Source organism: Apodemus sylvaticus, chromosome 1, assembly GCF_947179515.1.
Source record: "Apodemus sylvaticus chromosome 1, mApoSyl1.1, whole genome shotgun sequence".
Taxonomy (NCBI): Eukaryota; Metazoa; Chordata; class Mammalia; order Rodentia; family Muridae; genus Apodemus; species Apodemus sylvaticus.
This window is the reverse complement of record NC_067472.1, coordinates 193,157,809-193,229,897: the sequence shown is the minus strand read 5'-3', so window position 1 is coordinate 193,229,897 and position 72,089 is coordinate 193,157,809. Positions and strand designations below refer to the sequence as shown.

Below are 72,089 nucleotides of genomic sequence, written 5' to 3'. Positions count from 1 at the left end.
TTATGTCATTTGTATGCTAATTAAAGGACCCTATTACCTTCCTGAAATAGGATTTCAGGTCAGCATCCTGGTTTTTAAGTGTGTTGGTCACGATGGCTTGCTCTGGTGGGAGAAAGGAGTTCTGATAGTGGACTTAGGAATTGGAGGGTGTAAGTAGGATTATTCTTACTTTCTCCAGTCATTTACCAATAGGAGAGCATTGCTTATCCTAATTATTTCTTCATCACTATAGACTGCTGATCTCTAATATTACATAGTAAGAGAATAAGACTAACGCTGGACTTTTACTTCCTAGAAGAGAATGAAATGATAAATTTGGAGATAGACATAAATAAAAGTACCCTAGTTTTGTCTGGATTTTATTTCTCATTTAAAATATTTGACACAACGGGAATATTACTGTATCATTTTATCTTTCTATGTATTTGGAATATTAAAAGAGATATTTATGTTACATTAATGTATTTTGTGACTGGTATCATGGAGGTATGTTTGTGCAGTTCAGAGGACAGCTTGTGGTAGCTGGGTCTTTGCCTTCCATCATGTTGATGCTAATAATGAACTTATTTCCTCAGGTTTGGTGGCAAGTATATTTTTTCATTCTTTTTTATTGAAAAGGGAATTAGAAACATTTTATGATAAAATTGAAGATTTACATGGAATTTTTTTCTGACAAAATTGAAGAAATACAAAGAAAACATCTCAAATTTGGCAATTTTCATGTAAAGTTAAAGAGTAAAATGGTAGACATCAAGACATTGCAAAATTAATTGAAATTGGATGTAGAAACGTTTTATGATAGAATTGAAGAATTACATGGAAAATATTTCTGATAAAATTATAGAATAACATGTTAAAATTGAAAATTAACATGGAAAACTAAAGACAAAATGATAGGCATAAAATATTTCTAAGTTGACTTAAAGTGAAATTATAAGCATTTTCTGGTAAAATTAAAAAACTAAAAGGAAAAATATTTCTGGTAAAATTGAAGAAATACCTAGAAAAACACATTAAAATGGACTATTTCATAGAAAATTATACAGATAGAATGGTAGGCATAAAAATATTTTTAAGTTGATTGAAAGTGGAATTTTAAACATTTTCTGATAAAATTGAAGATTTACATGGAAAATATTTCTGACTAAATTGAAGAAATATATAGAAAAGCATGTTAAAATTGGAAAATATCATGGGAAATTACCTGGATAAAATGGTAGATATAAAAGTATTTTTAGGTTTATTGAAAGTGGAATGATAAACATTTTCTGATAAAATTAAAGATTTATGTTGATTATCTCTGAAAAAATTGAAGAAATATATAGAAAACTATGTTAAGATGAGCTACCCAGTACTCCCAGAGCTCACAGAGACAAAAATATCAACCAGACAGTACACATAGTGTTACAAATGGCTCTGGACACATAAGCAGCAGAGGACTGCCTTGTTGGAAATCAAAGGGAGAAGAGGCCCCTGGTCCTGGAAAGGGTCAATGCAGCAGTGTGAGGGAAATACCAGGACAGGGAAGCAGGAGGGGTTTGATTGGGAATTGAGGGAGGTGAGATGGCTTATGTGACGTTTGGTGGCAAGGGGGAGGTACTAAGAAAGGGGAAATCATTTAAAATGTAAATAAAGAAAATATGTAATAAAAACATTGACTATTTCATGGATAAATTATACAGATAATGGTAAGCATAAAAACATTTCTATGATTGAAAGTGGAATTATAACTATTTCCTGATAAAAATGAAGACAACATAGAAAATATTTATGATAAAATTGAACAAATATGTAGCAAAACATGTTAAAATTGAAGATTATCATGGAAAAGAATACAGATAAAATGGTAGACATAAAAATTACTAAATAAATTGAAAGTAGAATTACAAACATTTTCTGATAAAATTGAAGATTTACGTTAAAATTTTTTCTGTTAGTCTATGTCTTTTTATTGGGAATTGAGTCCATTGATGTTAAGTGATATTAAGGAATTGTTGCTTTATATTATGTTTGATGCTATTTTTAAGTTGATGTGGTTACTTTCTTTTGGGTTTGTGGGAAGATTACCTTCTAGCTTTTTCTAGGGTATAGTATGTCTCCTTGTTTTGCACGTTTTCCATCTATTATCCATTGTAGGTCTGGATTTGTGGACCAATAGTGTGTAAATTTGGATTTATCATGAAATATCTTGGTTTCTCCATCTATGGTGAGTGAGAGTTTTGCTGGTTATAGTAGTCTTGGCTAGCATTTGTGTTTTCTTAGGGTCTGTATGAGATCTTCCCAGGATCTTCTAGCTTTCATTGTTTCAGGTAAGAAGTCTGGTGTACTTCTGATAGGTCTGTCATTATAAGTTACTTGCCATTTTTCTCTTACCGCTTTTAATATTCTTTGTACGATTAGTGTTTGGTGTTTTGATTTTTATATGCTGGGGGGAGTTTCTGGTCTGTCCCAATTTGTTTAGAGTTCTTTAGGCTTCTTTTATGTACATGGACATCTCTCTCTCTTTTTCTTTTTAGATGAGATTAGGAAAGTTTTCTTCTATAATTTTGTTGAAGATATTTACTGGTTTGTTAAGTTGGAAATCCTCACTCTCTTCTATATCTATCATCCTTAAGATTGACACATTTTACCTTAAAGGATGGACCCTCATTCAGAAAATGCCTCCATAAGATATGGCTGCAGGGCATTTTCTTTCTTTTTCTTTAATTTTTCTTTATTTTTTATTTTTTATTATTAACTTAATTTTTTTAGCAGTACAGTCATTATCCCCTTCTAAGTCCATGCTCCCACAATTCCTCATTCCATTTTTCCTCTCACTTCTCCAAGAAGATGTCCCCAATTCCCCAACTTCTGTGTCACCACCAAACCTACCAACTTGGTGGTGGTATCCCTCATCCCTGGGACCTCAAGTTTCTTGTGTGTTACATGAATCTTCTCTACTGAAGCCAGACTAGTCAGTCCTCTGTTGTATATTTATGTGTTGGGGTCCACATACTAGCTAGTGTATGCTGCCTGGTTTGTGGCTCACTATCTGAGACATCTCAGGGATCTGGGATAGTGGAGATGGTTGGTATTACTATGGGGTTGCCAGCCTGATCAGCTACTTCCAGCCTTTCCCTAATTCAACCCCAGGGCTCTCCAACCTCAGTCTATTGGTTGAGTGTAAGTATCTACAGTCATCTCAGTCAGCTGCTTGTTGGGCCTTTCAGGGGCCATGTTAGGCTCCTGTTTATAAGGACACGATTCCATCAGTAATATTATCAGGCCTTGGGGCCTCCCCTTGAAATGGATCCAAAGGTTGTCCAGTCACTTCCTTCAGTCTTTTCTGCATTTTAGTGCCTGAATTTCTTTTAGAAAGTAACAATTCTGGATCAGAGTTGTGACTGTGGGATTGAAAGCCTATCCTTCAATTTGATGCCCTGTCTTTCAACTGGAAGTGGACTCTACAAGTTCCCTGTTTGCATTGTTGGGCATTTCATCTAAGGTTCCTCTTTCTGAATACCTGAATAGTATCCCATTGTGTAAATGAGCCAAAATTTTCCAAATCCACTCTTCTCTTGTGGGTACATCTGCGTTATTTCCAGCTTCTGACTGTCACAATAAGGATGCTGTGAACAAAGGGCACATGCCCTTTTGGCATGGTAGAGCATCTTTTGGGTATATGTCCAAGAGTGGTATAACTGGATATTCAAATAGCTCTATTTCAAATTATCTGAGGAACTGTCAGATTAGTTGCCAGAGTGGTTGTACCAGCATGGAGGAGTAGTTCTCTTTCTCCACATCCATGCCAACAGGTAATTTCACCTGAGTTTTAGATTGTAGCCATTCTTTTAGGAGTAAGGTGGTATCACAGGGTCAGTTATTTTCATAGGCTTTCCTCATTTCAGGTCTTTCCTTTGGAATTCCTTTCAACCATTCCCCCTCCCTCTTCCTCTATGAGGCTGCTCCCCAGCCACCCACTCTTATCTTCCCTCTCTGGTATTACCCATCATTGTGGCATCAAATAGGCCCACGAGTCTCTCCTCCCACTGATGTTCAAGAATGTCCTCTGCCAAATATATGAGTAGCACCATGGGTTCCTCCATGTGTATTCTTTGGTTGGTGTTCCAGTCCCTGGGAGCCCCAGGGAATCTAGACTGCTGATACTGTTGCTCCCTCCATGGGCCTACAAACCCCCTCAGCTCTTTTGGTACTTTCTCCAACTCAACTGGGAACCCAGTTTAATTAACTCTATTTAATGCTTGGCTTTGAGCATCTGCATCTGTATTGAAAGCATTGGCAGAGCCTATCAGGAGAAAGCTGTATCAGGCTTCGATCGGTTACCATTTCCCAGTATCCATGGTAGGATCCAGTTTGGTGGCAGTATAGAAGATGGATCCATAGGTGGGGCAGTCTCTGGATGGGTTTTCCTTCAGTCTCTACTCCATACTTTGTCTCTATATTTCTTCCTGTTCACCCTTTTCTTTTTGTTACTGTTTCTAAGAAGCACTGAAGGATCCACATTTTGGTCTTCCTAATTCTTAGACTTCGTATAATCTGGGAATTGAATTTGGGTATTCTGAACTTTTGGACCAAAAAGGGTGAAGAGGATGGATCAGTTATCAGTGACTACATACCATGTGTGTTCTTTTGTGTCTGAATTACCTCACTAAGGGAGATATTTTCAACTCCCATCCATTTTCCTGAAAATTAAATGAAATCATTATTTTTAATAGATCAGTTGTATACCATTGTGTAAATGTACCATATTTTCTGTATCCATTCCTCTGTGGAGGGACATATGTGTTATTTCCAGTTTCTGGCTTTTATAAATATGGCTGCTATGAATTTAGTGGAGCATGTGTCCTTATTACATGTTGGAACTTCTTTTATATGCCTAGCAGTGGTATAGCTGAGTCCTCAGATAGTACTATTTCCAATTTTCTGAGGAAACACCAGACTGATTTCCAGAGTAGTTGTTCCAGCTTGCAATCCCACCAGCAATTGAGGAGTGCTTCTCATTCTCTACATTCTTGCCAGCATCTGCTGTTACCTGAGGTTTTTTTATATTAGTCATTCTTCCTGTTGCGAGTTGGAATCTCAGGATCTCAGGATCATTTTGATTTTTATTTGTGTGGTGACTAAGACTTTGAACAATTCTTTAACTGCTTTTGTCCATTTGAGATTCCTTTGTTGTAAATTCTTCGTGTAGATCTACAATCCATTTTTTCTTTAGATTGATGGTTTTTGTGAGGTTAGCTTCTTGAGTTCTTTTATGTTTAGGATATTAGCCCTCCGTCAGATGTGGTGCTAGTGAACATTTTCCCAATCTGTAGTTTGCCCGTTTGTTCTATAGATTATTTCCTTGGCCTTAGAGAAGCTTTTCAGTTTCATGAGGTCCCATTTATCAATTCTTGATTTTCAGGAGCCCCACTGGTGTAATCTAATATGAATCAGGTCAGGAATGGATGTAAAAACATCTTGAAAGCAAATTGTCCCAAGAAACAGGCTGGATTTGACATTCTATATCCAATTAATTTGCCTTTTAACTGTAAGTTATCAAGTGAGATTGGGAATGACGCTTCATATTCATCAAAGGAAATATCCACCAAGATAAACTCTTAAGCCTGATCTTCTATGACCCTAAGTTAAGAGACATAGACCTCTTCCTGGAATTGTCTGGTTCAGATTTTTATATGATCTACTACAGGTTTTCCTTTATTGGGCAAGACCTTTAAGGAATTCACTTTAGGAAATATTCCTGCTATTAATAGTCTTTTCCTGTTACTATTAAACATATATAGCAATCATTAATGAATAGCACACCTCTTTGGAGAAGATCTCTGCAAATCCGCGATGTACTATCTTACAGTAATGCTGTAAGAAAAATAGATGATTTCTTAAGTCTTAATGATGATCCTAAAAGAATTCCTAAACTATATCTGTGATTATTTAGATTTTTTTGTAGTGAGACTGCTATTAGGTTCTTTCCTGATATTCAAAACTGTAAAGAGAAAACTTCCCTAATATAAAGAAAGAGATGCCCATAAACATAAAAAACCCTAATGAATTCCAAATAGATTATACCTGAAAAGAAATTCCTTCTGTCACATAATAAACAAAACACCAAGTGCACAAAACATAGAAGGAATATTAAAAGCAGTAAGGGAAAAAGGTGAAGTAACATATAAGGGCAGACCTATCAGAATTACACCAGACTTCTGAACATAGACTATAAAAGCTAGAAGATCCTGGGAAGATGTCATACAGACCCTACAAAAACACAAATGCCAGCCAAGGATATCCAGCAAAACTCTCAATTACCATAGATGGAGAAACAAAGATATTCCATGAAAAAAAATTGACACAATATCTTTCCACAAATCCATCCCTACAAAGCATAGGCCTCAGCAATTTGAGGCATATAGGAAATATACTCAGTGTCAAAGACACATACTACCTCAGAGCCAAGGGCTGGAGAACAGATTTCCAAGCGAATGTTCCCAAGAAACAAGCTGGAGTAGCCATTCTAATATCAACAAAAATCAAATTTCAACAGAGTTATCAAAAGGATATGTAAGCACACTTCATACTCCTCAAGAAAGAAATTTACCTTGAAGAGCTCTCAATTCTGAACATTTATACTCCAAATGAAATGGCACCCACTTTCATTAAAAAAATTACTAAAGCTCAAAGAAAACATTGCACCTCACACAAAAATAGTAGGAGACATCAACACCCCACTCTCATCAGTGAACAGATCATGTAAACACAAAGTAAAGAGGGACACAGTGAAACTAACAGAAGTTATGGACCAAATAGTTTTAATAGATATCTAAAGGAAATTTCAACATAAAATAACCTTCTTCTCAACACATCAGGGCACATTTTACACAATTGAGCATATAATTGGTAACAAAACAGGCCTCAACAGATAAAAGAAGATTGAAATAATCCCATGAATGCTTTCAGACCACTATGGAATAAGGTTTGTCTTCAATGCAAAAAAAAAAACAAAAAAAAAAAAAAACAAAAAACAAAAAAACAAAAACAAACAAAAAGAAAAAAAACAGAAAGTCAACATAGGAAGGATAGAAGAAAGAAAGAAATCAAAGAAAGAAAGAAATCAGAGAAAGAAAGAAAGAAAGAAAGAAAGAAAGAAAGAAAGAAAGAAAGAAAGAAAGAAAGAAAGAAAGAAAGAAAGAAAGAAAGAAAGAAAGTAGAGGAAGATAACTTTTTAGAATTTTATAAAAATTAAGGAACAACATGCCTAAAAATTTGGGATACAATGAAAACAGTGCTAAGAGGAAAACTCATAGCTATAAGTGCCTCCAAAAAGAAACTGGAGAGAGCAGATGGCACAGAGACAAAATCTAAATTAACAACATCAGAAATGGAAAAAGAGATACAATAGCAAAAACTTTGGAAATTCAAAAATATATTACATAAAATAGAAAAAGAAGGAACACTAGCCAATTCACTCTGGGAAGCCACAGTTACTTTGGTAACAAAACCATAGAAAGACCAAATAAAAAAGAGAACTTTAGACCAATTGCCCTTATGAATATTGATGTAAAAATAATCAATGAACTTTTCAAAAACCGAACCCAAGCACACATCAAAACGATCTTGGTAGGCTTCATGCCAGAGTTGAAGAGATGGTTCAATACAGGGAAATCCAACAATGTAATTTGCTTTAAACGTAAACAAAAGAACATCCACATGAATGTTTCACTAGATGCTGAAAAAGCATTTGAAAATATTCAGCATCCAATGATGATAAAAGTCTTGGAATGATCAGGAGCTCAAGGCTTATAATAAACATATTAAATGCAATGCACAGCAATCCAGTAGCCAACATCAAAATAAATGAAGAAAACTTGAAGCAATCCCACTAAAATCAGAGACTAGACAAGACTGTCCACTCTCTCCCTACCTATTTCATATAGTATTTGAAGTTTTTGCTTGAGCAACTAGACAACAAAAGGAAGTCAAAAAGATACAAGTTGGAAAAGAAGAAGTCAAAATATCACTATTTTCACACGACATGATAGTATATTTAAGTGACCTCAAAAATTCCACCACAGAACGTTTTTTCTTAAGTTTTTGTATGTACCCAATGCATACAAAAACTTAAGAAAGAATCTAGAGAATCAAATAACATTATTAAGAAATGGAGAACAGAGCTAAACAGAGAATTTTAAACTGAGAAAACAAATGGTTGAGAAGCACTGAAAGAAATGTTCATCATCCTTATTCATCAGGGAATTGCAAATAAAAACAACCCTGAGATTCCACATCACATCATCATAATGGCTAATATTAAAATCTCAAGTGACAGCAGATATTGGCAAGGATGTAGAGAAAGAGGAACACTCCTCCATTGATTGTACCACAATTATGGTAATCAGCCTGGTATTTCCTCAGAAATCTGGGGGTAGAACTACCTGAGGTACAAACTATACCATTCCTGGGCTTATAACCAGAAGAGTCTCTAACTTGTTATAAGGACACATTTTCCACTATTTCCATAGAAGCCATATCAATAATAGCCAGAATCTGGAAAAAAAAAACAACAAAAAAAAAAAAAAAAAAACAAAACAAAACAGATGTCTCTCTTTATTGGAATGGGTACAGAAAATGTGGTACATTTACAGAATGGAATACTACTCATCTATTAAAACAATGACTTCATGAAATTTACAGGCAAATGAATGGAACATGAAAATACCATCTTGAATGATGTAACTCATTTAGAAATGCATACATAAGTTATGCACTCTAACTAGATTCGGGGTGGCGGCAGTGGCAGCGGTGGTGGCAGTGGCAGTGGCCATGGCAGCTGGTCCAGCGGAAGGGCCATCAGCAGTGGAACCAAGGTGACAGGGTCCAGGCAGGCCTTGCACCCGCTACCACTGACTCTCACTGGCCACCCGGGCTGCAAGAGGAGGCAGATTTACAGAGCCTTTCACCCCACAGAAGCCACATCAGAACTCTGCCTCCCGCCAGTCAGTTATGAGAGTCTCTCAGCCATCTTGGATCTCAAGCACCAGAGAAATCAGACAGACTGAGGTACGCAAATATAACCCAAGGCCAACATCGCGAGGGTCTAAGCCCCACTGGTGTTGGACTGCATGTAGGCCCAGGTTTGTTCGGGGGCGATCGGTGTGCAAACCCAGCCAGGAGGTTGTTTCCCCGGCAGGCATGCACTCCACTATGGGACACCAGAGAGTTCTAGCAGGCAAAGTCAGCTAAGATTCATAGCCCTAGGCTAACATAGCAGGAGGATAAGACCGACGGGCCTTGGACTGCCCCCAGGCCCTGGGCTGCTCAGTGGGCCATCTGTGTGCTAACCCAGCCAGGAGATTGTTAGCCTAGCAGACTCTCCCCACACTTTCAGGGAGCACGTGCACGCTACCATCCTGGCCACCTGACAGAACCAATTAACAGTCAAAGCGGGGAACATTGCTCAGGCCTTAGCCTGCCAGGCTTTTGCCTAGACTCAGGGCCTCAGCAGCTAGGCTATCCCTGTGTGCACCAACCTGGTTGGGAGATAGGCTGCCCAGCAGAGTGACCAGCACTCAGAAAAGGTCCTGAAGCAGCCTAGACCATCAACACTCACTGAAGGAGCAAGCGGGCACCGCCTGGTTCACACAGACAACCTGGGGCAAAGTGCGCTAGGGTTGCAAGGACACCCAAGAGGAGGGCAGCACATTAGCAATCTGTAACAGGGGAAACCCAGCAATCCAGTGTTACAGAAATAGCAATATAGCCTCACAGGAGGCACAAATACCAGCCAGAGACAAGACCAACTAACGTCAGAAATAACAAGATGGCAAAGGGCAAACGCAGGAACGCTACTAACAAAAACCTAGGCAATATAGCAGCATCTGAACCAAACTCTCCAACATCAGCAAGTCCTGATTATGCAAACACACCAGAAACACCGGATTTGGATTTAAAATCACTGTTCATGATGCTGCTAGAAGAAGAGAAAAAGGACATAAATGAATCTCTTAAAGACATACAGGGGAACATGAATAACTTAGAAACCTGTATAATGGAAACACAAAAATCACTTAAAGAAATTCAGGAGAATAAGCCTCAGGAGAAAGAAGCCAATAAAGAAGAAACAAACAAACAAACAAAAAAAAACAACAAAAAAAAAAAACAAAAAACAAAAAACAAAAAAAAAAAAAACAAAAAAAAAAAAAAACTTAAGGCTTCCGGGCGGCCAGCGGGGAGAAGTCAGTGTGCTGTGGTGAATCCAGCGGGCCCCGGCAGGAGCCTCCAGGTGTCTGCTTTGGGATCTGAACAGCCTGGGTCACTGCACTAGGTCTCCAGGAAGTGCGGGAGACCTGGTGTGCACCCAGAGGCAGTCTGAGATAGCACAGAGCTTGCTCTGGTGGTACAGAGGTTAGGTTCCAGTCCTGAGACCTCTGGTAGGAGCCCTCAAATCTCTCTGCTTCCGGATCCAGATCAGCCTGGGCAGCAACACCACACCTCCAGGTCCTGCAAGAGGCAAGAGGGGCTTCGGGGCGGCCAGCGGGGAGAAGTCAGTGTGCACTGGTGAATCCAGCGGGCCCCTGCAGGAGCCTCTAGGTGTCTGCTTTGGGATCTGAACAGCCTGGGCCACAGCACACTGTCTCCAGGTAGTGCAGAAGGTAAGCTGTGCACCAGAGGCCACCTGGGAAGGGGTAGCTTGCACTGGTGAGTCCAGCTTTGACAAGACCACCTAACACCAGTGAGATCTAGCTGGCAAAAGGCAAACGCAGGAACGTCACTAACAGAAATCAAGGCAATATGGCAACATCTGAACCCAATTCTCCTTTACCAGCATGTCCTGGATACCCCATCACACCAGTAAAACAAGATTTGGATTTAAAATCACTGGTCATGATGCTGGTACAGGAACACATGAAGGACATACTTAAAGAAATTCAGGAGAAAATGGATCAAAAGTTAGAAGCCCTTGCAAGGGAAACACAAAAATCATTGAAAGAAATCCAGAAGAATACAAAAGCCAATAAGGAGGAAATGCAATAAAACACTTAAAGAAATACAGGAGAACTTTGGTCAACAGGCTGAAGTCATGAAAGAGGAAACACAAAAATCTCTTAAAGAATTACAGGAAAGCACAAACAAGCAAGTAAAGGAGCTAAGCAAAACCATCTAGGATCTAAAATCAGAAGTAGAAACAACTAAGAAAACACAAAGGGAGATAACTTTGGAGATAGAAAGCCTTGGGAAGAAATCAGGGGACATAGATGCAAATATCAACAACAGAATACAAGAGATAGAAGAAAGAATCTCAGATGCTGAAGATACCATAGAAACCATGGACTCAACAGTTAAAGAAAATGCAAAATGCAAAAAGCTTGTAACCCAAAATATCCAGGAAATCCAGGACACAATGAGAAGACCAAACCTAAGGATTATAGGCATAGATGAGAGTGAAGATTTACAACTTAAAGGGCCAGCAAATATTTTCAATAAAATTATGGAAAAAAACTTCCCTAACCTAAAGAGAGAGATGCCCATGAATATACAAGAAGCCTACAGAACTCCAAACAGACTGGACCAGAGAAGAAATACTTCCCGTCACATAATAATCAAAACACCAAATGTACTAAACAAAGAAAGAATATTAAAGGCAGTAAGAGAAAAAGGCCAACTAACATATAAAGGAAGACCTATCAGAATCACAGCAGATTTTTCACCTGAGATTATGAACGCTAGAAGATCCTGGGCAGATCTCATGCAGAATCTAAGAGAACACAAATGCCAGCCAAAACTACTATATCCAGCAAAACTCTCAATCACCATAGATGGATAAACTAAGATATTCCATTACAAAACCAAGTTCACCCAATATCTATTCACAAACCCAGCCCTACAAAGGATAATAGGAGGAAAACACCAATACAAGGAGGGAAATGTCACCCTGGAAAAAGCAAGATAGTAACCTTTCATCAAACCCAAAAGAAGTTAACCAATCGAATTTAAAAAATAACGTCAAAAATGATAGGAAGTAAAAATCACTATTCCTTAATATCTCTTAACATCAATGGACTCAATGCCCCAATAAAAAGACAGACTAACCGACTGTAAACAGGACCCTACATTTTGCTGCTTACAGGAAACACACATCAGGGTCAAAGACAAACACTATCTTAGAGTAAAAGACTGGAAGACAGTTTTACAAGCAAATGGTCTCAGGAAACAAGCTGGAGTAGCCATTTTAATATCAGATAAAATTGACTTTCAACCCAAAGTCATCAAAAGAGACTCTAAGGGACACAACATACTGGTCAAAGGAAAAATACAAGAAGAACTCTCAATCCTGATCATCTATGCTCCAAATGCAAAAGCACCCTCATTCATAAAAGAAACTTTATTAAAGCTCAAAGCACACATTGCACCTAACACAATAATTGTGGGTGACTTCAACAGTGCACTTTCCTCAATGGACCGATCAGGAAAACAGAAACTAAACAGGGACACAATGAAACTAACTGAAGCTTTGGACCAATTAGATTTAACATATATACATAGAACAGTCTATCCTAAAGTAAAAGAATATACCTTTTTCTCAGCACCTCATGGTACCTTCTCCAAAATCGACCATATAATTGGTCACAAGACAGACCTCAAGAAATATAAGAAGATCGAACAAATCCCATGCCTCCTATCAGATCACTCTGGAGAAAAAGTGGTCTTCAATAGCGACAAAAACAACAGAAAACCCACATACACTGGAAACTGAACAATATTCTACTCAATGATACTTTGGTCAAGGAAGAAATAAAGAAAGAAATTAAAGACTTTTTAGAACACAATGAAAATGAAGATACAATATACCCAAATCAATGGGACACAATGAAAGCAGTGCTAAGACGAAAACTCATAGCCCTGAGTGCCTCCAAAAGAAAATGGAGTGAGCATACACTAACAGCTTAATGACACACCTGAAAGCCCTGGAACAAAGAGAAGCTATTTCACCCAGGAGGAGTAGAAGGCAGGAAATCATCAAACTCAGGACTGAAATCAATGAAGTACAAACAAAGAGAACCATACAAAGAATCAACAAAACCAGGAGCTGGTTCTTTGAGAAAATCAACAAGATAGATAAACCCTTAGCCAGACTAACCAAAGGGCACAGAGACAGTATCCAGATTAACAAACTCAGAAATGAAAAGGGAGATATAACAACAGAAAATGAGGAAATTCAAAAATCATTAGATCCTACTACAAAAGCCTATACTCAACACAACTGGAGAATCTGGAGGAAATGGACAGTTTCCTAGACAGATATCTGACACCAAAACTAAATCAGGATCAAATAGATCAACTAAACAGTCCCATAACACCTGAAGAAATATAAAGGGTCATAGAAAGTCTCCCAACCAAAAAAAGCACAGGACCAGATGGCTTCAGTGCAGAGTTCTATCAGACCTTCATAGAAGACCTAACACCAATACTCTTCAAACTATTCCACAAAATAGAAACAGAAGGAACTCTACCCAACTCATTCTATGAAGCCACAGTTACGCTGATACCAAAAACATACAAAGATCCAACAAAGAGAACTTCAGGCCAATTTCTCTTATGAATATTGATGCAAAAATACTTAATAAAATTCTTGCCAACCAAATCCAAGTACACATGAAAACGCTCATCCACCATGATCAAGTAGGCTTCATCCCAGGTATGCAGGAATGGTTCAATATAAGGAAATCCATCAATGCTATGCACAACATAAACAAACTCAAAGAAAAAAAAACATATGATCATCTCATTAGATGCAGAAAAAGCATTTGACAAAATCCAGCATCCTTTCAGGCTAAAAGTATTGGAAAGAACAGGAATTCAAGGCACATCCCTAAACATCGTTAAAGCAATATACAGCAAACCAGTAGCCAACATCAAACTAAATGGAGAGAAATTTGAAGCAATCCCACTAAAATCAGGGACTAGACAAGGCTGTCCTCTCTCTCCATATCTTTTCAATATAGTACTTGAAGTTCTAGCTAGAGCAATTAGACAACATAAGGAGGTCAAGGGGATACAAATTGGAAAGGAAGAAGTCAAATTATCACTATTTGCAGATGACATGATAGTCTACTTAAGTGACCCGAAAACCTCCACCGGAGAACTCCTACAGCTGATAAACAACTTCAGCAATTTGGCTGGTTATAAAATCAACTCAAGAAAATCAGTTGCCTTCTTATACTCAAAGGATAAGCAGGCTGAGAAAGAAGTTAGGGAAAGGACACCCTTCAAAATAGCCACAAACAATATAAAGTATCTTGGTGTGACTCTAATCAAACAAGTGAAAGATCTATATGACAAGAACTTCAGGTCTCTGAAGAAGGAAATCAAAGAAGACCCCAGAAAATGGAAAAATCTGCCATGCTCCTGGATTGGCAGGATTAATATAGTTAAAATGGCCATCTTGCCAAAAGCGATCTACAGATTCAATGCAATCCCCATCAAAATCCCAACTCAGTTCTTCACAGAGTTAGAAAAAGCAATTCTCCAATTCATCTGGAATAACAAAAAACTCAGGATAGCTAGAACTATTCTCAACAACAAAAGAAATTCTGGGGGAATCAGTATCCCTGACTTCAAGCAATACTACAGAGCAATAGTGTTAAAAACTGCATAGTATTGGCACAGTGACAGACAAGTGGACCAATGGAATAGAATTGAAGATCCAGAAATGAATCCATACACCTATGGTCACTTGATCTTCAACAAAGGAGCCAAAAACATCCAGTGGAAAAAAAGATAGCCTTTTCAACAAATGGTGCTGGATCAATTGGAGGTCAGCATGCAGAAGAATGGGAATTGATCCATTCTTATCTCCATGTACTAAACTTCACTCCAAGTGGATCAAGGACCTCACTGTAAAACCAGACACACTGAAACTAATAGAAAAGAAACTGGGGAAGACCCTTGAGGACATGGGCACAGGGAAAAAGTTCCTAAACAGATCACCAATAGCTTATGCTTTAAGATCAAGAAATGACAAATGGGACCTCATAAAATTACAAAGTTTCTGTAAGGCAAAGTATACTGTTAAAAGAACAAAACAGCAACCATTAAATTGGGAAAGGATATTCACCAACCCCACACCTGATAGAGGGCTAATATCCAATATATACAAAGAACTCAAGAAATTAGACCCCAGGGAAACAAATAACCCTATTAAAAATGGGGTACAGATCTTAACAAAGAATTTTCACCTGAAGAAATTCAGATGGCAGAGAGGCACCTTAAGAAGTGCTCAACATCATTAGTCATTAGGGAAATGCAGATCAAAACAACCCTGAGATTTCACCTTACACCAGTCAGAATGGCTAAGGTCAAAAACTCAGGAGACAGCAGGTGTTGGCGAGGATGTGGAGAAAGAGGAACACTCCTCCACTGCTGGTGGGGCTGTAAGATGGTACAACCACTGTGGAAATCAGTCTGGAGGTTCCTCAGAAAACTGGACATGAGACTTCCAGAGGACACTGCTATACCTCTCCTGGGCATATGCCCAAACGATTCCCCAGCATGCAATAAAGACACATGCTCCATTATGTTCATAGTAGCCTTATTTATAATAGCCAGAAGCTGGAAAGAACCCAGATGCCCCTCAAAGGAGCAATGGATACAGAAAATGTGGTATATTTACACAATGGAATACTACTCAGCAATTAAAAACAATGAATTCAGAAAATTATTAGGCAAATGGTTTGATCTGGAAAATATCATCCTAAGTGAGGTAGGCCAATCACAAAAGAATACACATGGCATGCAATCTCTAAGTGGATATTAATTAGCCCAGAAGCTCTGAATACCCAAGGCATAAATTGCATGACAAATTACTCCCATGAAGAAGTATGGAGAGGGTCCTGATCCTGGAAAGGATTGATCTAGGATGGGAAGGAAATATAAGGACAGAGAAAAAGGAGGGAGGTGATTGGAGAAGGGATGGAGAGAAGAAGGTTTATGGGACATATGGGGAGCGGGGATCCGGGAAAGGGGAAATCATTTGGAATGTAAACAAAGAATATAGAAAATAAAAATATTAAAAAAGAAATATTTTCCATGTGTATCTTCAATTTTATCATAAAATGCTGTTACTTCCTTTTTCAATAAAAGAACATGCTTTTAAAAAAAAGAACAAAATAGGTAAGATGTACCTTGTTAATTGGTCAAAATTTTAGCAATTAAGGAAATAAAAACTATACTATTTTGAAAATTAATCTAATCTAGTCAGAAATACTATGACCAAGCAAATGACTGACAACAAATGCTGGTGAGATAGATGCTTGTAAAAATTTGGGAAACGTGTGACCCTCACTCCCTTAGTAGCGTTGCAGATGGATGCAGTCCCTCTGAAAATCAGTGTAAAAAATGTATCATGTGGCACAGATACAAGATTCCTTTACCTATGCTGAAAGGGTTTGATATCTTACACCTTAAAGACTTTGTCATTCACTTTTATTATTGTTCTAGTCATAATAACAAGAGAACAAAAAGAAAGTAAAAGTCCTTGACCCAATGAATAACTAAAGAATATGTGGTGCATATGTACAATTAAATTCTACTTGCTGTGAAGATAAATGAAATAATGAAAATTTTAAGCAAACAGGTGAACTAGAAAAGATTATAATACAGAAGTTAACCCAGATCCAGAAATATAAGTGTGAAATGTTCTCTCCTTTTTCTCTCTGTTTGTATTAGATATTTTCTGTATTCATATTTCAAATGTTATCCCCTTTCCTAGTTTCCACTCTGAAAACCAATTACCCCATTCCCTCTGCCCCTGCTCACCACCCTACCCACTCTCACTTCCCTATCTTGACATTCCCCAATACTGGGGCATCTAGCCTTCTCAGAAGAAAGTGCCACTCTTGCCTTTGATATCCAACAAGGCCACCTTGTTCTACACATTCAAATGGACCTCAGGAAACATCACATATTATTACAGGTGAATGGACTGAGTTCTTGACTTTGCATGTGTGCACATATAAATAGCAACAAATATTAAGGAAGAAATCATAAATATTGGAAAGGGAGGGAAGGCTTTGAATTTAAGAATACTGGCAGTTAATATACTATGAGTTCCTCAAAATCAACACAATTTAAAAAAAAAGAATTTCCAAGCAAACTTTCTGTGTGATTTCAGTCATTTTTCTGCACATTTAAAATCATTCTGAAAGCTAAATATTATTAGAAAACATTTTAAATTAACCTCCATTTCTATGTCTTATTATATCTTACTGAGTTTCTGGTTAGGAGTCATGAACTCAGGCTCACAAATGCTGCAGAATGTACTTTGTAAGAGTTCAAAATTGCACAATAAAGTAACCTTGGACTATGGGTTACATTATTTATTTCTAATCAGTAGCTAGTTTCACAACAAACTAAAGAATGTTAATGATTCTTTGCCTGCACTATAAATCTTACCACACAGCATTTGCTATAAGCTGAAGAGGTAGCCAGAACTGGAATCCCAAGAGCACCTACAAGGTTGATGATGTCAGAATATACTTGGTTTGAAGGAATAGCTTTTTCTACCAAAGTGATTAAAAAAGAAACTTTGGAAAATATCCGTAATAAGTTTGTGGTGAAAGAAGAAGACTTGATCATATTGACGTACCCCAAGTCAGGTAAGTGCCATCAGTAACACTGATTCTGAATTATGGAAGGGAGGTTACCCGTTTGATCCTCATTTATTTTGTGTGATGAGTAAACTGCTCTCTTTCCAAACATGTAAAATGAGAGATTTGTGTGTGTTCCATTCAGTTCAACATAAGTGGACAAAGGTTATCATCTTTTACACCAGAACAATGATAGTGGACCCTAAGGCAGAATCTACTATTGGTGTCCCTATGTGGGTAAGATATAAAAGAGGGAGAGAGATGAGAATAAACAGAGGAAATAACACCAAGAGTTAAAGTCATATGTGTCACGATATGCAGAGCAGAGGAGAGTACCAGGTAGAAATGCCATGGCTCTTGTCTAGGAAATGGATTCTGAAAACTCAAGACACCAAAAAAAGAACATCATGGTGGTTCGGGAATGGGTTGTGGAAAGAAGCACTGAACATTGGGTAAGTATTAGGCTGTTGACACTGAAAGCACAATGACACAAAATTCCAAAAGTAGTGGAAATGCAAGAAAAAACAACCAGATTGTAACTCAGAAAAGGAAACTAGAGAAGCATTTGTTGACAAATGAACACATAAACACAAATGCAAGTATATAGTATAAATGTTCCCAAGGGTATTTATTCACCTCAAAAAGAAGTACTCAATAATACACTACAGCATATATGCATCTCAATAAAAATGAATTAAATTAAATGATGAAGTCTCAGAGGGCATATGCTAGAGCACTGTAGAATATATCTCTGATAGTCAAATTCATTCCACCAGAATATAGAATGATGGTGTCCTAGGGCTGGAGAAGTTATTCCATTGGCAGGTTGCTGTTTACTGACTATAGGATATCAGTTTTGCAAAATGAAATCTAGAATGGGTTATGTGAATATGCTTTGTACTTATATCATGTGAGCATTATGAACACCACAAGTCTGTGTGCTTGAAAATGGGCAGCACTCAAAATTGTATGGGCAGTTATTTCACTTGATGCCTTTTCACAAGAACTGTTGAAATGAGCAAAAAAGTCACTTTTCCTTTTCATCCAGGAACAAACTGGCTGGTTGAGATTGTCTGCTTGATTCAGACCAAGGGAGATCCCAAGTGGATTCAATCTGTGCCCATCTGGGACTGCTCACCTTGGCTAGAGGCTGACTATGGATATCCTTTAATAATCAACAAGGAAGTACCACGGCTCTTCAGCTCCCATCTTCCCATCCATCTTTTCTCCAAGTCTCTCTTCAGTTCCAAGGCCAAGGTCAGTGTTCAGTGGTCGAGATTTTCTTTTGACAAATCTTCTTTGAACTTAGTTTACCCTAACAAGTCTTGGAGCTCTTGCAGAAATATGAAGGTGGGATTTTCAAGCACAAGGTGATGCTGATGTTTTCCCTTATCAGACTACATTAGAATACCAGGATGTGAGACATAACATAGTGATCCTGGGCAGTTTTTTTTTTTACATTCCCTTTGAAATATTTCCTAATTTGTTTTATTGGTTATAGACTACATGATTCCCAAATTAATTTCAAAGCATTCAAATATTTTATCTGTATTAGATTTTTTATTTTCTTCTCAAATGTTATCCCCTTTCAATATTCTGTGTCTCCATGCTCATTAACCCACCAACCCAAGCCCAATGACCTCAACTGGCATTCCCCTTCCCTGGAGCAATGACCCTTCACATGTCCACGTGCCTCTCCTCTCATTGATGTCCTACGAGGCCATTCTTTGCTATACATATGGCTGGAGCCATTGGTCCATTCATATGTACAATTTGGTTGGTGGTTAAGTCCCTGGGAGCTCTGGGGCTACTGGCTAGTTTATATTGTTGTTCTTCCATGGGTGTGGAAATTCCTTAAGCTCCTTGGGTCTTTTCTCTAGCTCCTACATTGGGGAGCCTGAATCCAGTTCAATGGTTGGCTGAGAGCATCCCCTTCTGTATATTTCAGGTAATATCAGGGCCTCTCAGGAAACAGCTATATCAGGCTCCTGTCAGGTAGAAATTGTTGGAACCCACAACAGTGTCTGGGTTTCCTAACTGTATATGGTAAGGATCCCCAGGTCGGACAGTCTCTGGATGATCTTTCCTTCAGTCTCATTTCCACACTTTGTATTTCCTCCCATGGGTATTTTCTACCCCATACAAGAAGGACCAAAATCCACACCTTGGTCTTCTTTCTTCTTGAGCTTCATGTTGTCTTTGGAATACATGTTGAATGTTCTAAGCTTCTGTGCTTATACCGCTTATCAGTGAGTATACACAACGTGTGTTCTTTTGTGACTGGGTTATCTCACTCAGGATGATATTTTCTAGCTCCATCCATTTCCTTAAGAATTTCATGAAGTCATTGTTTTTTCAATATAGCTGAGTAATACTCCATTTTGTAAAAATGTCAAATTTTCTGTATTCATTCTTCTGTACAGGGACATCTGGGTCCTTTCTAGCTTCTGTCTATTATAAATAACGCTGCTATGAACATAGTGGGGAACATGTCCTTATTACATGTTGGAGAATCTTCTGGGTATATACCTGGGAGTGCTATGCTATAGCTGGATGCTCAGGTAGTAGTATAATAAATTTTCTAAAGAGTCACCAAACGGATTTCCAAAATGTTTATACCAACTTGCAATCCCAACAACACTGGAGCAGTATTCCTCTTTCTCCACATTCTCAACTCCATCCACTGTCACTTGCGTTTTTTATCTTAGTCATTCTGACTGTTGTGAGGTGTAATCTGAACGTTGTTCTGATATGAATTTCCTTTATGACTAAGGATGTTGAACATTTTTTAATTGCTTCTAGTCCATTCACTATTTCTCAGTTAAGAATTCTTTGCTTAACTCTATGACTATTTTTCAATAGTTTTATTTGGTTCTCTGGAGTCTAACCTCTTGGATTTTTAATGTAAATTTTGTATATTAGTTCTCTGTTAATTGGTAAATATATTTCCAAATTTGTTAGTTGAAGTTTTGTCCTCTTGACAGTCTCCTTTGCCTTACAGAAGCTTTGTAATTCTATGAGGTCCCATTTGTCAATCCTTGATCTTAGAGCATAAGCTATTGGTGTTCTGTTCAGGAAATTTTCCTCTGTGTCCATGTGCTCGAAGCTCTTTCCCACTTTCTTTTCTATTAGTTTCAGCATATGTGGTTTTACGTGGAGGTCCTTGATATACTTGGACTTGAGTTTTGTACAAGGAAATAAAAATTGATAGATTTGCATTCTTCTACATGCTGACCACCAATTCAGCCAGCACCATTTGTTGAAAATGTTGTCTTTTTTCCACTGGATGGTTTTAGCTCATTTGCCAAAGATCAAGTGAACATAGGTGTGTGAGTTCATTACTGGGTCTTCAGTCCTATTCCATTGATCTACTTACCTGTCATTGTACTAGATTCTGTCACTATTGCTCTGTAGTAGAGCATGAGGTCAGGGATATTGATTCCCCCAGAACTTATTTTACTGTTGAGAATAATTTTCGCTGTTCTGGATAGGCACAATTGGATTGATGGGTCAGTGGACACCCTCACAGAAGCAGAGGAAATGGGAATGGAAGGGGGGTTTACCAGGAGGAGACAGGAAACCAGAAAGGTGGATAATATTTGAAATGTAAATAAAAATATCCAACAAAAAATTAGAAAAACTCTAATAGTATATCATGAGGTGGCTCAGGAGTTACTCCTAAGTACAGGATGCTCTTACAAATGACCCAAGGTCAGTTCCCAACATCTACATGGTGGCTCACAACTGTCTCAACTCTAGTCATTGGGCAAGCAACCCCCTTTTTTACATCTGGTGGTTTCTGTCCACATGTGGTGCATGGACATGAACGTGTTCACTCAGTCACACATGAATAAATATTTTTGAGTGCAAAAAAAAAAAGAGTTGAGTTCTAGGATAATTGGTACAAAATATAAAGTTCATTTTATTAAGAATAATTACTTTTGGGGCTAGAGGGAAGGCTCAGTAGTTAAGAGAAGTAACTGCTCTTCCAGAGGTATTGAGTTCAAATCCCAGTTTTCATATCATGGCTTATGTCCAAATGTAATGGGATCCGATGCCTTCTGGTGTCTGAATATAGCGACAATGAACTCATTTAAAATAAATACATCTTTTTGAAAATAAATGTATTTTACTTATTTTGTGTTTTGAAATTTCAACAAAACATATAATTATGTATATTATTCCCCCCTTCCCTTTTCTCCCTCCAAACCCATTGGTATATCGCTCTTTTCTCTCTCTCAAATTTAGGGTTTCTTTTTCATTAATTAAGGTTGCATACGTACACACACACACACACACACACACACACACACATATTTATGTAATATATATATTGCTAAATATATTCATATGTTTATGTATGCCTATATAGATATATTTACATGTTTCTAATGTATACAATATATATTCCTAATTAAATAAACAATCAATGTATTCCTAAATACTTCAGTACATCCTTCTCAGTCAGTACAATGTTACTTGTATGTATATTTTACAGGCTGGACGTTTGGTGTTGGATAACAAATTATTATTTTCATCTTTAGAACTGTCTAGTCAGTCTGTTTTGGGTTTATTTTTACGGTATTAATGAACCAGTCATTTTCCTGTTCCATTTTTGTAAATCAAACAAAATTAGAAAAGGGGAATTATGACTATAGATTTTTACAGTTGTGTATATATTTTGTCCAAATAAAAATAATAAATGTATTTACAAACCTGTGGATAAATGATGATATCATGTAAATTATGCAAGTTAAATGGGAAGAAATAATAGTTGACCTTCATTTACATTTTTTTCCATTTAAGGTGATCTATCTCATCAGAAATCCCAGGGATGTTCTTGTGTCTGCATATTTTTTCTGGGGTAAGACAAACCTTGTAAGGAATCCAGGGTCACTGGAAACTTATTTTGAATGGTTCCTCAAAGGAAATGGTGAGTATCCTGTGAAACATAGGAGACGTGGGAAACTCAGAGATAATTATTTCATTAATTTATTCATTTATTCATGTTATATCCCGTTATCCAACATCCCTCTCCTCTCAATGTCCCCTTCCCACAGCTCGTTTCCCCATTCCCCTCTCCTCTGAGAAAGGGTAGGGGCCCACAACGTATCTCCCAACCGTGACACATCAGATATCTGCAGGACTTGGTGCATCCTTTCCCACTAAGGCAGACAAGGCTTCCCAGGTAGGGGAATGGAATCTACAAATAGGAAACAGATTCAGGGACATCCCCAGCTCTAGTTGTTGGGAGACTTTCCTGAAGACCAAGCTGCACATCTGCTACATCGGTCCAGGGGTCCTAAGCGGAGCTCATGATAGCTTTTTGGTTGGCGTTTCAGTTTCTGACAGTGCCCAAAAGTCCTTATTAGTTAACTCTGTTGGTCTTCATCCGGGGTTCTTAACCTGTTTGTGTCCTTCAATCCTTTCCCCAACTCTTCCCCAAGACTCTCAGAACTCTATCTAATGATGGAATGTGTATTTCTATATCTGTTTTACTCAGTTGCTGTATAGGGCCTCTCAGAGCATAGTTATTCTAGTCTCTTGTCTGCAACAGTAACAGTAACAGTGTCATGGATTGTTTCTTATCCATGGTGTGTATTTCAAGTTAGGGCAGTAATTGACTGTCCATTCTCTCTGTTTCTGCTCTGTCTTAGTCCATGCATATCTTGTATGTAGGACACATTTGTGCCCAAAGCTTTTGTGCTATCCTTATCCCTACACTGGGAGACCTACCAGGCTACATGAGGTGGTACTTTGGGCTGCATATCCCCTACTGTTATCAGTTTCAAATAGAATCATTTCCATAGGCTTCCTGGAAGCACCAAGTCTTAGAGACTTTAAAATAACAAACAAAGTTAGATGCAGATTAGGTTAACCTTGACCTCTCTATATAACCAGGGATGACCTCAAGCATGGTTCCTCCTTCTGGTACCTCTTGAGTTCTAGGATTATAAGCACCATAATCTCTACTACTGTATATTCTACTTATTTTGTGCTGGGGCTAAAACCCACAATTGCATGTGTGTTGCCTAAATTGCCTACATCTCTAGCCCTTTAATATATTCTTTAGGCTCCATTTTGTCTCTCTACATTCAACCAATCTTTGGGTCCAGGGCTCATCACTGTTTCAAACCTGGTTGTAAAGTCTTTCTCTATTCACACACTAACACAGAACAGGACACAGCCACATATTGCCCCATGATATACCATTTTAGCAACATTTTGAGTATCTAGTCTTTCCAGACCCAATATAGATTCTGGCATTTGTTGTCATTTGAGTAAGAAATGGACCCCACAGACTCCCAAATTTCAGCACTTAGCTCCCAGTTGGTGGGAGGTTTCCAGAGTGTTTATGAGACACAGCCTGGTTGGAGGAAGTATTCTATTCAAGGTGGGCTTTGAGAAGGTAAACCCTTAATCCATTTCCAATGCACTCCCTCTGATTCCTACTTGTAGTTGAAGAAATGAAATCCCAGCTTTCCAATCCAACAGTTATGCCTGATACAAACATCCTCTCTCTTCTGAGGTTGCTTTGTTCATGGTACTTTATCACAGCAACTGAAAAATAATAAATGCTATTTTCTTCCTACCATTCTTCTCTTTTGTGGATTTTCTTAGTCTTTTTTGGAATGGTTTCTTTTCCATCTTATACATTAATCTGATCATCCACCATTTAGTTAAAAGTTATCTTTCTAAATATTGTTAGTCTTCATCTCCTCTTTATGTCAAAAATATTTTCAGAGGTGGGGTAAGTGATTATTGATATTGTGATTTAATTAAATTCTTATTGAATCATATTAGTCATATATAATAAAGGGTTTTATTATGATATTTTCATTTATGTGTACAGGAATTATGACCACAACAATAGCCCGCATAATTTTCTTACCTTTTTGCCATTCTTGCTGATCCAGTTCCTGTGTAGAACTGGCTCTCCTTTCTACTTTCGTACTCCTTTCCTGCCTGTTTGTGGTATTGCTCCAGTGAGTTCCATTGGGACTGCTTAATGGAGCAAAGGCAAGGAGTCATTTTTATGAACATGGGTACTCTATCAGTAGTTACTCTATGGAAAAAAAATTCCCTCCATGAGAAACCACTAACATCTTATAGATCCTGGAAGGATGGGGGGTCTCATGAGTCCTAAGCCTAGCTACTGTTAATTTTGTATAAATCCTCAAAAATTGGATAGATTTTGGGAGCACCTTCTTTCACCTTGATAGAATATTGAAGGGCCCCAAGTTTTGGAGGTCTTGAACAGTAATCACAGATACTGTGAGTTCAGGAGTGCTGTGGCCATGTCACATCTAGAAGATAATATTCCACATCATTCTTCATCATCTTTAGGCTCTTACATCATTCTCATACCTTCTTCCTTGATGTTTCCTGAATCGATATGTGGGCTATAGATGTCTCATTTATGGTGACTACTGAAAGGACACTAATTCTCAGTACTTTGGCTAGTTTTCAGTCTCTGAAATTACCACTGCCTACTGCAAGAAGCATCTTTCGATCAAGATGAGAGTAGAGATATTTTTTATTCGATATATTTTTATATACATTTCAAATGATTTCCCCTTTTCTAGACCCCTACTCCCCAAAAGTCCCATCAGTCCCCTTCCCTCCCCCTGTTTTCCCACAACCCTTCCCACTTCCCTGTTCTGGTTTTGCCCTAGACTGCTTCACTGAGTTTTTCCAGAACCAGTGGCCACTCCTCCATTCTTCTTGTACCTCATTTGATGTGTGGATTATGTTTTGAATATTCCAGTTTTCTAGGTTAATATACACTTATTAGTGAGTGCATACCATGATCCATCTTTTGAGTCTGGGTTACCTCACTTAGTATGATGTTCTCCAGCTCCATCCATTTGCCTTAGAATTTCATAAATTCATTGTTTCTAATGGCTGAACAGTACTCCATTGTGTATATATACCACATGTTTTGCATCCACTCTTCTGTTGAGGGATACCTGGGTTCTTTCCAGCTTCTGGCAATTATAAATAGGGCTGCTATGAACATAGTGGAACATGTATCCTTATTACATTCTGGGGAATCTTCTGGATATATGCCCAGGAGTAGTATAGCAGGATCTTCTGGAAGTGAGGTGCCCAGTTTTCAGAGGAACCGCCAGACTGATTTCCAGAGTGGTTGTACCAATTTGCAACCCCACCAGCAGTGGAGGAGTGTTCCTCTTTCTCCACATCCTCGCCAACACCTGCTGGCAGGTTATAAAATCAACTCAAGCAAATGATTGGCCTTCCTAAGCAGACTGAGAAAGAAATTAGGGAAATGACCCCCTTCATAATAGCCACAAACAGTATAAAGTACCTTGGGGAGACTCTTACAGAACATGTGAAAGATCTGTATAACAAGAACTTCAAGACTGTGAAGAAGGAAACGAAAGAAGACCTCAAAAAATGGAAAAACCAAGTATTTTCCGGGCGGTGGCGGCGGCGGCGGCAGTGCAGCAGTGGCTGGTCCAGCAGAAGGGACATCAGCAGTGGAACCAAGGCGACACAGGGTCCATTTAGGCCCTGCGCCCACGACCACTGACCTTCGCTGACCAGCCAGGCGGCAAGCAGCTGCGGTTGTGCGGCGGCTTTCCTGCACGGAAGCCACTTCAGAACTCGGCTTCCCACCAGTCAGGAGAGGTGCATCCATCTTGGTTTCGGACTCCAGGGATCGGACAGACTGAGGTACACAAACATAATCCAAGGCCAACACCGCGGTGGTCTGAGCCCGACGGGCGTTGGCCTGCACCCAGGACCTGGGCTGGTCGGGGGGCCATCAGGGTGCCAACCCAGCCAGGAGGTTTTTTGCCCAGGCCTGCATGCGCGCCGCCATTTTGCCTGCAGGAAGACAGAGAGCTCTGGCAGGCAGACCTGTAACAGGCATAGCCTGAGGCTAACAAAGCGAGGGTCTAGGCCCCAAAAGGCACAGGACTGACCCCAAGAACTGGGCGGCTTGGTAGGCCATCTGTGAGTCAACCCGCCCAGGAGGTTGTTAGCACAGCAGACTCTCCCGGCGCTTTCAGGGAGCGCGGGCGCGCACGCCCACCACCCTAGTCACCTGGCAGACCCAATTAACAGTCATAGCCCTAGGGGAACTTTGCTCAGACCTTGGCCTCCCAGGCTTTTGCCTGGACTCAGGGCCTGGGCGTCCAGGCTAACCTTGTGTGTGCCAGCCCGGTTGGGGGATCGGATGCCCAGCAGAGTGAGCTGAACACAGGGGAGGTCAGAGCAGCATACACCGTCGGCACTCGCTGGGGGTGCACACGGGCTCCATCTGGTCCACAGACACAATCTGGGGCAAGGCCTCAGGCGGAAGCCCTCAGCTCAACTCTCTCCGCTTCCGGATCCAGATCAACCTGGGCGGCTGCATCTCCTGCAAGAGGCTAGCCGGGCTTCCGGGCGGCCAGCTGGGAGAAGTCAGTGTGCTCCAGTGAATCCAGCGGGCCCCAGCGGGAGCCTTCGGGTGCCTGCTTTGGGATCTGAACAGCCTGGGCAGCAGCACCCTGTCTACAAGCAGTGCAGGAGGTAAGCTGTACACCAGAGGCCAACTGGGAAGGGGCAGCTTGCACTGCTGAGTCCAGCACTGACAAGACAAACTAACACCAGTGAGAACTAGATGGCGAAAGGCAAACGCAGGAACGACATTAACAGAAATCAAGGCAATATGGCAACATCTGAACCCAATTCTCCTCTACCAACATGTCCTGGATACCCCATCACACCAGTAAAACAAGATTTGGATTTAAAATCACTGGTCATGATGCTGGTACAGGAACACATGAAGGACATACTTAAAGAAATTCAGGAGAAAATGGATCAAAAGTTAGAAGCCCTTGCAAGGGAAACACAAAAATCATTGAAAGAAATCCAGGAGAATACAAAAGCCAACAAGGAGGAAATGCAAAAAACACTTAAAGAAATACAGGAGAACTTTGGTCAACAGGTTGAAGTCTTGAAAGACGAAACACAAAAATCTCTTAAAGAAATACAGGAGAACTTTGGTCAACAGGCTGAGGTCATGAAAGAGGAAACACAAAAATCTCTTAAAGAATTACAGGAAAGCACAAACAAGCAAGTGAAGGAGCTAAGCAAAACCATCCAGGATCTAAAATCAGAAGTAGAAACAACTAAGAAAACTCAAAGGGAGACAACTTTGGAGATAGAAAGCCTTGGGAAGAAAACAGGGGACAGAGATGCAAATATCAACAACAGAATACAAGAGATAGAAGAAAGAATCTCAGATGCTGAAGATTCCATAGAAGCCATGGACACAACAGTTAAAGATAATGCAAAATGCAAAAAGCTTGTAACCCAAAATATCCAGGAAATCCAGGACATAATGAGAAGACCAAACCTAAGGATTATAGGCATAGATGAGAGTGAAGATTTACAACTTAAAGGGCCAGCAAATATCTTCAATAAAATTATGGAAGAAAACTTCCCTAACATAAAGAGAGAGATGCCCATGAATATACAAGAAGCCTACAGAACTCCAAACAGACTGGACCAGAACAGAAATAGTTCCCGTCACATAATAATCAAAACATCAAATGTTCTAAACAAAGAAAGAATACTAAAGGCAGTAAGAGAAAAAGGCCAAGTAACATATAAAGGAAGACCTATCAGAATCACAGCAGACTTTTCACCTGAGACTATGAAGGCTAGAAGGTCCTGGGCAGATCTCATGCAGACTCTAAGAGAACACAAATGACAACCCAAACTACTATATCCAGCAAAACTCTCAATCACCATAGATGGAGAAACTAAGATATTTCATGACAAAACCAAGTTTACCCAATATCTATCCACAAACCCAGCCCTAAAAAGGATAATAGGAGGACAACACCAATACAAGGAGGGAAACTTCACCCTGGAAAAAGCAAGATAGTAACCTTTCATCAAACCCAAAAGAAGTTAAGCATTCAAATTTAAAAAATAACGTCAAAAATGAGAGGAAGTAACAATCACTATTCCTTAATATCTCTTAACATCAATGGACTCAATGCCCCAATAAAAAGACACAGACTAACTGAATGGATATGTAAACAGGACCCTACATTTTGCTGCTTACAGGAAACACACGCAGGGTCAAAGACAAACACTACCTTAGAGTAAAAGGCTGGAAGACAATTTTACAAGCAAATGGTCTCAGGAAACAAGCTGGAGTAGCCATTTTAATATCAGATAAAATTGACTTTCAACCCAAAGTCATCAAAAGAGACCCTGAGGGACACTTCTTGCAGGTCAAAGGAAAAATACAAAAAGAAGAACTCTCAATCCTGAACATCTATGCCCCAAATGCAAGGGCACCCTCTTTCGTAAAAGAAACTTTATTAAAACTAAAAGCACACATTGCACCTAGCACAATAATTGTGGGTGACTTCAACACTGCACTTTCCTCAATGGACCGATCAGGAAAACAGAAACTAAACAGGGACACAATGAAACTAATTGAAGCTTTGGACCAATTAGATTTAATAGATATATATAGAACATTCTATCCTAAAACAAAAGAATATACCTTTTTCTCAGCACCTCATGGTACCTTCTCCAAAATCGACCATATAATTGGTCACAAGACAGACCTCAACAAATATAAGAAGATAGAACTAACCCCATGCCTCCTATCTGATCACTATGGAGTAAAACTGGTCTTCAATAGCAACAGAAACAACAGAAAACCCACATAAACGTGGAAACTGAAAAATACTCTACTCAATGATACCTTGGTCAAGGAAGTAATAAAGAAAGAAATTAAAGACTTTTTAGAACACAATGAAAATTAAAACACAACATACCCAAATCTATGGGACACAATGAAAGCAGTGCTAAGAGGAAAACTCATAGACCTGAGTGCCTCCAAAAAGAAAATGGAGAGAGCTTAATGACACACCTGAAAGCCCTAGAACAAAAAGAAGCTATTTCGCCCGGGAGGAGTAGAAGGCAGGAAATCATCAGACTCAGGGCCGAAATCAATCAAGTAGAAACAAAGAGAACCATACAAAAAATCAACAAAACCAAGAGCTGGTTCTTTGAGAAAATCAACAAGATAGATAAACCCTTAGCCAGACTGACCAAAGGGCACAGAGAAAGTATCCAAATTAACAAAATTAGAAATGAAAAGGGAGATATAACAACGGAAACTGAGGAAATCCAAAAAATCATCAGATCCTACTACAAGAGCCTGTACTCAACACAACTGGAGAATCTGGAGGAAATGGACAATTTCCTTGACAGATACCAAATACCAAAATTAAATCAGGACCAACTAGACCATCTAAACAGTCCCATAATGCCTAAAGAAATAGAAGGAGTCATAGAAAGTCTTCCAACCAAAAAAAGCACAGGACCAGATGGCTTCAGTGCAGAATTCTACCAGACCTTCAAAGAAGAGTTAACACCAATACTCTTCAAACTATTCCACAAACTAGAAACAGAAGGAACACTACCCAATTCCTTCTACGAAGCCACAATTACGCTGATACCAAAGCCACAAAAAGATCCAAAAAGAAAGAGAACTTCAGACCAATTTCCCTTATGAACATCGATGCAAAAATACTCAATAAAATTCTTGCCAACCGAATCCAAGAACACATCAAAACGATCATCCACCATGATCAAGTAGGCTTTATCCCGGGAATGCAGGGTTGGTTCAATATACGGAAATCCATCAATACAATCCACTACATAAACAAACTCAAAGAACAAAACCACATGGTCATTTCATTGGATGCTGAAAAAGCATTTGACAAAATTCAGCATCCCTTCATGCTTAAAGTCTTGGAGAGAACAGGAATTCAAGGCCCATACCTCAACATAGTAAAAGCAATATACAGCAAACCGGTAGCCAGCTTCAAACTAAATGGAGAGAAACTTGAAGCAATCCCACTGAAATCAGGGACCAGACAAGGCTGCCCCCTTTCTCCTTATCTTTTCAATATTGTACTTGAGGTACTAGCTCGGGCAATTCGACAACATAAGGAGGTCAAAGGGATACAAATTGGAAAGGAAGAAGTCAAACTATCATTATTTGCAGACGACATGATCGTCTACCTAAGTGACCCAAAAAACTCCACTAGAGAGCTCCTACAGCTGACAAACAACTTCAGCAAAATGGCAGGTTATAAAATCAACTCAAGCAAATCAGTGGCCTTCCTATACTCAAAGGATAAGCAGGCTGAGAAAGAAATTAGGGAAATGACCCCCTCACAATAGCCACAAACAGTATAAAGTATCTTGGGGTGACTCTTACCAAACATGTGAAAGATCTGTATGACAAGAACTTCAAGACTCTGAAGAAGGAAATGGAAGAAGACCTCAAAAAATGGGAAAACCTCTCATGCTCATGGATCGGTAGAATCAATATAGTTAAAATGGCCATTTTGCCTAAAGCACTATATAAATTCAATGCAATACCCATCAAAATCCCAACTCAATTCTTCACAGAGTTAGAAAGAGCAATTATAAAATTCATCTGGAACAACAAAAAACCCAGGATAGCTAAAACTATTCTCAGCAACAAAAGAAAATCTGGGGGAATCAGTATCCCTGACCTCAAGCAATACTACAGAGCAATAGTGTTAAAATCTACATGGTATTGGTACAGTGACAGGCAGGAGGATCAATGGAACAGGATTGAAGATCCAGAAATGAACCCACACACCTATGGCCACTTGATCCTCGACAAAGAGGCTAAATACATCCAATGGAAAAAGGATAGCCTTTTCAACAAATGGTGCTGATTCAACTGGAGGTCAGCATGCAGAAGAATGCGAATTGATCCATCCTTGTCTCCTTGTACTAAGCTCAAATCCAAATGGATCAAGGACCTCCACATAAAGCCAGACACTCTGAAGCTAATAGAAAATAAACTGGGGAAGACCCTTGAGGACATCGGTACAGGGAGAAAGTTTCTGAACAGAACACCAATAGCTTATGCTCTAAGAGCAAGAATTGACAAATGGGACCTCATAAAATTACAAAGTTTCTGTAAGGCAAAGGACACCATCAAGAGGACAGATCGGCAACCAGCAAATTAGGAAAAGATCTTCACCAATCCTACATCAGATAGAGGGCTAATATCCAATATATATAAAGAACTCAAGAAGTTAGACTCCAGAAAACCGAACAACCCTATTAAAAAATGGGGTACAGAGTTAAACAAAGAATTCTCACCTGAAGAACTTCGGATGGCGGAGAAGCATCTTAAAACATGCTCAACTTCATTAGTCATTAGGGAAATGCAAATCAAAACAACCCTAAGATTTCATCTTACACCAGTCAGAATGGCTAAGATTAAAAATTCAGGAGACAGCAGGTGTTAGAGAGGGTGTGGAGAAAGAGGAACACTCCTCCACTGCTGGTGGGGTTGCAAATTGGTACAACCACTCTGGAAAGCAGTCTGGCGGTTCCTCCGAAAACTGGGCACCTCACTTCCAGAAGATCCTGCTATACCACTCCTGGGCATATACCCAGAAGACTCCCCACCATGTAATAAGGATACATGCTCTACTATGTTCATAGCAGCCCTATTTATAATTGCCAGATGCTGGAAAGAACCCAGGTATCCCTCAACAGAAGAGTGGATGCAAAAAATGTGGTATATCTACACAATGGAGTACTATTCAGCCATTAGAAACTATGAATTCATGAAATTCTTAGGCAAATGGATGGAGGTAGAGAATATCATACTAAGTGAGGTAACCCAGACTCAAAAGGTGAATCATGGTATGCACTCTCTAATAAGTGGATATTAACCTAGAAAACTGGAATACCCAAAACATAATCCACACATCAAATGAGGTACAAGAAGAAAGGAGGAGTGGCCCCTGGTTCTGGAAAGACTCAGTGAAATAGTATTTGGCAAAACCAGAACGGGGAAGTGGGAAGGGGTGGGTGGGAGGACAGGGGAAGAGAAGGGGGCTTACGGGACTTTCGGGGAGTGGGGGGGGGGCTAGAAAAGGGAAATCATTTGAAATGTAAATAAATTATATCGAATAAAAAAATTAAAAAAAAAAATGGAAAAACCTCCCATGCTCATATATCGGCAGGATTAATATAGTTAAAATGGCCATTTTGCCAAAAGCAATATACAGATTCAATGCAATACCCATCAAAATCTCAACTCAATTCTTCACAGAGTTAGAAAGAGCAATCCTCAAATTCATCTGGAATAACAAAAAACCCAGGATAGCTAAAACTATTCTCAACAATAAAATAAATTCTGGGGGAATCAGTACCCCTGACCTTAAGCAATACTACAGAGCAATAGTGTTAAAAACTGCATGTTATTGGTACAGTGACAGGCAGGAAGATCAAACAGGATTGAAGATCCAGAAATGAACCCACACACCTATGACCACTTGATCCTCGACAAAGGGGCTGAAAACATCCAATGGAAAAAAGATAGCCTTTTCAACAAATGGTGCTGGTTCAACTGGAGGTCAGCATGCAGAAGAATGCAAATTGATCCATCCTTGTCTCCTTGTACTAAGCTCAACTCCAAATGGATCAAGGACCTCCACATAAAGCCATACACTCTGAAGCTAATAGAAAAGAAACTGGAGAATACCCTTGAGTACATCGGTACAGGGGGAAATTTTCTGAACAGATCACCAATAGCGTATGCTCTAATATCAAGAATTGACAAATGGGACCTCATAAAATTACAATGTTTTTGTAAAGCAAAGGAAACCATCAAAAGGACAAATCGGCAACCAATAAATTGGGAAAAGATCTTCACCAACCCTACATCAGATATTTTTATAGCTCACTGAAATTTTATTTTGCACACACATCTCAATTTTATTATCTATTTTTCAGTTGATGGACATATAGCCTGAACCTGTTTCCTAGCTATTGTGTGTAGAGGTGTAATGAGCACAGATGTTCAACTACTTATTAGTAGTCCATATCTATATATGTAGGAATATATACATAACTACATAGTGGTGTACACCTAAGTATGTGGTATCATACACCTAAGAACATCGTGTGCACTTAAATATATACTAGTATACACCTAGGTATAAAGGAGTATTCATCTAAGTATTTAGCAGGATACACCAAAGTACAAAGTAATATACTCCTAGATTTATAGTAGTATATACCTAAGAAGCTTGAGTATATACTTTATATTTGACAACTGGGTCACATGGAAATCTGTTTTCAGCTTTTTGAGTAAACTACGCAGTGATTTCAATATTGACTGTGTGAGTGTGCACTACCACTAATGTTTCTCTTTTCCCCCATTTTCTTCTTAAATTTTTGAAAAACAAAATGTTAGTATAATTTTTTACCGTTTTTAAATTTATTATAAAGAAATTTCAAATTAATAAATTAAATACACCAAAACTAATGATAATCAAATTCTATACAACTTAATAAATTTATACAGTTAGAGATGGTATTCAAGAAGAAGCTGTGAAGCTTTACATTAAATGTTGCTCTTTCAATATCACCTCAATTCAATCAATAATCCACCACCATAACCAAAACACCATGACAGAAATAAAACTAAAACAACAATTAGCCATATATTCTGTTTCAACATTATTACTAATTACCTATATTTACTACTTTCTCATCCCTTTATATTTAGATTTTCTTTCCCTACGGCTTCATACATATGTTGCCTTTTTTTTTTTTTTTTAACAATGACCATTCTTACTGGAAAAAGACAAGCACTCAAAATAGTTTTTATTTGCATTTCCCTGATGGCTAATAATGTTGAAGTGTTTGAAAATTGAGTTCCATGACACCGATTTTGCTCCAGTTTCTTTTCTTGATGGTGATTTTTTTTTAAATTCTTTGTCGACTCTAGACACACATAGCCTGCACATCTGTAACTGGCAAAGGTTTTCACGGATCCTGTAGCCCGCATCTTTACAAGACTATTGAGTTCCACTGGGTTATAGAAGCCTCTTAATTTTGCAAGGTTCTACTTTTCTATTATTGTCCTCGCTTACTGAGTGGGATGAGTCCTATTCAGGAAATCCTCAGCTTTGGCTATGTACTAGTTTCTCCTTTAGCAGTTTCATAGATTTGATTCTTCTGTTGAGGTTCTTTATCAATTTGGGATTGCTCTCTCTCTCTCTCTCTCTCTCTCTCTCTCTCTCTCTCTCTCTCTCTCTCTCTCTCTCTGTGTGTGTGTGTGTGTGTGTGTGTGTGTGTGTGTCTGTCTGTCTCTCTGTCTCTCTGTCCTTCTGGCTGACTGTCTGGCTGACTGTCTGTATATTTGAGAAAATAAGATCTAAACTCACTCTTCTACATATAGCAATCCAGTTTCCAAAGCACCACTTACTAAAGAACTTTTCTTTCTGAAATGTATAATCTTGTCATTTTCTCAAACATAATGTGCCTTCACTTGTGTTAACATATTGTCTTGGTTTTCTAGTCCATTAATCTCTGTCTGTTTTGTAACCGGGCAATGCTCTTTTTAATTACTATATCTCTACAGTATAACTTAAAATACGGTACTGCTTTTTCCAATTAGTATATCTGAAGGATTTTTTGCTTTCATACAAATTTATTATTGAATTAATTTTTTTGAAAATTTCATGCATGTATGCATTACATTCTGATTACTGAAAACCTTCATGCTCTTTAATCTCCCTCTGTCTTTTTAACCTCCATTCCCTACAGAACTCTTTTAAAATATTCTTATCTCTTTATTTATGACTGATTAGTATAACCACTATTAGGACTTTCTGTGAGACTGTGGGGGTTAAAATATCCATTAAGACCTAGTAGGGATCTCAGTTTGTAAACAAATGAAGACAGTGACTTCCTATTACCAACAATCTTTCAGTATCTAATACTTCAGCAGGTATTAGTGATGTTCCATGAGTCTTCTCCCCAGATACCATAGAAAATATTGATTCAACAGTCAAAGAAAATGAAAAATGCATGAAGCTAGAAAACCTCCAGGAACTCCAGGACACAAGGAGAAGACCAAACCTAAGGAGTATAGGTATAGAGGAGAGTGATGATTTATATCTTAAAGGTCCAGTAAATATCTTCAACAAATTTGTAGAAGAAAACTTCCATAATCTAGAGAAAGAAATGCCCATGAACATGCAAGAAGCCTTGAGGACTCCAAACAGACTGGACGAGAACAGAAAGTTTTCCCAGCACATAATAAACAAGGCAGAAAATTCACTAAACAAATAAAGAATATTAAAAGCAGTAAGGGAAAATGGGCAAGTAACTCATAAGGAAGACCTATGAAAATCACACCAGACTTCTCACCAGAGACAATAAAAGCTAGAAGATCCTAAGTAGACCTCATACAGACCCTAAGAGAAAACAAATGCCACCCTAGGATACCCAGCAAAATTCTCAATCATCATAGCATAATACCTGCCCACAAATCCAGCCCTACAAAGGAAAATTGATGGAAAATGCCAACACAAGGAGGAAAACTACACCATAGAAAAAGCAAAAATCTTCCAACAAACCCAAAAGAAGATACCAACACAAACATAAAAATAACAGTAAATAGCAATGACTATTCCCTAATCTCCCTCCCTCCCTCCCTCCCTCGCCCCCCCCCCTCTCTCTCTCTCTCTCTCTCTCTCTCTCTCTCACTCGCTCTCGCTCTCTCTTGCTCTCTCTCTTGATGGGCGGGAGGACAGGGTTTCTCTGTGTAGCCCTGGCTGTCCTGGAACTCACTCTGTAAATGAGGCTGGCCTTGAACGCAGAAATCCACATGCCTCTGCCTCCCAAGTGCTGGGATTAAAGGTATGTGCCACCATCGCCCGGCTCCCTACTATCTCTCTTTTTTTTATTGATATTTTTTTTATTTACATTTCAAATGATTTCCCCTTTTCTGGGTCCCTACTCCCCGCATGCCCCATAAGCCCTCTTCTGTCCCCCTGTTCTTCCATCCACCCCTTCCCACTTCCCTGTTCTGGAATTCCCCTATACTCTTGCACTGAGTCTTTCCAGAACCACGGGCCACTCCTCCATTCTTTTTGGACATCATTTAATTTGTGGATTATGTCCTGGGTATTCAAAGTTTCTAGGCTAATATCCACTTATCAGTGAGTGCATACCATGATTGATCTTTTGAGACTGTGTTACCTCACTTAGTATGATGTTCTCCAGCTCCATCCATTTGTCTAAGAATTTCATGAATTCATTGTTTCTAATGGCTGAATAGTACTTCATTGTGTAAATATACCACATTTTTTGTATCCATTCCTCGGTTAAAGGACACCTAGGTTCTTACCAGCTTCTGGCTACTACAAATAGGGCTGCTATGAACATAGTGGGGCATGTGTCCTTATTGCATGCTGAAGAGTCCTCTGGATATATGCCCAGGAGTGGTATAACAGGGTCCTCAGGAAGTGACATGCCCAGTTTTCTGAGGAACCACCAGACTGATTTCCAAAGTGGTTGCACCATCTTGCAATCCCACCAGCAGTGGAGGATTGTTCCTCTTTCTCCACATCCTAGACAATGCCTGCTGTCTCCTGAGTTTTTGATCTTAGCCATTCTAACTGGTGTGAGGTGAAATCTCAGGTTTGTGGTTGATTTTCATTTCCCTAATGATTAATGATGTTGAACATTTCTTAAGGTGTTTCTCAGCTCTCTGAAGTTCTTCATGTGAAAATTCTTTGTTTAGCTCCGTACCCCACTTTTTAATGGGGTTATTTGATTTTCTGGGTTCTACTTTCTTGAGTTCTATTTATATATTAGATAATAGCCCTCTGTTGGATTTAGGGTTTGTGAAGATCCTTTCCCAGTCTGTTGGTTGACGTTTTGTCCTTTTGACGGTGTCTTTTGCCTTACAGAATCTTTGTAGTTTTATGAGGTCCCATTTGTCAATTCTTGATCTTAGAGCATAAGCTATTGGTGTGCTATTCAGGAACTTTTCCCCTAAGCCCATGTCCTCCAGGGTCTTCCCCAGTTTCTTTTCGATTAGTTTCAGTGTGTCAGGTTTTATGTGGAGGTCCTTGATCCATTTGGAGTTGAGCTTGGTACAAGGAGATAAGAATGGATCAATGTGCATTCTTCTGAATGCTGACCTCTAATTGAAACAGCACCATTTGTTGAAAAGACTATCTTTTTTCCACTGGATGCTTTCAGCTCCTTTGTCGAAGACCAAGTGACCATAAGTGTGTTGGTTCATTTCTGGGTCGTCAATCCTATTCCACTGATCCACTTGCCTGATATTGCACCAATGCCATGCAGTTTTTTATCACTATTGCTCTGTAGTAGAATTTAAAGTCTGGGATACTGAATCCCCCTGAAGTTCTTTTACTGTTGAGAATAGTTTTAGCTGTCCTGGGTTTTTTTGTTAATCCAAATGAATTTGAGAATTGCTCTTTCTAGCTCTATGAAGAAGTGGGTTGGGATTTTTATGGGAATAGCATTGAATCTGTAGATTTCCTTTGGCAAGATGGCCATTTTTAACTATATTAATCCTGCCAATCCACGAGCATGGAAGATTTTTCCATTTTCTGAGATCTTCTTCGATTTCCTTCTTCAGATATCTGAAGTTCTTGTCATATAGGTCTTTCACTTGTTTGGTTAGAGTCACCCCAAGATACTTTATGCTGTTTGTAGCTATTGTGAAGTGGGTCATTTCCCTAATTTCTTTCTCAATCTGCTTTTCCTTTGAATATATAAAGGCTACTGATTTGCTTGCATTGATTTTGTAGCCAGCCACTTTGCTGAAGTTGTTTATCAGCTGTAGGAGTTCTCTAGTAGAGTTTTTAGAGTCACTTAAGTATACAATCATATCATCTGCAAATAGTGATAGTTTGTCTTCTTCCTTTCCAATTTGTATCCCTTTGACTTCCTTATGTTGTCTAATTGCTCTAGCTAGGACTTCAAGAACTATATTGAAAAGATATGGAGAGAGGGGGCAGCCTTGTCTAGTCCCTGATTTTAGTGGGATTGTTTCAAGTTTCTCTCCATTTAGTTTGATGGTGGCTACAGGTTTTCTGTATATTGCTTTTACTATGTTTAGGTATGGGCCTTGAATTCCTGTCCTTTCCAAGACTTTTAGCATGAAAGGATGCTGAATTTTGTCAAATGCTTTTTCAGCATCTAATGAAATGATCATGTGGTTTTTTTCTTTGAGTTTGTTTATGTAGTGGATAGCATTTATGGATTTCCTTATATTGAACCATCCCTGTATTCCTGGGACGAAGCCTACTTGATCATGGTGAATGATCATTTTGATGTGTTCTTGGATTCGGTGGGCAAGAATTTTATTTAGTATTTTTGCATATATATTCATAAGGGAAATTGGCCTGAAATTCTCTTTCTTAGTTGGATCTTTGTGTTGTATTGGTATCAGCATAATAGTGGCTTCGAAGAAGGAGTTGGGTAGTGTTCCTTCTGTTTCTATTTGGTGGAAAAGTTGGAAGAGTGTTGGTATTAAGTCTTCTTTGAAGTTCTGATAGAATTCTGCACTGAAACAATCTGGTCCTGTGCTTTTTTTGGTCGGAAGCCTATCTATGACCCCTTCTATTTCTTTAGGGGTTATGGGTCTGTTTCGATGGTCTATTTAATCCTGGTTTAATTTTGTTTAATTGGTATCTATCTAAGAAAATGTCCATTTCCTCCAGATTCTCCAGTTGTGTTGCGTACAGGTTTTGTAGTAGGATCTGGTGATTTTTTGAATTTCCTCAGTTTCTGTTGTAATATCTCTGTTTTCATTTCTAATTTTGTTAATTTGGATACTTTCTCTGTGCCCTTTGGTTAGTCTGGCTAAGGGTTTATCTATCTTGTTGATTTTTTCAAAGAACCAGCTTTTGGTCTTGTTGATTCTTTGTACGGTTCTCTTGGTTTCTACTTGATTGATTTCAGCCCTGAGTTTGATGATTTCCTGTCTTCTTCTCCTCCTGGGTGAATTAACTTCTTCTTGTTCCAGGGCTTTCAGTTGTTCTGTTAATCTTCTAGTGTATGCTCTCTCGAATTTCTTTTTGGAGGCACTCAAAGCTACGAGTTTTTCTCTTAGCACAGTTTTCATTGTGTCCCATAGATTTGTGTATGTTGTGCCTTCATTTTCATTAAATTCTAAGAAATCTTTGATTTCTTTCTTTATTTCTTCCTTGACCAAGGTACCATTGAGTAGAGTATTGTTCAATTTCCATGTGTATGTGGGCTTTCTGTTGTTTTTATTGTTACTAAAGACCACTTTTACTCCATAGTGATCTGATAGGAGGCATGGGATTATTTCAATCTTCTTATATTTGTTGAGGTCTGTCTTGTGACCAACTATATGAGCTATTTTGGAGAATGTACCATGAGGTGCTGAGAAAAAGTTATATTCTTTTGCTTTGGGATGAAAAGTTCTATATATATCTGTTAACTCCAATTGGTTCAAAGCTTCAGTTAGTTTCATTGTCTCCCTCTTTAGTTTCTGTTTTCCTGATCGGTCCATTGGTGAGAGTGGAGTGTTGAAGTCATCCACAATTATTGTGTTAGGTGCAATGTGTACTTTGATCTTTAGTAAAGTTTCTTTTATGAATGAGGGCGTCCTTGTATTTGGGGCATAGATGTTCAGGATTGAGAGCTCTTCTTGTTGGATTTTTCCTTTGACCAGCAAGTAGTGACCTTCCATGTCTCTTTTGATGACATTAGGTTGAAAGTCAATTTTATCTGAAATTAGAATAGAAACTCCGGCTTGTTTCCTGGGACCATTTGCTTGTAGAATTGTCTTCCAGCCTTTTACTCTAAGGTAGTTTTTGTCTTTGACACTGAGGTGTGTTTCCTGTATGCAGCAAAATGTAGGGTCCTGTTTACATAACCAGTGTGTTAGTCTATGTCTTTTTATTGGGGAATTGAGTCCATTGATGTTAAGAGATATCAAGGAGTAGTGGTTATTGCCTATCATTTTTTATTTTAATTTTATATGTGTAATTTTATATCTTCAGCATCTGAGATTCTTTCTTCTTTCTTCTTTGGGTTTGATGAAAGAAGCTTAATATCCTGCTCTTTCCAGGATATAGTTTCCCTCGTTGTAATGGTGTTTTCCCCCTATTATCCTTTGTAGTGCTGGGTTTGTAGAAAGATATTGTGTAAATTTGGTTTGTCATGAAATATTGTAGTTTCTCCACCTATAGTAATCGAGAGTTTCGCTGGGTATAGTAGTCTTGGCTGGCATTTGTGTTCTCTTAGAGTCTGCATGAGCTCCACTAAGGATCTTCTAGCTTTCATGATCTCTGGTGAGAAATCTGGTGTAATTTTGATAGGTCTTCCTTTATATGTTACTTGCCCTTTTTCTCTTACTGCCCTAAGTATTCTTTCTTTGTTTAGTACATTTGGGGTTTTGATTATTATGTGACGGGAGGTATTTCTGTTCTGATCCAGTCTGTTTGGAGTTCGGTAGGCTTCTTGTATATTCATGGGCATCTCTCTCTTTAGGTTAGGGAAGTTTTCTTCCATAATTTTGTTGAAAATATTTGCTGGCCCTTTCAGTTGTAAATCTTCACTCTCATCAATGCCTATAATCCTTAGATTTGGCTTTCTCATTGTGTCCTGGATTTCCTGGATATTTTGGGTTACAAGCTTTTTGCATGGACTGTTGAGTCCATGGTTTCTATGGTATCTTCAGCATCTGAGATTCTTTCTTCTATCTCTTGTATTCTGTTGTTGATATTTGCATCTATGGTCCCTGATTTCTTCCCAAGGTTTTCTATCTCCAAAGTTGTCTCCCTTTGTGCTTTCTTAGTCGTTTCTACTTCTGTTTTTAGGTCCTGGAAGTTTTTGCTCTGTTCTGTCATTTGCTTGTTTGTGTTTTCCTCTAATTCTTTAAGAGATTTTTGTGTTTCCTCTTTCATGACTTCTGCCTGTTGATCAAGGTTCTCCTGTATTTCTTTAAGTGATTTTTGCATTTCCTCCTTATTGGCTTTTGTATTCTCCTGAATTTCTTTCAATGATTTTTGTGTTTCCCTTGTAAGGGCTTCTAATTTTTTGATCCACTTTCTCCTGAATTTCTTTAAGTATGAGCTTCATGTGTTCATGTACCAGCATCATGACCAGTGATTTTAAATCCAAATCTTGTTTTTCTGATGTGTTGGGGTATCCAGGACTTGCTAATGTTGGATAATTGGGTTCAGATGCTGCCATAATGCCTTGGTTTCTGTTAGTAACATTCCTACATTTTCCTTTAGCCATCTGGTTCTCCCAGGTGTTAGATGGTCTTATTGTCACTAGCTGGTGTTTCAACATACTATGGATCTTTAAGGTTATCTCTGCAACACTGGATGACTGGGTTTCTTCTGGCACAGATTATTGATATGCTGCCTTCCTCTTTAGAGCCTTTGGAGCCCTAATCAGTCTTGCCTCAAGCAATATTATACTTAGGTTGTCAAGGTCAACCAGTTGTTCTCTGTCCTAATATCTCTTAACAACAATGGATTCATCTCCCCAATAAAATGACATAGACTAATGAAATATTTTTCATGTAAATCTTCAATTTTATAAGAAAATTTTTGTAATTCCCCTTTTAAGTAATTCAGTAATGTTTTATGTCTACAATTTTATCTGCATTATTTTTCATGATAATCTTCAACTTTAATGTCTTTCTAAATACTTCCTCTATTTTATCAGAGAATTTTTCAATGCAAATCTTTGATTTTATCAGAAATGCTTCTAATTCTACCTTCAATTAATTTAGAAAGAGTTTTTATTTTTAACATTTCATATGTTACATTTTCATGAAATAGTCAATTTTAACATGTTTGTCTATTTCTGTAATATTACCACTATTATTTTCCATGTAAATCTTCAATATTATCTGAAAATGTTTATAATTACATCTTCAATCAACTTAGAATTATCTTTATGCCTACCATTTTATCTATATAATTTCCTTGATAGTCCTCAATTCTAACATGTTTTTCTACATTTTTCTACAATTTTATCAGAACTATTTCTCATGTAAATCTTCAATTCTATCATAAAATGTTTCTATCTTATATTTCAATTAATTTAGCAATGTTCTATATGTCCACCACTTTACTCTTTAATTTTCCATGAAAAATGTCAATCTTAAGTGTTTATCTGAAATACTTTCCAAGTAAATCTTTAATTTTGTCATACAGTGTTTTAACTTCTTTTACTTCCATTTTCAATAAATAAAACAAAAATTAAAAAATATATGTGATCATGTGGGCAGTGAGTGGTAGCACATGCCTGTAATCCCAGCAATCTGAGAGGCAGAGGCAGGCAGATTTCTGAGTTCTTGGCCATCATGGTCTACAGAGTGAGTTCCAGGACAGCCAGGGCTATACAGAGAAACCCTGTCGAAAAAAAAAATCCAAAAAAAAAAAAAGCCCCAAAAAATTATAAACAAGTAACCTGCAAACAATGGTACTCTGACTTCTTCCTTTCCAATTTGTATCCCTTTGGAATTCTTTTGTTGTCAATTGATCTGGCTAGGACTTTAAGTACTGTATTAAATAGATAGAATGTAAGCAGCCTTGTCTAGTCTATGATTTTAGTGGGATTGCTTCAACTTCCTTTCCATTTAGTTTGATATTGGCTACTGATTTGCTGTATATTTCTTTACTATATTTAGGTATGGGCCTTGAATTCCTGTTCTTTCCAAGACTTTTAACATGAAGGGCTGTTGAATTTTGTTATAGATACACTAACCAACTATTGAGAAAATCATGCCATTTTTTTCTTTCAGTTTGGTTATTTAGGGATTTATATTGACGGATTTCCACATATTGTTCCATCCCTGCATCCATGAGATTAAGCCTGCTTGATTGTGATAGATGATCATTTTGACATGTTCTTGGATTCAGATTTTGATAATTTTACTGTATATTTTGCATCAATATTCATAAGGGAAATTGGTCTGAATATTCTTTATTTAGTCATTGTCTGGTTAAGGTATTGGAGTAATTGTGGCTTCATAGAATGAATTGGGCAGCATTTTTTCCATATTTTGTATAATAGTTTGAAGAGTATTGGCATTAGTTCTTGTTTGATGACCTGAAAGAACTCTACACTAAATCCAACTGGTCCTGGGCATTTTATGGTGGGAGTCTACCAATGACTACTAGGGGTTATGGGACTGTTTACATGGTTTACCTGATCCTAATATAACTTTGGTACCTGGAATCTGTCTAGAAAATAATTTATTTCATATAGGTTTTCCAGTTTTGTTGATTATAGTCTTTTGTAGTAGGATCTGATTATATTTTTGGAATTCCTTGGTTTCTGTTGTTGTATCTCCCTTTTCATTTCTGATTTTGTTAACTTGGATACTGTCTCTTTGCCCTCTGGTTAGACTGACTTAGGATTTATGTGTCTCTTTGATTTTCCCAAGGTAGTCGCTCCTGATTTTCCTGATTCTTCATATAGTTCTTTCTGTTTCTATGTGGTTGATTTCAGTCCTGAATTTGATCATTTCTTCCTGTCTCCTTCTCTTTATAGTACTTACTTATTTTTGTTCTAAAGCTTTCAGATGTGCTGACAAGATTCTAGTGTATGATCTCTCCAGTTCTGTTTTGGAGGCACTCGGAGCGTTAATGCTTCATCTTGGCACTGCTTTCATTGTGTTTCATAGGCTTGGGTATGTTCTCCCTTTATTTTCATAAAATTCTAAAAAGTACTTATTTGCTTTATTTCTTCATTGGCCCAGTTATCATTGAGTGGGCTGTTGTTCAGCTTCCATGTGAAGGTGTGCTTTCTGGGTTCCTTTTTGGCTGGCATTGAAGACAAACCTTAGTATGTAGTGATCTGACAGGATGCATGGGATTATTTGAATCTTTTCGTATCTGTTGAGGCCTTTTCTATGATTGACTATATGGCCAATTTTGGAAAGGTCCTGTAAGGTGCTGAGAAGATGGTATTTTCTTTTGTTGTAGTATAAACTGTGTTTGCTTAGTATAAAATATATATATGTTAAGTTCATAACTTCTCTTAGTTGCACTGTTTCTCCGTTTAGTTTCTGTTTCCATGATATTTCCATTGATGAGAGTGATATATTGAGGTCTCCTACTATTATTGTGTGAGTTGCAATTTGTGCTTTGAGGCTTAGTAAAGTTTATTTTATGAATGTGGGTGCCTTTGCACTTGGAGCAAAGATGTTCAAAATTGAGAGTTCTTCTTTGAAGCATTTTCCGTTGAGGAGTATGAAGTGTACTAAAAGTATCTTATTACTTTTTTGGTAACTTTAGGTTGAAATTTGATTTGATTCAATACTAGAATGGCTGCTCTAGCTTGTTTCTTGGGAACATTTGATTGGAAAATTATTTTCCTTCCTTTTACTTTGGGATAATATCTGTCTTTTTCACCGAGGTGGGCTTCTTGTATGCAGCCAAATGTTCATTCCTGTTTTATATCCAGTGTGTTATAATCTTTGTATTTGTATTGGAGAATTAAATCTATTGATATGAAGAGATGTTAAGGAAAAGGGATTTTTGCTTCCTGATATTTTGTTGTTAGAGGTGGAAATATGCTTATGTGTCTATGTCCTTTTTGTTTTTTTAAAGAAGATTTATTTCTTGCTTTTTCTAGGATGAAGTTTGCCTCTTTTGTTGCAGTTTCCAATTTATTATCCTTTGTACAGCTGGATTTCTAGAAAGTTACTGTGTAAATTTGTTTTTGTCATGGAATATCTTGGTTTCTCAATCTATGGTAATTGAGGATGTTGTTGGGTACAGTAGCCTCGGGTAACATATTTCTTCTCATAAAATCTCTAAAACATATGCCCAGGATTCTGCCATATATAATCACTGGCAAGAAGTTTGGTCTAATTCTGAGAGGTATGCCATGATAAGTTACATTACCCTTTTCCCTTACTGATTTTAATATTATTTCTTTGTTTTATGCATTTACTGCTTTCATTATTATGTGAAGACAGGAATTTATTTCTGGTGAATATTTGGAATTTTATATGCTTCTTGTATGTCCAAGAGTATCTCTTTTTTTATTCAATATATTATTTATTTACATTTCAAGTGATTTTCCCTTTCCTGGATCTTCCCCTCCCCGAAAGTCCCATAAGCCCTCTTCCCTCCCCCTGCTCCAGAATCCAACCCTTCCCATTTCTCTGTCCTGTTATTCCCCTAAACTGCTGCACTGAGCCTTTACTGGTCCAGGGGCCATTCCTTCCTTCTTCTTTGGAATCATTTGATATGTGCATTGTGTCTTGGGTATTCAAAGATTTTAGGCTAATATCCATTTATCAGGGAGTGCATACCATGAGTGATCTTTTGAGACTGGGTTAGCTCACTTAGGATGACGTTCTCCAGTTCCATCCATTTGTCTAAGAATTTCATGAATTTATTGTTTCTAATGGCTGAATAGTACTCCATTATGTATATGTACCATATTTTCTGCATCCAATCCTCTGTTGAGGGACATCTGTGTTCTTTCCAGCTTCTGGCTATTATAAATAGGGCTGCTATGAGCATAGAGCATGTAGCCTTATTACATGCTGGGGAATCCTCTGGGTATAAGCCCAGGAGTGGTATACTGGGGTCCTCTGGAAGTATCATTCCCAGTTTTCTGAGGAACTGCCATGCTGACTTACACAGCGATAGTACCAGCTTGCAAACCTACCAGCAGTGGAGGACTGTTCCTCTTTCTCCACATCCTTTCCACCACCTGTTTTCTCCTAAATGTTTGATCTTAGTCATTCTTACTGGTATGAGGTGAAATCTCAGGGATGTTTTGATTTGCTTTTCCCTGATGACTAAAGATGTTGAACATTTATTTAGGTGCTTCTCAGCCAATAAATATTCCTCATGTAAAAATTCTTTGTTTTTCTCTGTACCCCACGTTTTAAGGGGGATATTTGGATCTCTGGAATCTACCTTTTGAGTTCTTTGTATGTCTTGCATATAAGCCTTCTGTCAGATTTAGGGTTGGTGAATATCGTTTCTCAATCTTTTGATTGACGTTTTGTCCTTTTGACAGTGTCCTTTGCCTTACAGAAACTTTGTAATTTTATGAGGTCCCATTTCTCAATTCTTGATCTTAGAGCATAAGCTATTGGTGTTCTGTTCAGAAACATTTCCCATGTGCCCATGTCCTCAAGCGTCTTCCTCAGTTTCTTTTCTATTAGTTTCAGTGTGTCAGGTTTTATGTGTAGGTTCTTGATCTACTTGGAGTTGAGCTTGGTACAAGGAGATAAGAATGGATCAATTCACATTCTTCTGCATGCTTACCTCCAATTGAAACAGCACCATTTGTTGAAAAGGCTATCTTTTTCCCACTGGATGTTTTCAGATATTTGTCAAAGATTAAGTAACTATAGGTATGTGGGTTCATTTTGGCGTCTTCAATTCAATTCCATTAATCTATTTGCCTGCCAATGTACCAATACCAAGCAGGTTTTAGCCAATTGCTCTGTAGTACTGCTTGAGGTCAGGCATACTGATTCCCCCAGAAGTTCTATTACTGTTGAGAATAGCTTTAGCTACCCTGAGTTTTTTGTTATTCCAGCTGAATTTGAGAATTGCTCTTTCTAATTCTATGAAAAAAAGGAGTTGGGATTTTGATGAGGATTACATTGAATCTGTAGGTGGCTTTTAGCCATTTTACTATATTAATCCTGCCAATTCAGGAACATGGAAGATGTTTCCATCTTCTGAGGTCTTCTTTGATTTCTTTCTTCAATGACTTGAAGTTCCTGTCGTATAGATATTTCACTTGTTTGGTTAGAGTCACCCAAGATACTTTATATTGTTTGTGGCTATTGTGAAGGGTGTCATTTCCCTAATTTCTTTCTCAGCCTGTTTATCCTTTGAGTATAGGAAGGCCACTGATGTCTTTGAATAAATTTTGTAACCAGCCACTTTGCTGAAGATGTTTATCAGCTGTAGGATTTCTCTGGTGGAGTTTTTGGGTCACTTAACTATACTATCATATCATCTGCAAATAGTGATAGTTTGATTTCCTCCTTTTCAATTTGTATTCCTTTGACCTCCTTGTCTTGTCTAATTGCTCTAGCTAGAACTTCAAGTACTATATTGTATAAAAATGGAGAGAGAGGGCAGCCTAAATTAGTCCCTGATTTTAGCGGGAGTGCTTGAGTTTTCTCTCCATTTACTTTGATGTTGGCTACTGGTTTGCTGTATATTGCTTTTACTATGTTTAGCTATGGGCCTGGAATTCCTGTTCTTTCCAAAACCTTTAACATGAAAGGATGCTGAATTTTGTCAAGTGCTTTTTCAGCATCTAATGAAATGGCCATGTGGTATTTTTCTTTGAATTTGTTTATGTAGTGGATTACATTGATGGATTTCCGTATATTGAACTATCTCTGCATCACTGGTTTGGAGCCTACTTGATTATGGCGAATGATTGCTTTGATGTGTTCTTGTATTCAGTGGACAAGAATTTTATTGAATATTTTTACATCGATATTCATAAGGGAAATTGGTCTAAGGATCTCTTTTTTGTTGGATCTTTGTGTGGTTTCGGTATCAGTGAAATTGTGGCTTCATAGATTAAGTTGGGTAATGTTCCTTCTGTTTCTATTTTGTGGAATAGTTTGAGGAGTATTGACATTAGGGCTCCTTTGAATGTCTGATAGAATTCTGCACTAAAGCCATCTCTGGTCCTGTGCTTTTTTTGGTTGGGAGACTGTCAATGAACACTTCTATTTCTTTAGAGGTTATGGGACCATTTAGATGGTCAATCTGATCCTGATTAAATTTTGGTAATTAATATCTCCCTAGTAAATTATCCATTTCATCCAAATTTTCCAATATTGTTGAGTATAGGCTTTCATAGTAAGACATGATATTTTTTTGGATTCCCTCTGTTTCTGTTGTTATTTCAGCCTTTTCATTTTTGATTTTGTTAATTTGGGTACTGTCTCTGTACCCTCTGGTTAGTCTGGCTAAAGGCTTATCTATCTTGCTGATTTTCTCAAAGAACCAGCTCCTAATTTTGTTGATTCTTTGTATAGTTCTTTTTGTTTCAACTTAGTTGATTTTAGCCCTGAGTTTCATGATTTCCTGCCGTCTACTCCTCTTGGGTGTGTTTGCTTCTTTTTGTTCTAAAACTTTCAGGTGTTCTGTTAAACTGCTAGGGTATGGTCTCCCCAACTTCTTTTTGCAGGCACTCAGAGCTATGAGTTTTCCTCTTAGCACTATTTTCATTGTGTCCCATAATTTGGGGTATGTTGTGCCTTCATTTTGACTAAATTCTTAAAGGTCTTTGATCTCTTTCCTTATTTCTCCCTTGAACAAGCTATCATTAAGTAGAGAATTGTTCAGCTTCCATGTGTATGTGGGTTTTTTGTTGTTTTTGTTGCTATTGAAGACGACCCTCAGTTCATAGTGATCTGATAGGAAGTATGGTATTAGTTTGATGGTCTTATATCTGTTGAGATCTGTTTTGTGGTCAGTTTTATCAATTATATGGTCAATTTTGGAGAAGGTATCATGAGGTGCTGAAAAGAAGATATAATCTTTTCATTTAGGATGAAATGTTCTACAGATATCTATTAAGTCCATTTGGTCCAAGAATTCTGTTAGTGTCACTGTGACTCCATTTAGTTTGTGTTCCCCTGATCTATCCATTGAAGAGAGTAGGGTGTTTATCTCCCCCACAATTATTGTATGGGGTGCAATGTATGCTTTAAGCTTTAGTAAGATTTCCTTTACAAATTCAGGTGCCCCTGTATTTGGGACATATATATTCAAAATTGAGAGTTCTTCCTGAAAGATATTTCCTTTGATGAGTATAAAGTGGCCTTCTGTATCTTTTTTGATAACTTTTGGTTGAAAGTCTATCTGATATTAGAATGGCTACTCCAGCTTGTTTTCTGGGACCATTTACTTCGAGAACTATTTTCCAGCCTTTTACTCTTAGGTTGTATTTGTCTTTGGCACTGAAATGCATTTCCTGTATACAGCAAAATGTTGGGTCTTGTTTAAGAATTCAGTTTGCTAGTCTATGTCTTTTTATTGGGGAATTGAGTCCATTGATGTTAAGACATATTAAGGAATAGTGATTGTTGCTTTCTGCTGTTTTTGATGCAATTTTTATGTTTGTGTGGTTATCCTCTTTTGGGTTTGTTGAAAGGAAATTACTTGCTTGCTTTTTCTTGTGTGTAGTTTCCCCCGATTTGATGGAGTTTTCCATTCATTATCCTTTGAAGTGCTGGATTTGTGGAAAGATACTGTGTAAATTTGTTTTTGTCATGAAAAACCTTGGTTTGTCTATTTTTGGTAACTGAGATATTTGTTGGATATAGTAGTTTGGGTTGGCACTTGTTTTCTTTTAGGGTCTGCCTGACTTCTGCCCAGGCTCTTCTGGCTTTCATGGACTCTGGTAAGAAATGCAGTGTACCTCTGTTATGGCTGTACCACCCTGAACAAGCCCGATCTTGTCTGACCTCAGAAGCTAAGCATGGTTGGGCCTGGTTAGAACTTGGTTGGTAGTATCTCTTTCTTTAGGTTAAGGAAGTTTTCTTCTATGATTTTGTTGAAGATATTTGCTGGTAATTTATATTGGGAATCTGCTTTCTTCTGTACCTATTACTTTAGATTTGATCTTCTCCTGAAGTACTAAGTTTCCTGGATATGTTTTCAGTTAGGATTTTTTGGCATTTCACATTTTCTTTGACAGTTGTGTCAATAATTTTTATGGTATCTTCTCTACCTTAGATTCTCTCTTCTATTTCTTGCATATTTTTAGTGATGCTTGCATCTATGACTAATGATCTTTATTAGGTTTTCTATCTCCAGAGTTGTCTCCCTTTATGATTTCTGTATTATTTCTATTTCCATTTTTAGATCCTGGATGGTTTTGTTCAATTCCTTCATCTGTTTGGTTGTGTTTTCCTGTAATTCTTTAAGGAGTTTTGTGTTTCCTATTCAATGTCTTCTACCTGATTACCTGTATTCTGCTGTATTTCTTTAAGGGAGTTATTTATATCCTTCTTAAGTCCTCTATCAGCATCATGAGATGTGATTTTTAAATCCACATGTTGGTTTTCTGGTGTGTTGTGTTATCGAGAACTTGCTGTGATGGGAGCACTGGGTTCTGATCATGCTAAGTAGCCTTGGTTTCTGTTGGTAAAGCTCTTTTTCTTCCTTTTCACTATCTGGTTATCTCTGGTCTTAATTGGTCTTGCTATCTCTGGCTTGAGCTTGTTCTTCCTGTGGGCATGTGAGCCTGTTTTAGAACTCCTGGAGGACCAGCTTACTCCTGGCACGTCCTGTGTACAACAAGCTGTTGAATAGCCCCAGTTCCTGGATATAGATGCTGACCAGTGGGATCCTCGTCCAGCTGCTTCACTGTTCCAATGTCCTGTGAGCTCCTCTGTGGTCTTGCTCAGGACAGTTATTGTAGAGAATGTGGAAAGCTCACCTCCAAGCCTGGGAGTGAAAACTCTCCAGTGAGAGCATCAATCTCCTTGCAGGAGCCATGCTCAGAAATTTATCACATTTTAAAAGCATCCATTCCTATTGATGCTGCCTATACATTCTGGGGGGCATGAATATTCAGTGTAGTTGGCTAAACACTCATAAAGTAGTCTGACTCTATTCAGGAAGCTAAGAGTCACTAATAGTTCCTCAAAGTTGGCACAATATGACCAACCTCTTGCTCCATGCTGGGAGTTAGTCTGGCTTAAATTTGTATAGATCTTGCACATAGTGTCGCAAGTGCTGAGTTCATAATTCCAACTGCCATGAAGTGTCCAGAAAACATTGTTTGGTAAAGTCATCAACTACCACTGCCTCTATAACATGTCCTATCAACATATCCTATCCACATCCAAAAAATAAAATCCATGAAATTTGGAGAAAAAGGTTTAATATAGAAGTCCCATTTAGTGCTCACCACTCCAGAGTCCCTTATTGTGTGCACCTTTAAGAGCTGTGGCTCTTTGAATTAATCACTGTTCACTACATAGAAAAGCTTTTCTGATGTTGGGTGACATCGAGAAACCACTCAAGGACTTTTTAAAAACTCTTGAAATAAATAGGACTTAGGTTTTGATACTGGGGACTTCAGAATTAAAGTGGATTAGCACCACATATTAATTAGTTCTTCCTAAAATATCTTCTTTGAGAATTTAATTTAGAAAAGCATTAGATCTTCCTATGTCATTTGTTTGTGCTTGATTTATTTTTATAATTTTTGTGTATTTTATGTAATATTTCCATTCTTTGATACTGTAAAAACTAAATATAGTATGACATGTTGTTCTAGATTTGCAAATGTGTACTCAAACACACTATACACTGCACAATATATAGATAACCCAACTTAACCTTTTTGAAAATAAATACAATCCTTTGGGGCTATTTTGTGATGCTCCTATGTGCATGGAATTGGGGACATCCATGCAGCCATTAGAAACCTAAGAGTGGTACTAAACCAAAAGGTGTGGAAGCTTTTCTCATCTAGCTGTGATCAACTGCAAATATATCTTCAATGAGGAATAGGGACTCAGGATAACTTCCCCATTCATCCTGAAATGTTAACAGGCATTATGCAGTTTTTCTACAGGCAGCGATTGATGATATGAAAACACTTGTACAACTGCTAAATCATGTTCAGAGGACAATATTCATAGAGGACAATTTCAAAGCACTTCACCAATACTCTAGCCTTTCCTTTCTACTTCCTGTTCCATGATATTCCCTGAGCCTTCAGTAGGGGATGATAGAAATCATATCAATGACTGAGCTCTCACAGTAAGGCTGCACATTTTGATCACCTATGAGTCTGAATTAACTAAAGCCAGCTGCAAAAAATAATATCCAACAAAGGTTAAATAAGGGCACAGATTCATGGGTGTGAATACAAATATTTAGAAGGTAGTTTGACAATATGACTATTAAGTAAAATTATGGTAGGAAACCTAGTTTGGAAATATCACAACCCCAACCATGGGTTTATTACCAGGATTATAGTACCAGGCATGAATTACCTCCAAAGGATCAAGCCTCAAGTCTAATCAGATAAGATTTAAGTAACCATGTAACAATTGTGTCATTATTGTACTACAAGAAACGTCTGGTACGGAAATCTGTACAGTAACATGTGAGATCAATGCAGGATAAAAGCATTACATGCAAAAATCAGGGACTGAAATTTGAAAAAATAAGAAAAGGATACCCCACATAGAATTGCAGGCATACGTATGCAAAGTAGAGTGATCTAGTTCAAATTCCTCTGCCTCTTATATTTCACACTTGGAAGGGCCCTCATAATAAACAGATCTACTTCCAATAAATATAAGGTTATTCTAAAACCTCACAAACTCTCTCTCTCTCTCTCTCTCTCTCTCTCTCTCTCTCTCTCACACACACACACACACACACACACACACACACACACACACACACTTAAACACATTCACACACACACAAGGGCATTATTCCACTCACTCAATTTGTTGGTATTATCATTATTGATATCACATATTCTTGATTCATACCTCCATTAGATTTCAGCCGATAGTTTGCTGTATTGAAGGGAATCTTTCAACCCAATACCACACAAAATACTATTTCCCATATCTGTCATCAAATATTTCTGATTTCCTAGTACACCTTAGCATGAGGCTCATACTTAAAGAAATCTCCCCCCCCCCCCGGATTCCCATATTGGTGTGATAGATTTCCCCCCAGCACATATCTCTGTCCTTGAAACTTGGTTGTAGGATCTCCTCATGGTATCAGTGGTAATTCTGTGTGGTAGTGAATTTGTTAATGAGCTTGATTTAATCAATTCTCTATTTGTATATTTGCCTCAAACATCATATTTAATGCTATGAATACAGACTAGTTAGACATTTCTGAGTGAAGTTTTCTGATGCTGCTTTCAGAAAGTGAAGAATTTTATGCAGACCCTGTGTTAGTGCTTTGTAATTGATACTTCACTTCTCCCTGCACACAGTCGTATACGGATCATGGTTTGAGCACGTCCGTGGCTGGCTGTCCATGAGAGAATGTGACAACTTTTTGGTACTGTACTATGAAGACATGAAAAAGGTGAGCATCACTCTTACAGTCACCACTCAGTCAAGAATTGAACCCTGGAATTGAGGAATGTTACTGAGGACTGTAAATTTTTTTCTTGTTTGTTTTGGTTCTCTTTTTTTGGCTTTTTTTAAAAATTTGATATATTTTTATTTACATTTCAAATGATTTCCCCTTTCTGGTCCCCCACTCCCTGAAAGTCACATAAGCCCCCTTTCCTCCCCTTGTTCTCCCATCCACCCCTTCCCACTTCCCTGTTCTGGTATTGCCCTATACTGCTGCACTGAGTCTTTCCAAAACCAGGGGCCACTCCTCCATTCTCCTTGTACCTCATTTGATGTGTGGATTATGTTTTGGGTATTCCAATTTTCCAGGGTAATATCCACTTATTAGTGAGTGCATTGATCTTTTGAGACTGTGTTACCTCACTTAGTATGATGTTCTCCAGCTCCATCCATTTGTCTAAGAATTTCATTAATTCATTGTTTCTAATGGCTGAATAGTACTCCATTGTGTATATATACCAAATTTTTTGCATCCATTAACTAAAATACTTTCTAATGTGAATGTATATTGATCATATTCACCCTCTCTTTGAGGCCTACCAGAACTTCTATGCTTCCTTACTCACCAAACTTGGAAGTTTTTCCTCAAAAATAATATAATCCCATAACATGCCTCCCAAATCAAGGAAAGAAAATAGAATGGAATGCAATATAAAATAATGTGCTGGATAGTTGTGTGTCAACCTGTAACAAGCTAGAATCACTTGAGTGGAGGGAACTTTAATTATGGAAATGCCTCCATAAAGTCAGGCTGTACGGAAACTTGCAAGGCCCTTTCTTAATCATTGATTCATGGTAGAGGAAACATTTCCTTATGGGAATTGCCATCCTTGACTTCTATAAGGAAGCAGGCTGCATTTTTACATGGAGAACAAGACAGTAAGCAGCATGCCTCTATTTCCACAGCATCAGCACTAGCCACTATGTTCCTGTGCTATTTAACTTCTCCTGACTTCCTCAAAGTGTGAACAATGCTGTATAAGTGTAAGCCAAATAATGTGTGAGAAAGCAAAAATTATCACATCAAAGTTAGACGAGTCAAACGAACAAAAGGAAAAGAATCCAACTGAAAGCCTGAGGAGCATAACTCACTCACTCACTCATGAATCTCATGACAACACTAAACTGGAGGCATTGATATAGACGCAGAGGATATGACAAATAACCACGCAAGCTCTGATCATGCTGCTTCATTTTCTGAGGGTTCATATCAGCTGGTGCTCTCAGTTTCCTCTTGCTTTTAATGTCCTTCAGCCGCTTCTTCGGCAGGGTACACTGAGCTCTGAAAGGAGTGATTTGATGGAGACATCCATTAAGTATAGTACATCTCTATAATATATGGCTGAAAGTTTCTACATTTGTCCCCATCTGCCGCAAGAGGAAGATTCTCTGATGATGTGTAAACATTGCACTGTTCTCTGCATGTAGCAGAATATAATTAGGAGTCATTTTACCACTATTTTTTTCTTTGTATGCCAATTATTTGGTTTCCCCATAGGCACCCGAGCTATTAAGTCTCAGGTCCTTGTTCACCAAAGCAGTTTAAGATGTTGGCTCCATCTCATGCAATAGGACTTAAGTCAAATAATTTATTGGATTATTATTCCCATAAGCTTTGAGCAGCCAGTGACCTAATTTATCTCACAAATAGTAAACCACTATAAACAGAAAGACTTGTGTCTAGCTTGCTGTTTACATTTCTCTTTGTGGCACATGCAGAGTGCCTTTCTGTAATAAGGCACTAGGATGCATGCATGTAGGTTCTCTGTAGGGACCAGCTTGTCATCTTCACATTCAGTAATTTGTATAGGTATTGCCTTCAGCAATGGGTGCTTGCTGTCAGTTTGTGGAGAACAACTTATACTCTTAGGAAGAGTCTGAGTTATTTGATAGGGATACTCATGTGGTCCATTTGGCCAACTCAATTAAATGTAATCTAATCCTAGTACTGGAATTTTTCATTTTTTCTTTGTGACATGAGATACCCATTATTTGGTGATTTCACTTTGATCACCTCCATATATGAAAAAAATGGAAGTTTCTGTTGTACTAGCTTTCAATACTACTTCTCACCTACGTCTTAATTTCACCTGTCTTTCCCTGTACTCCCTTCAATAACCCCCCTCCCTTCCCCTTTCCTACTTGATTCCCCAATCCTAGAGCTTGGACATCCTTTCATAATTTGTCCTATAGATTTAATGTTTTGATTATTATGTGCTCAGAGGACTTTCTTTTCTGTTTCAAACTACTTTGTGTTCTATATGCTTCATGAACTTTGATAGGCATATCTTTTTATGTTAGTATTTTTCTATGATTTTTTTAAAAATATTTTCGGTGTTTTGACCTGGGTTTCCTCTTTTTCTTCTATGCCTATTATTCATTGACCTGGCCCTTTCATTCTTGTGACCCCGATTTTCTGAATTTTATGGGCCAAAGTTTTTTCTATAAAGTTTTCTTTTATTTATTTATTTCTTCTATCATATCTTCAACAACTAAAGGTTTATAAATATTTTACTTGTTGGTGAATTTTACTTCTGAGATACCTTTTTGAGTTCCTAAAATTTTCCATTTGAGATTTCCTTCAATTTGTATTTCTAAATTTAGAATCAACTATAAATTGATTCTATTTTTACTCAGATGTAAGTCCGTTTAATTCATTTCTTTCCACTGTTTCTTTGTGATCTCATACATTTGTTTAAGCGAAATATCCATTTCCGTTAAAATAAAACTATCATATTCATACAAGCTGTATTCAGGATTTTTTCCTTGTGCCTCAGCTATTGTGAAATATGCAGGACCTGCAGTATCATGATTGCTGAGCTGTAGTGGTGACATATTTTATTTGTGTTTTTACATTGGCATTTAGACATCTTAGATTAGGAAGATAATAATTCTAGGTGGGTGCTGATATTTGGTCTTGTCTTTATTGGGTGGGAGTTTTGTTCCAAGGCTTCTGTTTCACTCTGGTTATTAGAAGAATGAGGTGGCTCTATGTAGCCTGTAAGAATTACATTGGGGTACCTGGTAAGATGTGTTTATGGTTTGAGGACCTGAGAGTCAAGAATAGAGAGTGGCCTCAGCAGAGGGATTTCACAAGAAGGAGGAAATCAGGATGTTCCACCCAGATCTACTTAGTCAATCTCCTGGAAATGGGGCCAGATCGTAAAGAGAGGCCACATCAGAATTATTAATAAAAAGGTGGGGTGAGACTTATGGATTGTATTTGAAGAATGGAGGGAGAGATAAAGATCTGATGGTGTAACAAAATTGATTCTTCTCATAATGTGCTGTGGCTTCCTCATGAATGCATTCTGGAATTAATGGCTGGGAAAAAGCAACACACCCCACAAAGTTTGGTGTCCTGATATAGAGATATGTATAAGACTTGGATTTTGAGACACATTGGGAAAGGTGAACATCTATCTGCTATTACTCTATATGTTTCCCTGGACAGAGTAGTCTGTGAGTTCCCATGGACTGCTGAATGTGGGATCTGGGATAATAAAATAAGTGGAGGTAGAAATTTAAGAAGGGAAAGATCTTTGAATCCATTAGAGAAGGGAAGTGCTGACATGGGTTTGTACTGCAGAGAAAAGGATGAGACTTGATTATGGGATCTGGAAAAGCAGAGGGAAAGGTGATGATCTGCTATTAATGTACTGCTGACCTTAAGGGATGGAGAAAAATACTTATTTGTAAAATTAAAGTGCAACTAAACAAAAACTGAAAGATGACATTATTTATAAAACATTTGAGCTCTTAACGTTTTATCTCAGTAAATAGAACATGTAAAAAAAACTTTCATCACATTCTTTTTCCCCTACATACAATCTTTACTTAGTCATCATGAAATTCAGTTTTCCCTAGAAAGGGTCACTAATTAATTATCTGCTGCATGTTAGTGCAGACTCCCATAATTCTTCTTTCTGAGCATTTAACCCATTCTTTTCTGTTATTGACATGATTCTTTACCTTCATATGAAATATTAATTAGAACTGTGATAAATATGCAAAAGAATGTTTTAAACCCATAAAATCTCATGGCCCCAGGTGAATGACTAGGATTTAAAGCACAATTTTTGATGATCTAAGATTGTGCATTTAATGACTATCTTCTAAGATTAAACTAACAGTGGTAGTAAAAAGATATTATTGCAACAGTTGGAGATCTGAGACAGAAAAAAATATGAATGTGATACCCAGTTAAGCTGCAACCTGAGATGCTTACTCAAAACAAAATCTCTCAGAAGTACCACCATGTAATAAATAGTGACAGCATTTTTATGAAACTGTCAGAAAGCTGTATTGTTCTCAAAAAGGCTAAATAAACAGTATTATCTAGCACAAAAATTAATATGTTGAGGTCTTTGTGCACATTCCTTCATTCTCCTTGATCATTGTCTAGCAGAATTGCTATAAGTTTCTTTAAACATCACAGGGCACATTAGGAGTGGTTGTACATACTTTCAATGACAGCACTTGTAAGGAAAAAGCCAGATAGATGGATCTTGGATCTCTGTGAGCTTGAGGTATATTGGTCTCCAAAGCAACTTCCATCAACAAAGACAAAACTCAATAGTGAGGCAAAGTTTTAACACATTAATCTTCAATTCTATCATAAAATGTTTCTATATCATTTTTCAATTAATTTAGCAGTTTTCTTTCTTTTATTTTTTGGTTTTTTTGGATTTTGGTTTTTTTTTCGAGACAGGGTTTCTCTGTATAGCCCTGACTGTCCTGGAACTCACTCTGTAGACCAGGCTGGCCTTGAACTCAGAAATCTTCCTGTCTCTGCCTCCCAGAGTGCTGGGATTACAGGCGTGTGCCACCACTGCCAGGCCTCAGCAGTTTGCTTAATGTCTACCACTTTACTCATTCATTGTTCATGAATTGTGAATTGTACCATGTTTTTATATATCTCTTCTATTTTATCAGAAGTATTATCCATGTAAATATTCAATTTAATCATAAAATATTTTTACTTCCTTTTTAAATAAAAAAACATAATTTTCAAAAAAGAAAAGAAAAAAGAAAAAATCTATTAAATTCAGTGTATCTTGTTTTATGTGGAAGTCATTGATCTACTTGGACTTTAGCTTTGTATAGGGAGATAAGAATGGATCAATTTGAATCCTTCTACATTTTGACTGCCAGTTGACTCGGCACCATTTGTCGAAAATGCTGTCTTTTTTCCACTGGATGGTTTTAGCTCCTTTGTCAAAGATCAAGTGACCATATGTGGGAGGGTTCATTTCGTGGTCTTCAATTCTATTCCATTGTTCTACCTGCCAGTCCCTGTGGCAACATCATGCAGTTTTTTATCACTATTGCTCTGTAGTATAGCTTGAGGTCAGGGATGTTGATTCCACAAGAAGTTCTTTTATTATTACGTATACATTTTGCTATCCTGGGTTTTTTGTTATTCTAGATAAATTTGGAAATTGCTCATTCTGACTCTATGAAGAATTGAGTTCAAATTTTGATAGGGATTGCAGTGAATCTCTAGATTACTTTAGGCAAGATGGTCATTTTTACTATATTTTCCCTACCAATCTATGGGCATGAGAGAACTTTTCATCTTCTGAAATCTTTTTTTTTTCAGAGACAGGGTTTCTTTGTACAGCCCTGGCTGTCCTGGGACTCACTTTAAGACCAAGATGTCTCAGACTCAGAAATCTGCCTGCATTTCCCTCCCAAGTGCTGGAATTAAAAGTATGCACCACCACCACCCGGCTTTCTGAGATCTTCTTTAATTTCTTTCTTCAGAAACTTCAAATTCTTTTTTTTAACATTCACAACATCTGTTTATTATGTGAGATGCTTTTGCTCAGAGGATTCCTTCACAGCCAAAGAGTTACAAGTTAGAACAACAAAAATAACCACAAAAGCATTATCAACAATAATTTTGTTGCTGGACAGAATCTATGTTCTCTTTTGAAGGAATGTGGAAATTATCAGAAATTTGAGATGGCAAAAGTCATAGAGAGCTGTTCCTGGAGTTTAATTGGTTGTTCTCATAGTACTTGGGAGATTGACATGTTGACAGTTTGCAGTCAGAGGAAATTGAGATCATAGCATTTCAGAGGAAATTAAACCCTGGCTAAATTTAACGGGAGGTCATTTGTGTGATATTGTGGCCAAAAATCTTTTCTCCTTGGCTTTCACCCCGAAATATTAAGTGGGGTAAAATTTAAAAATAATGATCTGATTTCAATATTTTACTTGTATTTATAAGTATTTCTTCATTTTCCCCACTTGTTTATTTATTATTTAATTTTTTCATTTAATTTACACTTTGTCCCATCTCTCCATTCCACCATACACCGTCCTTCATCCATAACTCTTTTTATCTCTACAAGGAGCGTGGGTTCCACAGGAGTATCAAACAACCACGGCATTTCAACTTTCTGCATGGTTAGGCATATCTCTCTTACTGAGGTCAGAAAGGGAAATTCTTGTCATACAGATCTTTCACTTGCTTGATTAGAGTCACATCGAGGTTTTTATATTATTCGTGGCTATTGTGAAGGATGTCATTTCACTAAATTCTTTCTCAGCCTTTTTATACTTTAAGAATAGCAAGGCTACTTATTTGTTTGAGTTCATTTTTATATCCATCCACTTTGCTGAACTTGTTTATCAGGTTTATGAGTTTTCTGGTGGAATTTTTAGGGGTATTTAAGTATACTATCATATCAAATAGTGAAAATAGTGATAGTTTGACTTCTTCCTTTCCAATTAGAAACCTTTGACCTTCTATTATTGCCTAATTGTTCTGGCTAGGACATTGAGTACTATATTCAACAGGTAGGGAGAGAGTAGACAGCCTTATCTAGTCCCTGATTTCAGTGGAATTGCTTCAAGTTTCTCTCCATTTAGTTTGATGTTGGTTACTGGTTTGCTTTATATTGCTTTTATGAACCTGGAGCACATGGACCCAGGGGAAATTTTGCTAAATAGAACACCAATATCTTTTGCTCTAAGATTAAGAATTGACAAATGGGACCTCATAAAATTGCAAAGTTTTGTAAGGTAAAGGACACTGCTAATAGGATAAAACACCCACCAACAGATTGTGAAAAGATCTTTACCAATGCTACTTCCAGTAGAGGGCTAATATTCAATATATAGAAAGAACTCCAGAAGTTAGACTCCAGAGAACCAAATAACCCTATTAAAAATGGGTACAGAGCTAAACAAAAAATTCTCAACTGAGGAGTAACGGATGGTTCAGAAACACCTAAAGAAATGTTCAACTTTCTTAATAATCAGGGAAATGTAAATCAAAACAAGCCTGATATTCTACCTCACACCAGTCAGAATGGCCAAGATCAAAACATGAGGGAACAGCCGGGCAGTGGTGGCACATGCCTTTAATCCCAGCACTTGGGAGGCAGAAGCAGGCAGATTTCTGAGCTGGTCTACAGAGTGAGTTCACACACATAAACCCTGTCTTGAAAAACCAAAATTAATTAATTAACTAATTAATTAATTAATTAACTCAGGGGATAGCAAATTCTGGAAAGGATGTGAAAAAAGATGAACACTCTTCCATTGCTGGTGGGACTGCAAGCTGGTAAAACCTTTCTGGCAATCATTTTGGGGAGTTCCTCAGAAAATTGGATATAGCACTACCTGAGTACCCAGCTATACCACTCCTGGGCATATACCCAGAAGATACTCCAACATGTAATAAAGACACATGCTCCACTATGTTCAAAGCAGCTTTATTTATAATAGCTAGAAGCAGGAATGAAACCAGAAGTTACTCAACAGATGCATGGATACAGAAAATTTGGTACATTTACACAAGGAGTACTATTCAGCCATTAAAAAACAATGAATTCATGAAACTCTTAAGCAAATGGATGGAGCTAGAAACTATCATCCTGAGAGAGGTAACCCAATCACAAAAGAAAACACGTGGTATGCAATTGCTGATAAGTGGATATTAGCCTAAAAGCTCAGGATACCAAAGATACAACCCACAGACCACATGAAGTCCAAGATGAAGACAAAAGTGTGGATACTTTGATCCTTATTGGGAAGTGGATTAAAACATCCATGGCTCACAGCCAACCAATAGAATGAGAATAGGTTCTCCAGTGGAGCAGCTCAAGAGAGGACCCAAATTGCTGAAGAGGTTTGCAGCTCTGCAGAAGGAACAATAATACATACCAACCAGTACCTACACCAGTCATAGGGACTTAACCATGAACCAAAGAGTAAACATGGAGGGACCCACTGATAAAGCTAAATATATAGAAGATAACCATTTCAGACATCAATGAGAGGAGATGGTACTGTGAAGGCTCGAATCTATGATACACTGTCTCTAATATTTTCTCCACCCTGAAATGAAGCCACAGACTCTGTCTTTTCAGGACCAGAGATCAGTCATATGGCAAGCCCAAACAATATATAAATGTATGTGTGAGCCCTTGCACCATTGTTCTATTGCCTTTTCTTGTCCAAACCCCATCATTCTCTCTTGTTTTCTGGTGCCTTTTCTGCATATCCCTTTCCTCATCCCCGATCTACAAACCCCTTCTTTGTTCTGTTCTCTCAGAGATCTAGGTTTATCATCCTCACTTCTGTTTCATCTTCTTTTAGGATACAAAGGGAACCATAAAGAAGATCTGTGACTTCCTAGGAAAAAAATTAGGGCCAGATGAAATGGAACTGGTACTCAAGTACAGCTCCTTCCAAGCCATGAAAGAAAACGACATGTCCAATTTTAGTCTCGTCAAGAATGATTTCATTACTAATGGCTTGAACCTTATGAGAAAAGGTAAAGAGATTGTCTACCTCCAGAATATGTCAGAACATGTGAAAGAGTTGTGGTGCCAATGAATCTCTAAGAGGTTGTTGGCAATACAGTGAGACTCAGTGTTCATCACTGATAGTGTCTCACAGACGTTAGAGGGGAAACTTTTTATGGACAAGATGTGGGCTTCAGACACTCTGAAAAGTTGATTTATTCTGAGAGATATTTTGGTATTTGAGATGGTCATATCCAATAACTTCAATGAAAAAAATGGGAAAATAGTCATGTTACTATAAGGCATAGTAAAGTTCCCTGTAACATAATCGTCAACTCTAAAATATAAAAAAGTGTATTGCAGTAGTATCAAAGATATATCTTCGATGATAACCATACAACCATAAAAATTACATTAACATCTGGGAAAGATGCTGAACAGGCCAAGAGTAGACCGCCAAAAGGACTAGAAAATTCTCTAGGTTTAAAATCAGATGATACTTGTCAAGGTAAAAAAGTATGTGCACATAAATCTATGTCATTAAATATTTAAAGAAATGAAGTAGCTCTGTTAATAGCAAAAGAATAAGGACATGACAAGGAACAGTTTTAGCAGAAACATATCAAAGCAGATGGAATAGAATTTAAACAAAATTCTATAAGGACAATTATTATTTCGGCTTTTGCAGTTAGATTATTCTAGTACGAGACCACATTTAGTTTGAATCTCTTCCAAATATACATACTATTTGTCATGTTTATGTTACTTTAGTTTCATGACCCCTCTCTTCTTTCAGAATTATAGCTCCTAGAAGAGGAGTTTTGATCCTCTCCATTCCAGTGTCACCTCTCTAATCTGGAATCAGATTGTCTGTGTGGTTTCATGAATGTACAGTTAAGGAATGACTTTGCCAAAATGAATCAGACCTTGTACCTCACACAGATCTGATTAGGTAATGATATGTTAGATGGAACGTAGAGGGGAAGAAAAAAGGTGTCAGTCATCAGATATTTAACAATTACTAAAAACATAGATATAAATGAATGAAATCAAGATTTATGGGTTTAATTTCCTTTTACAAATAATTAAAACGTTTCACACTTATGTTCCTACCTCCTCAGCTCCAGAGTGTGAGATTTAGATAGTAACAATATAAAGATATCAGGAGTTTTCACAGATGAAATGAAGTCAAAGTAGTTACCAGATTGCATTTAATCCAATACTCTTAGTATCCTCATAATAGGAAATTTTGACACAGATATAAGCATGATATGTCACCAATCACCAAAAGAAATTTGGTATTTATACACTAAAGATCAAGGCATCTGGAATAATTTACTGCGGTTTCCAGATGCCCTCAGACTCTTGCTCTCCAGATTCTGTTTGGAGACTTATTTCTCTGCACTAGAAATGAAGGTCTCACATAAGAAAAGTGGTCTGTTCTTAGATTTCCTATAATGAATTAGAATTTGGCAGAGGCAAAAAAGTATGTGAACATAAAAGTATGTCATTAAATACTTAAAGGAATGAAGTAGCCCTGTTAATAGCAAAAGAATAATGACATGACAAGCAACAGTTTTAGCAGAAAGTTATCAGAGCAGATGCAATAGAATTTAAACAAAATTCTATGAGGACAACTGTTTCTGCTTTTGCAGTAAGATTATTCGAGTATGAGACCACATTTATCTTGCATCCCTTCCAAATACATATACTAGTTGTCATGTAGCATAAATAATAGGAGAAATACCTACTTACATACTTACACACATACATACAGTAATTATATTCTAATTCTGTCATAATACTTGATCAGACTTCATTAGTCTTTTATAATTTAATTATCCAACTGATTATATGTAGCATATGGTTTTTGCATTTGAAGATAACATTCAGTCATGGGGATTATTTTTGTTATATGAGTATGGCACATATCTAGTAAGTCATGTGACTCTGGAAACCTGATCACTGTGGGGCAACACCAACTTCATTACCCACTTGCTTCACTACTTCATTATAGAGGGTGATAAAATGGATATGTGTGGAAACAATTTTGAAAGGAAAAGTATATGAAGATAATATTTTTCTTCTCAATTCCTCTATCAGATTGGTGACATTTTTAATTATAAATGATAAGAAAATCAAAGAAAAAGGCTAAAACCAATTTCATTATTTACCAATAAATAACTGAATTTCCCAAATCATAAAGCTTAAAAAGCTATATTAAGTGTTAGGCTTGCCTTATCCAGGAGGAATTCATTACACCTATTTTCCCATATCCTTTAATGGTTCTTCTCTTGAAACACAAGTAAAATATCTTTTACTGCCCCTGGAGAACTGCTCTGTCAGCTTTACCCCAGAGACACAATCAGTCCAATCGGTAAGATGACTCTGGATTTAACCTCCAAGTAATAGTTTTCCAAATGCAATTGTAGTCATTTGTAATTCCACAGTTAGATACTGCAGGAAATGTATCTGTTCACCCCCATTCAGCCACTGTTTGGTTGACAGGAAATTTATAAATGCAATTCCACAATCAAGACATTTGTAGAAAATATCTTCTGGCAAACCTCAAAAGTCCCAGCCCTCATTACTTCACAGTGTATGTTTACTGGTCACAGTACTTGGGTCATTAATCATTTTAACTGGTATTTTCAGAAGATATTAATCAGAGACACAAAGGGGAAATGACCTAAGGACAGAGGAAGAAGCGGGCCATCTGCAGGCCAAAAAACAAACAAAAAGAGAGAGAGAGAGAGAGAGAGAGAGAGAGAGAGAGAGAGAGAGAGAGAGAGAGAGAGAGAGAGAAAAGAAAAGGAAAAAAAACAGAAAAAAAAATCTAGACAACTCCCTGGTGTGAGACCTCCAGTATTAAGAACTATGAGGAAGTTCCTTTTCTTTCTTTTTTTAATTTTTTTCTATTTTGATGGTTGTTTTCTATATTTACATTCCAAATCTTATGCTATTTCCAGGTCTCCCCACAGAAAACCCCTAATTCTATCCCCCCTCTCCTGCCTCCTGGAGGGTTCTCCCCCACCCTCCCCTGACTTCCAACTCTGGCATTCCCATACACTCCCATATAAACACCACTTGTTAAGGTTATCATACCATCTGACACACAAGAGATTGGAAAGACTTTTGGAAAGTAGGAATGAAAATAAATGTACTTCTACAAGGTGCACAGAATTTTGGCAAAGATGAATTAGAACTCCATTTCTATACTTCCAAAGATGTGGTTTTCTCAGAAGTACTGATTTATTTCATTGATAAGACATTTCAAATTTGTTGAGTATCTTATAGTACAAGCTCTATCTTTTTTTGCTTATCAGGATCCAGGTTTGCTGTGTAAAACAATAAGAAAACATGTTCCAATAATGAAGAAAATAAGGAACCTGAGAGTAGCAATGGATATTAATAGATACCCATATTATTAGACACTTTTATATTTATATCAATTAATGTTGTATTATTTGAATATACCGTATCAGTGGTTTATATTTTTATGAATTCTCAAAATTTTCTTTAATGTAGACCTGGTGGAATTAAAATTAACTCATGTGATGGTATAGAAAGTACGTTATGTGATTTTAAAAAAGCATGACTTCTATTGACAATCTTTTCGGATTCAAATACACATCCATCACTATCACACTGGGTAACATCTCAAAGACTAATTTTTCACCATCAGCAAAATAGAAGTCATGCCTCTACATTTCTCACATATTCATTCACAAATACTTAAGAAAATATCCAACACTCAGTATACCCTACAAGTCTCGCACTCTTTGCAAAATGAAACATTTAGTAAATTCAGAAACACTTTCTTTTTAAATATTTTAGATGCATATTCTGTGTGTATATTCAAAGCAGAAATGCATGGAACACTTGGCAATGCCACAGCTAGGACATAAAGCAAGGATGGCACCAGCTGAGAGGTAAATGGAGGAAAGATATAAAGAGAAGTTTACAGTGTCATTAATAAGGAGACAAAGAGCAAGATGTAATTATATGAAAAATATTATTCCTCTCCCGTATAGGAAGACACAACACATCATGAACAGTTGGACAATTTCTAAGGCTCAAACTAAAGACAATCTGGAATGGAGTGGTGAAAACCAATGTATGGTCAGAGGATACAGTGCTACAAAGGACAGGAGCTGATATTATATAGATCTTCATTCATCACAAAACACTATGACTGAGTGAAAGAGAAGTCCTGCAATGTTCTCAGCTGGGAGTGATTGGTTCCCTTATATCTACTGGGAAGATCAAGACACTTGAAATGCTGCTCATAACTGGTATATCTGCAGCACTCAAGTGAACCCACATATAAACATAAGAAAAAACTATTTTAAGATACAATTAAAAGTTGCTAGCCTACTGGGAAGAACTTCTATAAGTAAACACTAAAATGTAGACAGAACAATTGAAGTTTGTTTGGATCATTGCTATTGATAAACACTGTTGACTTGGTTAGCATGATGGGAACAGGTTTGATGGAAAGCAGCAATAATCTAGATATATAAAAAGTCAAGCCAGTGTTGCTGCTGTCAGACTGTGTCATATAGGTAGAGAGAGGAAAAGATGGGACATAATTTCCACAGAGGGAGAAGTCTGTATATAAAATTTCAGGGCTTAATGAGGTTTATGCACAAAGTGGTAGTTTGATTTACTAACTGTGTTCTAAGAGCATTTGATGACATGAGCTAGAGCAGTGTTATGACCATTATTAAGTCACCTATGTAGCTGCTTCACGTTTTCTAGGTACAACTGGGGACTGGAAGAATCACTTCACGGTGGCCCAAGCTGAACTCTTTGATAAAGTATTCCAGGAAAAAATGGCTGGTTTCCCTCCAGGGATGTTCCCATGGGAATAAGTTTTCAAACCTTTTAAATATATGAATTCTGATGTTTATTGTTCCTATTTTTCAGTATCTGTGTAACTGAGTGTGGTTATAGAACAAATCCTATTGTAGAATTGTGATGGTGATTTTTTAAAAACATAGTGTTACTCAGGTGGTGGTTGTGGTAGTGGTGGTGGTGTGTATACATTTCTGTTTGTAGTGCCTTCAGAGGGCTGAAGAGTGTATTGATTCTGATGTATATGCATTTGCATGTAGCTGTAAACTTTCTGCCTTGGGTCCTAGGAACTGATCTTAGGACCTCTACCTAATCAATGCAGCACTATTAATCTCTCCAATTTTAGAGTCATTCAGCCTAGAATCATGGAGTCCTGAGTCATCAAATATTTGCTGCTTTTATAACTGTTTTGTTGTGTATTGTCAGCAAATTCCAATTTACTTAAAAGAATTCCAGCTTTAAAACATTTTATTTTCATTTAAATTAGTTGTTTATTTTGGGGATTTTATTAACTGAGATTGGACATGGCAAAAGTTTCTGAATTTAATGCCATGGAAATAAATATTACTCAGTAGTTTTGTACTCATCATACTTTGCAAGAATACCAGCTTGATTATTTGCTGAAGAAGCATGGATGTATATGCTTTTAATGGATAATTTCTTAATTTGCATTTCAAATGTTTCCCCTTTCCAGGTGTCCCCTTTAGAATTCCTCTAATCCATACCTCTCCCCATGCCTCTACAAGGGTGCTCCCACACCCACACACCCACACCTCTCTCCCTGCCCTGGCATTCCACTACCTTGGTGCATGGAACACTTTCAGGCCTAAGGGCCTATCATCCTACTGATTCCAACAAGGCCATCTTCTGCCACATATGGAACTTGAGCCATGGGTCCTTCTGTGTGTACTCTTTGGTTGGTGGTCCAGTCCCCAGGAGCTCCAGGGGTGTCTTTCCTGTTGACTCTTTGGCTCCCTACATGGAGCCGAAAACCACCCTCAGCATTTACAGTGCCTTCTAGAATTCCTCCATCAGGGACCCATATACACTCACTGAAAATTGGATATTAGCTCATAATCTTGAAATACGCCTTGTAGTGGCATGGGGAGAGGTATAGATTAGAGGGATTTTAAGGGGACACCTGGAAGGGGAACTGAGCCAGTGCTCAGTCCAATGGCTGACTGCAAGCATCTGCCTCTGTATTTGTCACACTCTGTTGAAGCCTTTCAGAAGACCGCCATATCAGACTCCTGTCAGCAAGCACTTTCCTACATCCACAATAGTTCCTGGTTTGGAGACTGTATATGGGATGACTAATATCCACTGATCAGTGAGTTCATACCATGTGTATTCTTTTGTGACTGACTTATCTCACTCAGGATGATATTTTCTAGATACATTCATTTGTTCATGAATTTCATGAAGCCATTGTTTTTAATAGATGTGTAGTATTAAATTGTGAAAATGTACCACATATTCAGTATCCATGACTCTCTTGATATTTTCTATATTTACATTTGAAATGTTATGCTCTTTCCTCATTTCCCCATCATAACCTCCCTATCCCATCCCCCCCACCCATGTCACTATCCCACCCACTCCCACTACACTGTCCTGGTATTCTCCTACATTCGGGCAACAAGCCTTCACAGACCAAGGGTGTCTCCTCCCATTGATATCCAACAAGGCCATCCTCTGCTACATATGCAGCTGGACCCATGGTTACTCTTTGGTTAGTAGTTTAACACTTGGGAGCTCTGGAGGTACTTGTTGCTTCATATTGTTATTCGTCCTATGGGGCTGCAAACCCATTAAGCTCCTTGGGTCCTTTCTCTAGCTCCCCCATTGCGGACTCTGTGCTCAGTCCAATTGTTGGTTGAGATCATCCACCTCTGTATTTGTCAGGAACTGGCAGAGCCTTTCAGGAGACAGCTATATCAGGTTCCTGTCAGCAAGAACTTCGTGGCACCCACAATAGTGTCTGGAATTGCTAACTCTATATAGGATATATTCCCAGGTTGGGCCGTATCTATACTGCCTTTCCTTCAGTCCCTGCTCCATACTTTCTCTCTGTTTCACTGACCATTAGAATTTTGTTTCGCCATATAAGAAGAACCAAAGTATCCACAATTTGTTCTTCCTTGTTCTTGAGCTTCATGTGAATTATATCCTGGGTATACCAAGATTCTGAGCTAATATCCAATTTTCAGTGAGTGTATATCATGTGTGTTCTTCTATGTTTAGATTATGTCATTCAGCATGATATTTTCTAGTTCCAGCCATTTTCCCTAGAATTTCATGAATTCATCAGGTTTTTTAAATTGGAATTTTTTTATTGAAAAATGAAGTAAAAACATTTTATGATAAAATTGAAGATGTACATGTAAAATGTTTTTGACAAAATTGGAAAAACATAATGAAAAACATGTTAAAATTGACAATTTTCATGACAATTAAAGAGTAAAATGGTATATATGAAAATATTGCTAAATTAATTGAAAAGGGAAGTAGAATCATGTTGTTATAGAATTAAAGATTTATGTGGAATATTTCTGATAAAATTGTAGAAAAATATAGAATAATATGTTAAAATAAAGATTATCATGGAAAATTACACAGATTAAATGGTAGGTATAAAACATTTCTAAGTTGATTGACAGTGGAATTATAAAAGTTTTCTCAGAAAATTGAAGATTTACATGGAAATATTCCAGATAAAATTGGGGAAATATATAAAAAAATGTTGAAATTGACTATTTTATGGAAAATTATACAGATAAAATGGTAAGCATAAAATATTTCTAAGTTGATTGAAAGTAGAATTATAAACATTTTCTAATAAACTAGCAATTTGCCTAAGAATTTCATGAATTGGTAGTATTTAATAGATGAGTAGTAATTGTTTGTGTAAATGTGCCACATTTTTCAGTATCCATTCCACTTTTGTAGGACATCTAGGATCTTTCCAGCTTCTGGCTATTATAAATAAGGCTGCTATGAATATAGTGGAGCATGTGTTCTAATTACATGTTGGAGCATGTTTTGTGTACATGTCCAGTAGTTATATAGGTGTATCCTTAGGTAATGCTATGTCAAATTTTCTGAGGAACCTCCAGACTGATTTCCAGACCTGTTGTAAAAGTTTGTAATCCCACCAATAGACAAGGAGGGTTCCTCTTTCTGACATCCTCACCAGCATCTGCTGACACCTGAGTTTTTGTGCTTAGCCATTGTGACTGGTATGAGGTGGAAACTCAGGATTGTTTTGATTTGCATTTCCATGACGACTAAGGATGTGGAACATTTTTTCAGGTGCTTCTCAGCCATTTGGTATTCCTCAGTTGAGAATTCTTCATTTAGCATTGTATCCCACCTTTTTTTTGTCTTTTTTTTTATTCGATATATTTTTTATTTAGATTTCAAATGATTTCCCCGTTTCTAGCCCCCCACTCCCCGAAAGTCCCATAAACCCCCTTTTCTCCCCCTTTCCTCCCACCCACCCCTTCCCACTTCCCCGTTCTGGTTTTGCCCTATACTTCTTCACTGAGTCTTTCTAGAACAAGGGGCCACTCCTCCTTTCTTCCTGTACCTCATTTGATGTATGAATTATGTATGGGGTATTCCAGTTTTCTAGGTTAATATCCACTTATTAGTGAGTGCATACCATGATTCACCTTTTGAGTCTGGGTTACCTCACTTAGTATGATGTTTTCTAGCTCCATCCATTTGCCTAAGAATTTCATGAATTCATTGTTTCTAATGGCTGAATAGTACTCCATTGTGTAGATATACCACATTTTTTGAATCCACTCTTCTGTTGAGGGATACCTGGGTTCTTTCCAGCATCTGGCAATTATAAATAGGGCTGCTATGAACATAGTAGAGCATGTATCCTTATTACATGGTGGGGAATCCTCTGGGTATATGCCCAGGAGTGGTATAGCAGGATCTTCTGGAAGTGAGGTGCCCAGTTTTCGGAGGAACCGCCAGACTGATTTCCAGAGTGGTTGTACCAATTTGCAACCCCACCAGCAGTGGAGGAGTGTTCCTCTTTCTCCACATCCTCTCCAACACCTGCTGTCTCCTGAATTTTTAATCTTAGCCATTCTGACCGGTGTAAGGTGAAATCTCAGGGTTGTATTGATTTGCATTTCCATAATGACTAATGAAGTTGAGCATTTTTTAAGATGCTTCTCCACCATCCGAAGTTCTTCAGGTGAGAATTCCCTGTTTAACTCTGTACCCCATTTTTAATAGGGTTGTTTGGTTTTCTGGAGTCTAACTTATTAAGTTCTTTATATATATTGGATATTAGCCCTCTATCTGATGTAGGATTGGTGAAGATCTTTTCCCAATTTGTTGGTTGCCGATTTGTCCTTTTGATGGTGTCCTTTGCCGTACAGAAACTTTGTAATTTTATGAGGTCCCATTTCTCAATTCTTGATCTTAGGGCATACGCTATTGGTGTTCTGTTCAGAAACTTTCTCCCTGTACCAATGTCCTCAAGGGTCTTCCCCAGTTTCTTTTCTATTAGCTTCAGAGTGTCTGGCTTTATGTGGAGGTCCTTGATCCATTTGGATTTGAGCTTAGTACAAGGCGATAAAGATGGATCAATTCACATTCTTCTGCATGCTGACCTCCAGTTGAACCAGCTCCATTTGTTGAAAAGGCTATCTTTTTTCCATTGGATGTTTTCAGGCCCTTTGTCGAGGATCAAGTGGACATAGGTGTGTGGATTCATTTCTGGATCTTCAGTTCTGGTCCATTGATCCGCCTGCCTGTCACTGTACCAATACCATGCAGTTTTTAACACTATTGCTCTGTAGT

At 37.7% G+C, this 72,089-nt stretch overlaps 1 protein-coding gene and 1 pseudogene across 2 annotated transcripts; one reads left to right on the top strand and one right to left on the bottom strand.

The window, feature by feature from the left end:
• LOC127667599 (etoposide-induced protein 2.4-like) overlaps positions 1-2,120 on the bottom strand; it is a 3,314-nt pseudogene extending 1,194 nt beyond the window's left edge.
• A 15,389-nt stretch (positions 2,121-17,509) lies between these two features.
• Positions 17,510-67,279, top strand: LOC127674815 (probable alcohol sulfotransferase). 2 transcript variants are annotated; one of them, XM_052170560.1, is made up of 6 exons: positions 17,510-17,645; positions 18,685-18,893; positions 22,443-22,569; positions 53,496-53,590; positions 62,257-62,434; positions 67,167-67,279. In XM_052170560.1, exons 1-6 carry the CDS (start codon positions 17,510-17,512, stop codon positions 67,277-67,279), a joined length of 858 nt encoding a protein of 285 aa, XP_052026520.1. The 2 variants fall into 2 exon arrangements, with proteins under 2 accessions (XP_052026520.1, XP_052026528.1); XM_052170568.1 differs by lacking the exons at positions 53,496-53,590; positions 62,257-62,434.
• The last annotated feature ends 4,810 nt before the right edge of the window (positions 67,280-72,089 follow it).

Bases quoted from the DNA above. Each gene is read 5' to 3' on its own strand.
- LOC127674815 (XM_052170560.1), top strand. From the start codon at position 17,510: ATGATGTCAGAATATACTTGGTTTGAAGGAATAGCTTTTTCTACCAAA. The intron at 18,894-22,442 runs GTCAGTGTTCAG...TTTCCATTTAAG, and splicing joins TCTTCAGTTCCAAGGCCAAG to GTGATCTATCTCATCAGAAA. The intron at 22,570-53,495 runs GTGAGTATCCTG...CCCTGCACACAG, and splicing joins ATGGTTCCTCAAAGGAAATG to TCGTATACGGATCATGGTTT.